The following is a 72,089-nucleotide window of genomic DNA, read 5'->3' on the forward strand; positions in this document are numbered from 1 at the left end:
CAAGATGGAGCTGACCAAATTGACGTCCCTCTGCAGCTTCTTTCTGACAGGTTTAACTGCATTTTGCCCAATGCATAGCAGAGCTTCCTAATGTGAGTTAACAGATAGTCCTGTGGAGACACAAGAGATAACAGATGCTGGAATGTGAAGCAATAAATCATATGCTGGAGGAACTGAGTGAGTCAAACTGCTGCTACAGGAGGAAAGGAATTGTTGACATGTTGGATTGAAACCTTACGCTCTTCCTTCAGATCAGCCACTTTTTTCACATATTAGTCATGGTTAGCTGCAGGTTTTGGGCAGCTGGGTGGAGATACATTTCTACCAAAGGAGGTGTAAGGGTGCTTCATCCTTCCATTAGCCTGCAGGTCACCCTTGGGCAAGGTGTAGCACCTTCTCTGCCCTCCCCCCCCCCCCCCCCCCCCAACTGATCAGAGTCATGTAAAACCATGGGAGCAGGAGCTGGATGGTTGTATGAGCAGCCGGTGCATTTCACAAGTCCTGGATATGCGACCACTGACACCAGGCAGACCATCTCTGAAGAGTACTGGGGTCATCTGTCTTGTAAAGACACTGCCCAGAAGAAGGCAATGGCAAACCACTTCTGTAGAAAAATTTGCCAAGAACAATCATGATCATGGGAAGGCCACAATTGCCCCCTATTACGACACTGCACATAATGATGGTGACAAGCTGCATGTTACCCTATGACTGTATGATATAGACTGTATTATGGTCCATAGAGTCCCTTCACCCCTTACTCACTGAGAAGAGAAATAACCTCTGCTTAATGTGTATAGATCATTCTTGTAGCAATCTAAAATACTGAGCAGACAGGAGCATTGAAAAAAATCTGCACTCAAACCAAGTCAGCAGACAACAAATTATTTATTCTCTCCATTCTCCAGTGAGCAGCTTGAAACACATCAACTGTGGCTGCTGTTTGAAATTTCAGTGCCCTTTGTTAGTCAAATATGGGACTAAAGCCATTACATGCTAATCTGCCCAAACTTCAAACAACCACAGGCCATTTATTCTCCCTTTGAATGAAGCTTTGTTGTGGGATTTGAGTCTCCCCTCAGGCAGTTTGAATGAGGTGAAAATTTTTAAAAATCATGTTTTATTTTATTCTTGTTATTTAGAGATACAGTGCAGTATAGGCCCTTCTGGCCATTCGTGCTGCACTGCCCAGCAAACTCAGACAATACCCCAACCTAATCACGGGACCATTTAGTACAATCAAGTAACCTACCCATTATGTCTTTGTGACAGTGGAAGGAAAGTGGCGGACTCAGGTGAACCCCATGCATTCCATGGAGAGGATGTACAGAGGAAATCAGAATTCAACTCCGAACTCTGATGCCCTGAGCCATAAAGGCATTACGCTAACCTCTATGCTCCTGCTGTGCCCTTTTATCAGTGTGTCTATTGATTCATGATCACAAAAATATAGTCATTCATCTTATGAATGTGCTTTCAAAACATGACAGGTGCACTTGTTAGGGTGTATTCTGGAGATATGCTATATAGCAAGTATTAATTTCTACAGCAACCCATCTTAAGATCTGAACATAGATTGTATTTAAAATGCAGTTTGGACCAATTGTCCTCCTGGAGCCTCATTTGAGAATAAACACTCAATTGTCATGAGATGTCTGCATATGCATGAAGGCAATCAACACCCCATTGACCTGAGATTAGAACATTAGAAAGTTTTTGACAAGAACAGGCCATTTGGCTCAACAGACCTTGCTATATTCCTATTCAGATAGTGTGTTGAAATAACTATTGAGTTTAGATGTGAAAGTCTCTAAACTACTATTGTCAACTACATGACTAGGTGGTTTGTTACTTGTGTCCACAACTCACTATTGTGATTTTGAATACTTCTATCATGTCTTCTCTCATTCTACATCTAGTTAGGCTAAAAATATTTAATTCTTTCAATCTTTCTTCACAGCTCATACTCTGCAGACCTGGAATGAGTCTAATCACCCTTCTCTGGACTCTCTCCAGTGCCTTCACATCCCTCACACCATATGGAGATCAAATTTGCACACAGTACCCAATGTAAAGCCTCACAAGCACATTATACAGCTTACAGAGAATGTCTTTAGACTTGAACTCCAATGAGTGTACTATACGGCTCAACATTCTATTAGCTTTCCGAATTGCTTCTGTGCATTGCCTAGATGTTAATAGTGATGAGTAAACCAGGAAGCCTTTCAAACTCAAGGCATCACATTGTATATTTTTAACTAATATTTCTACTTCCTCTACGTAATACTCTACGTTTACTTACATTAAATTTCATCTGCCATTTATCTGCCTACATCTGGATTTTGTTTATATCTAACTGCATTGATTCTGCTGCCTGAATGTTATCAGCTCATCCCCCTGGTTTTTGTGTCATCTGCAAACTTTATAGTTTATTTGTTATGTGCTTACCCAAATCATTAACATAAATTAAAGACAGCAGTGGCCCCAAAACTGATCCCTGTGGAACCCCAGTTTTAAAGTCTTCTAGGTGTGAAAATGATCCTCACACCATTTCTCATTGTTGTCTGTCTTTGAGACAATTCTGTACCTATTTACATACCTTATGTTGCAATGAGCAACTGGAGCGAACTTAAGTGCAGGACACAGGCACGTAGATTCAGTTAGGATGTTTACACGGGCGTAAACACCAAACATCAAGCAGGAGGGATCTTGACACAGAGCCTTGACTCAGAGAAATGGTGTCTCATGGGTGCCTTGAAACTGGAGCTAAACTTAGAACAAACAGTTCTAAGTGATTGGGAAACATAGTTTACTCACAGGAAAAAAGACCAATGAACTGGTGACTAATGGTTGTGATGTAGAGGTTTTTATACTGCGTCTTTGATGGCAACCAGGTATGCCATCATTAAAGAGAATTGGAATTAATTTGGGAAATTAACGATCAGGACCATGGCATAATCAAAGAAAATTAGGAACAAGATAGGGAACTAACGATCGGGACGATGACACCCTAATCTGAATCTCTACCTCCTGTAATTTGATTATTACCCTCCTGTGGGGTACCTTATCAAAAGCCTTCTGAACCTCCAAGTAAAAAATGATATCAACTGCTCTATTGTTATCAAAAATCTTAGTTAGATAGATAGATAGATAGATACTTTATTCATCCCCATGGGGAAATTCAACTTTTTTTCCAATGTCCCATACACTTGTTGTAGCAAAACTAATTACATACAATACTTAACTCAGTAAAAAATATGATATACATCTAAATCACTATCTCAAAAAGCATTAATAATAGCTTTTAAAAAGTTCTTAAGTCCTGGCGGTAGAATTGTAAAGCCTAATGGCATTGGGGAGTATTGACCTCTTCATCCTGTCTGAGGAGCATTGCATCGATAGTAACCTGTCGCTGAAACTGCTTCTCTGTCTCTGGATGGTGCTATGTAGAGGATGTTCAGAGTTATCCATAATTGACCGTAGCCTACTCAGCGCCCTTCGCTCAGCTACCGATGTTAAACTCTCCAGTACTTTGCCCACGACAGAGCCCGCCTTCCTTACCAGCTTATTAAGACGTGAGGCGTCCCTCTTCTTAATGCTTCCTCCCCAACACGCCACCACAAAGAAGAGGGCGCTCTCCACAACTGACCTATAGAACATCTTCAGCATCTCACTACAGACATTGAATGACGCTAACCTTCTTAGGAAGTACAGTCGACTCTGTGCCTTCCTGCACAAGGCATCTGTGTTGGCAGTCTAGTCTAGCTTCTCGTCTAACTGTACTCCCAGATACTTGTAGGTCTTAACCTGCTCCACACATTCTCCATTAATGATCACTGGCTCCATATGAGGCCTAGATCTCCTAAAGTCCACCACCATCTCCTTGGTCTTGGTGATATTGAGACGCAGGTAGTTTGAGTTGCACCATATCACAAAGTCCTGTATCAGTTTCCTATACTCCTCCTCCTGTCCATTCCTGACACACCCCACTATGGCCGTGTCATCAGCGAACTTCTGCACATGGCAGGACTCCGAGTTATATTGGAAGTCTGATGTGTACAGGGTGAACAGGACCGGAGAGAGTACGGTTCCCTGCGGCGCTCCTGTGCTGCTGACCACCGTGTCAGACCTACAGTCTCCCAACCGCACATACTGAGGTCTATCTGTCAAGTAGTCCACTATCCAATCCACCATGTGAGAGTCTACTCCCATCTCCGTTAGTTTGTGCCTTAAGATCTTGGGCTGGATGGTGTTAAAGGCACTAGAGAAGTCAAGGAATGTAATCCTCACAGCACAACTGACCCCATCTAGGTGAGAGAGTGATTTGTGCAGCAAATACGTGATAGCATCCTCCACTCCCACCTTCTCCTTATACGCAAACTGAAGAGGATCCTGGGCGTGCCTGGTTTGTGGCCTCAGATTCTGTATTATCAGCCGCTCCATGGTCTTCATCACGTGCGACGTCAAGGCAACAGGTCTGAAGTCATTCAACTCCTTTGGTTGTGGTTTCTTCGGTACCGGGACAATACAGGATGTTTTCCACTGTCTGGGTACTCTTCTCTGCTCCAGGCTCATGTTGAAGATGCGCTGTAGTGGTTCTCCCAGCTCAGTCGCACAGGCCCTCAGTAATCGTGGGGAAACTCCATCCGGTCCAGCCGCCTTGCTGGTACAGATCTTCCTCAGTTGACCTTCCACCTGTGCAGCCGTAATCCTGGGCGTGGGCAAGGTCTCCTGTGAGTGGCTATTTTCCTGTGAGGGAAGTAAGCCTGGTGTGGATTTCTGCGGTGAGGATGAGATTGAGCTGTCGAACCTGTTGAAGAAGTTGTTCAGCTGGTTCGCTTTCTCCACATCTCCACTTATGTTCGCCCCCCGCTTTGCACCGCATCCGGTGATGATCTTCATCCCATCCCACACCTCTTCATATCATATCATATCATATCAGTTGCCTCTTCATAGAGCCCAGCGTATTAGTAAAGCATGATTTCCCCTTTCTGAACCCATGCTTGTTTTCTGCTAACATACCTATTCTTATCAGCCGCTTTTCCATCTCATTCTTTATTATTGTTTCCATTATCTTCCCTATGATACACTTTCTGGTCTATAGCTACTAGAGTCAGAGCATTCACCCTTCTTATATTCTGGGACAATGTTAGCCCATTTCTAGTCCGTTATGATTTCACCAATCTTCAAAGACTTTTGAAGACTGTCTGTATGAATACAACTAAGAGACAACAGTAATTAACACTAATTTTGGGTGTGTCAGTGGGAAGATCCAAGCATTTGAAAAATTATACGCAACTCAAAAGAAGCATTCTGAACATGGGAAAATCTGCAGATGCTGGAAATCTGAGCAACATACACGAAATGCTGGAGGAACTCAGTAGGCCAGGCAGCATCTATGGCAAAGAGTACACAATTGACACTTCAGGCAAATAGTGAACGAATGATAATGAAAGTGGTGTACACAATCAGAATTATCACTGACATATCAGGTGAAATTAGTTGTTTCATGTTAGCAGTACATACAGTGCAGTATATTAAAAATTACTAGAAGTTATAATACAAATAAATAAATTGTGCAAATTAGCAACAGCAAAGTGGTGTTCATGGACTGTTCCTAAATCTGATGAGCAGTTCCTCCTACTTTCAGTGTGAGTCTTCAGGCTCCTGTACCTCTTCCTTGATGGCAGTAATGAGAAGAGAGCATGTCTTAGATCAGGGCTTCCCAACCTGGGGTCCTAGTTTAATAGTACAGGTCCATGGCATAAGAAAGGTTAGGTATCCCTATCCTAGGTGGTGAGGGTCCTTAAGGGATGCCACCTTTTGATGTTGTCCGCCCCACTGTGTGTTTGTTTTGCTTTTCCAAGAAGATAACTCCTTGCATTTGCTAGTTCCATTTTCCTGAACATCCTATTGGCTATCGATGATAAAAAGGAAAGCATTTATTTGGTACCATATGTGATTTTAAAATATTAACTATTAAGTACTGTGAAAGGATGGAAACAGTTATAATGCAACAAATGTAGTAACCTTTTTGCTACAGCAAGAGATACAAGAATCATCATCTTTTTTTTAGGGTGATAGTTATTGGAGAATTAAATACTGGCTAAGATATTGAGGTTCCTTCCCTGATTTTCTTTGAAATTGTCCATAGGATTTTTTAATACCCGTAGTGAAGATCAGATGATTTATTGTATAAGAAACAGAATCTTTAATTCATCAATCACACAGAAAAGCTAATTAAATGAGATGGAAATTGTCAAATGTGGTTTATCCATGACTCATAGTCAGATTCCACAGATGCTTGTTTCCATTAACCACCAATTAACCCACTAAACCTAAAGGAACTTTATAAATCTGGCTGCCAAGAAGACCAACTTATAATGTTTCTTCCAATTTGCTAGCTGGCCCTGACTGTCATAGATTCAGAATGCAAACAACTGTGCAAGTTCTGAACTTCTAATCTTTCATCCTTCTGATGAAGACAGCTTGGCTTTCCATGAAAGCAAATCAGTCACTTCAGAGACTTATTTGATTTATCCATAAATGGCCTTTTTTTAATGTTTCATTCATATGAAAACGTGTTTATGGACATACGACTTGGATTTGAATTCACATAACAGTAACAAGCTAGAATGTTTTTGCTAGAGGATGTATTGTGTTTGTTTTAAGTCAAGAGCTGGCATTGGTGCCGCCCTCCAGTGTTCTCTCAGCAGAAGACAAGATGTACTGTGTTCATCTGCAGACTAATGCTACATTCATGGAGTCGAGGACTTGGACTATTACTGCTATACGTGCCTTGTACTGTGTATGACTGTTGGTACTGGGTTTTACACCTTGGACCCAGAGTAACGCTGTTTCATTTGGCTGTATACGTGGGTGTTCATTTATGGTCGAATGACAGTTCAACTTGAATTTTAAACTTAAACTTTCAGATGTAAATGTAATCTGAGAGGAAGTCTGCTGTTCCAACAAGGTTTTCTGGAAATACAGAATTCCCCTTAATAGAATTAGATATGAATTGTTCAAGTGCATTCATTAGTCATTAATATGGATCAGTACTGGCACTTGTCCAATCAAGGAAAGTGTAAATCTGTACTGAGTGACACAATCTTAATTTGATAAACATTACACTTGGATGTTGACTTCTGGTTTGGAGGGGGACATTGCACAGTGTTGGAAAAAGCTGCAGAAAAATGCAAACTCAGCTAACTGCTTCGTGGGCATTAGCCTCCGCAGCAATGAGGAAATGTGGAAAGGAGCTATCCAGCATTCAGAACCCCTAAAACCCAGGACATATCCTCTTCTCATTATTACCATCAGGGAGGAGGTACAGGAGCCTGAAGACACACACTCAATGTTTTAGGAACTGCTTCTTCCCCTCTGTCATCTGATTTCTGAACGGACATTGAACCAACACATGAATGCCACTTCTTTGTTATTTCTGGGTTTTTTTTGCACTACTTATTTAATTCATAAATATAGATATTTATGTAGATATAGATACTGTACTGTACAAAAGTCTAGATTTTTTATATGGTTTCAGATGGTATGGCCTCCACACAGCCCTGGATCTCAACATCAAAGGGGCTGTCTGGGATTACCTGGAGAGACAAAAGCAAGTGAGACAGCCAAAATCTGCAGAAGAACTATGGTAAATTCTCCAAGATACCTGGAAAACCTACCACCTCAATTTTGTTATAAAACTGCACACCAGTGTACCTAAGAGAATTGGATGAAGTTTTAAATACAAAGTGAGGTCACACCAAATATTGATTGAATTTAGTTTTTTTTTAAACTTTTTTTTACCGTTTACTGCTTTATTTAGTGAATTTTTGATACTTAGAAACTTTTCATTTCATTATTTTATAAGCATCTTTGCTTTACTGAATTGTTTACATGTACCTCAGACTTTTTGCATCATACTGTATATATATTTATATAATGTAAATATAAATGTTGCATATGTATTTCTTCTGGTAAGTTATAGATTTTTTATGTATGGACTGTACTGCTGCCACAAAACAACAAATTCAACAAATTTCATTACGTACTAGATATATTAAACCTGATTCTGATTAGGAAATAAAACATGGGAAATAATGAAGTTATGATGAATAAAATTTAAGACATTTTTTGTTATTAGCTTAATAATGTTAAACTTATTGATTACACACCTTCCTAATCTTGGCTACGTAATGCTCCTGATCATTTATGTTGATGTGCCTGGTTATATCGAACTGTGGTTCCATAACCAGTGGAGACCAGCAATTGCTCCAGGGCTCTCTTCCTCGTTCGCTTGAAAAGTGCGAAACTCAGCAGCTAATTTTGCAATAATAAATACGAGTAGCAAATGAGTTCAGAACCTAATTATTCTAATACCATTCAAATGTATTTTATCGATGCATATTATTTTCAAGCAGATTGAGAACACAATGTTTTGCCGTGAGCACAACTATTGCTATGATTATTAACTTTGAAGCTTACTTTATGAAATTCATTTCTCATGCCAAGTTTGCTGATGATTAATCTTTGCAGCTAGTTTAATTCTTATTTATTAAAGTAATTGATGGGGTGGGAGGAGTAGAGAGAAGATTTAACAATAGAATCAATCTCTGAAGGTGTGAGGAAGAAAAAAGGGAATGAGGAAAGGATGGAGACAAATTCCTTTGAACTGGAATGGAGCTGGAAGGAGGATCCACCTGAGATGGTGTAAGGGACTGGCAACCTACCTCTATTTAGTGCCTTTAATGGCCAAAATCAGCTGGATCTAGTCGTTCGCCCACACATAGAGCTTAGAAAAATAGAGGGCTATGGGTAACCTTAGGTAATTTCTCAGTAAGTACATGTTCGGCACAGCATTGTGACAATAGACAATAGGTGCAGAAGTAGACCATTCGGCCCTTCGAGCCTGCACCGCCATTTTGAGATCATGGCTGATCAATTACTATCAATACCCGGTTCCTGCCTTGTCCCCATATCCCTTGATTCCCCTATCCATAAGATACCTATCTAGCTCCTTCTTGAAAGCATCCAGAGAATTGGCCTCCACTACCTTCAGAGGCAGTGCATTCCAGACCCCCACAACTCTCTGGGAGAAGAAGTTCTTCCTTAACTCTGTCCTAAATGACCTACCCCTTATTCTCAAACCATGCCCTCTGCTACTGGACTCTCCTAGCATCTGGAACATATTTCCTGCCTCTATCTTGTCCAATCCCTTAATAATCTTATATGTTTCAATCAGATCCCCTCTCAATCTCCTTAATTCCAGCGTGTACAAGCCCAGTCTCTCTAACCTCTCTGCATAAGAGAGGGCCAAAGGGCCTGTATTGTGCTGTAGGTTTTCTATGTTCCTATGTTTCTATTTCATCTTCAGATTATTTTTACATTTTGTTACAAGCAAGGCCAATATAATCCATGCTATCTAAGCCAGTCATCCAATTAAAGGTGCTATTAATCAAAGAAGCACAGACAGAGTAGGCAGACAGTATCTTTTGCTGAGGATTGAAAGCTCTAATTGCAGAGGACATGCATTCAGGATTTAAGGTGAGGGTTTACATTCAAAGGAAATACACAGGGCAAATTTATTTTACACAAAGAGTGGTGGTTGCTGGGGGTGGTGGTGGCAATTTTTCAAGAGACTCTTAAATAAGCACAAACTTTCAGGGAATTAAAGTATATAGGCATTATATAGGTTGAAGGGACTATTTTAGTCGTGCATTTGATTATTAATCTAGTAGTAGTTGTTATGCTTTATAACTCCAAAACTTATTTGAAAGAAAATCCAGGGACCCAAGAAAACAACTCTACTTTGTTTTTCTTTAGTGAGGTTGCACCCATGTCATGATGATGTAATGACATATGTCATTCACGTACTTTTACACATGTAATCCTGTGGTTAAAAACATGTTTTATTGTATTACTACTGTTGTGTTTATTTTCTGCAGCTTTTCTGTAAAAACACAGTGTGTTTTGTTAGCTAAGTTTCACCATTCAGAATTTTGGTTTCTGCCAAGATAAGGAGCCATTTGCTCAGTTTGGGAATATTGTGTCAGCCAATTGATTTTGTCTTGGTAACATTCTGTCCAGTGGGATGCCTTGTAACATTCGAGAGGATCAGGTTTCTGAGGGACGGAGGGCTGCTTTTAGGTTTTTTTTTTGTTGGTGGAGTTTGGAAGAATAAGGGGGTGCGGAGAAGAGCACAGGGGAAGATGCCCGCAGAATCCCACCCGCACGAGAGACCCCGTTGTAAGAAGTGTGTTGTGCAGACGAATGATTCCAAGGAAGAAGTGCCAATACTTCTGAGTTAGCCTGTTCAGTTGTAATAGTGTTCGAGGCAAGTTCAAACTGTGGCTGATGGTGCTAGCTCAGGCACCATGAGTAATTAAAGTGAAGCACCCAACTATCCAGAAATGAGATCCAACATTTATGGGCACATTTAGACTGGTTTAACTGTAATAGGCCTCTTCTTTTTCTATTAACTGCTGTTAGAGTTGAAATATCTGTATATATATCTCTAATTTTATGCTGGTGTAAGGTCAGTTATTTTCTGGTGAATGATGACTTTGCATGGGGCAGTATTGATACAGCAATCACCACAATTTCTGTTCTCTCAACAGAATATTCCAACTTTCCTGTTAGGTTGAACCCGAATCATACTGACTCCAGACGTCTGTTGCCTATTGAGAGTGGCCTTCTCACCGTTACCCATGCAATATCGAGTCACAAGGCTGTTAGCCAGAGTTAGCTAACGAGTCTGGTTTGCTATGAGTCTCGGTGAGAGGGTTACACACATAAACTGTCATGAATTATGTAAACAAACAAAAAATGTTTAATCGGAACCAGAATCAGGTTTACTATTATCAGCGTGTGTTGTGAGATTTGTTAACTTAGCAGCAGCAGTTCAATACAAAACATGATAATATAGAAAGAAAAAATAAGTAAATCAATTACAGTAAGTACATACATATTAAATAGTTAAATTAGAAATAGCACAAAAACAGAAATAATATTTTAAAAAAGCGAGTTAGTGTTCATGGGTTCAATGTCCATTTAGGAATCGTATGGCAGAAGGAAAGTAGCTGTAAATAATATATTTACAATATTACTGAAATATTCAATACATAACCGCCCTCCCTGCTTAAATATAAACTCTAGCTTAATATAGAATTCATCTCAACTTAAATATGTAATGTATTTCTCTCTAGGCATTATAGATATATATATGCAATTACTAATTTAATTAGTTCAGCATAACATTGTGGGCGGAAGGGCTTGTTTCTGTGCTGTACTGTTCTATGTTCTACGTGCACACACTGTTACAGTCATACATATGGAGACAAGTCCTTTGGCCACCATTTTCATGCCAATTATCAAACATTCCACACATTTGCACTGGAGATGAGGATTGAACTAGGCTGCTGGACCTATAAGGCAGTGGTTTTACTGGCTATACCATGTTCCACCCCAAAAGCAAAATGTTGGGAGCATAATGCAATTATTTACTGTAAGTGAAAGTATCTTTCCTTCATGTCTAAGCCCAAGTTTAGTGGATGGTATTTCTTTACTTTTGCAGAAGGAATTGATCAGACTCACTCCAAAGATATGACTATATTAAAAGAGCATTGTTTGACAATGGACCAATCCTTCACAATGGTATTTCACTGAAAAGCATGCGATCTCCCCTTAGCAACACACACAAAATGCTGGAGGAACTCAGCAGGCCAGGCGGCATCTATGGAAATGAATAAACAGTCAACATTTCAGGCCATTTCAGAACATTTCAGGCTTCTTCAGGACTGAAGCAAGAACACAGAGAGTGGCCTGAGCATACAAGATAGCAGTAAAATAGAGTCACAGAAAAAATATAGTGCAAGCCCCTGAGTCCATGAGAGGCCACGTTTACAGCCAGGTGATGGAGTGAGCTTTCAGAGGAAATGATTGAGGCAGGTACAGTACAGCAACAACTTTTGAAATGTCTTTGGACAGTTCCATTGTTAGGGAAGGTTTAGAGGGATATGGAGCAAGTACAGGCAAATGGAATTAGCTTAGATGGGATTCTCAATCAGAGTGAGGCAGCTGGGCTGAATGACCAGTCTCCGGATGTATAACTGTATGATTCTCAAGATGGATCTGCAGCTCAACCGAATTTCTGTTTGTCACGAGTGCTAAAAAACTTGTCCCATCGCTTTCAGAATATTAGTTTTCCTTGATCTAGGCTTACTTCTAGGTGGGTGACCGACATCCTTAGAAAGAGAGTGTTCAGGGTGCTATGTTTTGTAACTTCAAAACATTAAATTACTTCAAAAGAAAACACAGGAGTCAGGAAAAGCAGGTTGAGCTTCAAGTTTACTTTACGTGAGGCGTGCATGTATCATGTGGTAGTGTGATGATGTATGCGATTCACATATTTATCCATATAAATCATAATGAATTATTTAAACAAACAAGAATACACAATCAAACAATATGTATATACAAGATTGTTCAAATATTATTGAAATATTAAATACACGACACATAGTCTCATCATTTTGTTAAAGACATGCTGAAACCCATGCATGAAGGCAGAAACATTCACTAAGAATGGTGGCCATGCAAATGGAAATACATGGAGATGGAGTTCACCTCAGTGGAAAAGTGATTTTATTTGCATAGCTTGTATGACGCTCTCACTCACTCACCATTATGCAGGCACCAGACTTCACTGATAGCAAATTTACCCAATTATGCTTGATAGCTAGCTGGTAGACTAATTTAAGCTCAGTCAAACATTTCACCGTTTCCACATCTTGCCTACTGTGTTGTTGAAAGACACTGAGCAAAGACAAAGTCAAGTTTATTGTCATATGCACAAGTCCATGTATGCACAGGTGCAATGTAACATTTACCTGCAGCAGCATTGCAGTCCCTATGTATCCTAGAGGTGGCATTCACAAGAAAACAATTATTTGAACAGAAATGATACACTATTTTTACAACAAAAAAAGTCCATTTTAGTTCCAAGTGATTATAGTTTTGCTAAACTGTATTGTTTAGTGATTTACTGTTTGTTCCAAGAACTGAAAGGTGGAAGGGAAATAATCTGGGACTTCAGGTTTCTGTACCTCCCACCTGATGGTAGCTACAAGATGGCGTGGCACCAGCGTGGTTATCTTTGATTATGTATGTTGCCTTCTTGAGGCAGTGCACCCTTTTGGATACCACCAATAATAGGGAAGGTTTAGGGCAATGTGGTGAACTACATATACCTGCCCCCCCTGCTGACTGCTCCTGTGGCCCCTCCCACTGACCCCTGTATAAAGGCGATTGAGGCCTGAGCCTGGCCCTCAGTCTCCAGGATGTAGTATGGTGGTTCATTACTGCTTGTTCTTTCTTCCAGTCAATAAAAGCCAATATCTCGCCTCACATCTCGGAGAGTAATTGATGGTGCATCAGGCAAGTATAGGCAAATAGAATTAAGAATTTGTTGGATGGGAAGAAGATCCAACAAGTCAGTACTTGAAGAAATACAACCAGACTGCTCACTAGGAGGCTTGATTATGAGACACAATCTCAAATATTTTGGCCACATCATGAGAAGACAGGATTCCTTGGAAAAGACTCTCATGTTAGGTAAAACAGAAGGTAAAAGAAGGAGAGGACGACAGAAGCTAGATAATATTACTCAGACAATGCAATGACCTTGGGGGATCTTAGAGTGACAGTTTCCATCAAGAAGGCTTGGTGTGCAGGAGTCCAAGAGGTCAAAAAAAGTCAGACTTGACCTACCAATTGAACTACAACAAAATGATAGGGAGGGATGTGACCATGACGCACAGGGCAGAGTCCGTTCCTCTCCGCAACTTCTTACATACCCGTACACTCATATCTCCGCACCAGACCGTATCCCAGCAATCAGTCAGGATACCTTCAGCTGTGCACCTGTAGAACTTTCTTCACTCTGCATTTGGAATGGATTTCACCACATCCTTCATTAAGTGAAACAGTTCTGTTATATAGTGAAACATAAAACCTACATGTTTTAAAATTAAAATAAGTGTGTAAATCTTTTCTCAAAAGCTTAAAACTAAATTGAGATTATGTCCTTGAAAATGCTTTGCTCATGAGAACATGCCCATAAAAAAGGAGAAATCCAATACAGAATATTTATCACAAGTAAAAAAAAAAGTAATATCGTTGCTACATTTGAAAAACTGAGCAATGTGGAAAACCACCAGGGTATAAGTGAAGGGTGATGCATTTTGATTCATGTGATCGGTTACTGAGTAGATATAAAATCCAATCATTAGAGAAAAAAGAGCAATTAGAGAGTAAACCGTCTGTCAGGTGGTCCCTCAAGACCATGGATGACGTCTTTCTATTCAATTCTTTGGGTTCTGGTGTTCTGATGAGGCTAGTGAGGCCAATTTGGGACTTACAGACAATGTCACAAGAAGGCAGCAAAATGATAGGGAGGGAGCAGACCTTGTCAAGAAAAGCACAGTCATTAGCCAAACACTTCTCTCAGTCTTCTTCAGCATTTCCTGTCTATAGATTTCTGACCAGATTGGAGCTAACCCAGGGGTGGGCAAACTTTTTGACTTGTGGGCCACAAAGGGTTCTAAAATTTGACAGGGGGGCCGGACCAGGAGCAGATGGACGGAGTGTTTTGGTAATGCACCTCATAAGAGAAAATAAAATATCATGGGATATGTAGAAAACATGTGCTTTAATTTCAATTGAAAATGAACAAATGCATTACAACAAAATATCTGTCTTTGAAGTCCCATGGTATTTAGCTATTTATTGAAATGACTTTTAAAACACTGAAAATTAAATGAATAAAATACAGCTTTTTTAAATAGTAACAGTTATTATTTTAAAGCACTGAAAATTCTGTTATCCTTCAAGATATTATCATCATCACTCTCCTCCTGACTGTCTTTATTTCAAAAACGGTAGGAGATGCAGGTCTACTTGTCCTGCTCCTTCTTATTCAATTGCCCCCTGTGCCAAAACTCAGCAACGACCAGTGTCACTGACAGAACAGTGACAGCGCGCCAGTATGCGGAGCGCGTTATTTGATCTGGAGCGCATTTTTTATTTTGAGAACGTACGTGCACCTGCGCACTACTCATGTCCATCACTTAACAGAAATAACATGTAACATGTAAGGCTTATTGAAAAAAATATTTTCAAATGCATTTTTTACATAACACAACGAAGAAACTTATTTTTAATTTCAGTGGGAACAGTGTTGTTGGTCTCCCTTTTTAGCCAGCGCATCAAAGTCTGGATTTAGTTTTGTTGTGGCGATTCTCAGGATGGATCTGAGGTGTTAACAAGGTTTATTAATATAAGTTCATCAAGTTCTGCGGGCCGGATTAAAAAGCTTAAAAAGCATATGGCCCGCGGGCCGCAGTTTGCCCATGCCTGAGCTAACCTGTCGGATGAATAGAAAACGTACAATTTACGTCATTTCTACTCTGGAACAGACATTATCCTAACTACAGTCGTTGAACTGCAGAATGTGGAGTTTATTAGCATTTGGTCATGATCAGAGGTTAAACTTTAGGTCATTAACAACTCTTTCACTGGAGTATTCTAAAAATGCTGAACAACCACAATGTAAAATGTCAACCATCAATCTCGCCCTCTTTCTGCATAGCTGCCCTCTGACCACAAATTTCCTTGACTAAACTTCAGAAAACATGGACTGCCTTCCACACGTCAGAAGCTACCTCCCAGTGAAAATAACCACTGATGAAGACATTTATCACCACTTCGCAATGCACAGGAAAAATGTTTGGATAGTGAAGACGAAGGTGTTTTAAATTGAGATCTCAAACCTAGTGCAATGTTGTTGTTCTACAAAGTAGAATTGACTCCTGCCCTCCTGCAACCGCTGAGTGATTGACCATTTATAACTGTAATGCTAAAGATCTGGAGAGTTAACACTAATAGAGCCTTACAAAATCCTTCAAAATTTAGGCAGGAAAAGCAAACTAAACATCAACAATTTAAATGAGAAATACTTTACAGAACAGGTCAGAAGATTGGACTTATTTGTTTCTTTCAAGTGAGCATATTCCCTGGTGACAAAGGGAACCACCTTCTCTCAAAAGGACAAGGATGGGAGGCTAAGGAAACCTTAGAAGAAAATAGAAGGATATATAAAGTTTTGGAATCTAAAATTGAACAGAGCCTTGCCTTATTATCAAGATGCAAAAAAACAACTCAAGAAGGAAATTAGGAGAGCCAGGAGGGGCCATGAAAAATCCTCAGCAAGTAGGATTAAAGATAATAGTAAGGCATTCTATCAAGAGCTAAAAGATAACTAGAAACAGGGTAGGTCCACTTAAAGACAAAGGAGGGAACGTGTGCTTGGAGGAAGAGGTCGTGGGAATGGTTCTAAATGAGTACTTTACATCAGTCAAGGAGAAAGACATTGAGGATAGAGAGATCAGTGTGGAGCGTACTCATTTCTTAGGGCATCTTAAAAAGAAGGAGGTAATGTTGAGTCTCTTTCAGAATATGAAGGTGGGTTAGTCTCCAGGGCCAATGGGATATACTGCAGGTTGTTGTGTCCCCAGGCAAAAGATGAGGTTCCTGAAATCTGGACCAAAATCTTTGTGTTCTCTCTAGCCAAAGGCAAGGTCCCAGAGGACTGATGAGGAACGAATGTTGTTCCATTATTTGAGAAGAAAAATAGGAATAGTCCTGGAAACTATAGACCGATGAGGGAAGCTGTAAGAGAGGATTCTTAGGAATAGGATTTGAGCATTTAGAAAACCATAGCCTAATTAGGGGCAACCAGCATTGTTTTTTTTGTAGGGCCATGAATTTTTTGAGGTGAAGATTGATGAAGGTGGAGCTATGGATGCTGTCTATGTGGATTTTAGTAAGGCATTTGACAAGGTCCCCGATGGGAGTCTCATTCAGAAGATTAAGATGCATGGGATCCATGGTGAATTGGCCACTTGGATTCAGAACTGGCTTGTCCATAGAAGACAGGGGATAGTGGTTGATGTGACAGAATCTGTACTGGGACCTCTGCTGTTTGTGATATTTTATAATGGATGAAATTTTAGATGGGTAGGTTGTTGTGTTATGCATAGTGTAGAGCATTCCCAAGGATTACAGTGGGTTATACATCAGTTGTAGATATTGGCAGAAAAATGGCAGATGGAGTTTTACTTGGCCAAGTGTGAGGTGTTGCACTTTGGGAGATCTAACGTAAAGGCAAGACCCATAACAGTGTTGGTGCACAGGGGGATTTTTGGAGGCTGAATTCCATAGCTCCCTATGCCCAGTTTAACAGAGTAGTAAAGAAGGCATATGGCATGCTTGCATTTAGTAGTCGAGGAATTTAGTTCAAGAGTCAGGTGTTATGAATGCAGCCACAATGAATAGAAACTGAAACAGGGTTTAAAACAAATCCCAAGATTTATTAACCTCTGCTCAAACTTAGAAAAGTAAACAAACGACTAACTTAACCGGAAGTTAACAGTCAGGCGGCACAAACATTCAAACTTAGAAACTGTTCTTAACAAGTTCTCATCCAAGTACAGACTTAAAGTGATCAAATCAAAAGTCCATGTGATTTATACAGTCAGTAAGGAGAGACTTCCCTGAAACAAATGATTCTTTCGAAGTATCGACGATCTGCCAATTCCACAGCCGGGAGATGCCTTGTTCGCAGAAATCACAAGGAAATGAAAGGAACTGACCTTTTGACTGGAGGGTGGTCACTGCACAAACCTTCCCCACCTTGCAGGGATTTAACTCAAATGTGCATGCCACAATTCCTGAACAAAGTCAAAGGTCTATCACTCCCCAAAACGCTGAACGACATTAACTTTATCCAATCCTTTGAACTCGGGTAACTCCGGTAATGCCTTCACTCTCCGATACTGGACTGTGAGGGAAAAATAAACATGCAATAAACAAAACTGGTGGAGCCTCCACACCCTCGACCGGCAACAACAACGTTGCACAAAAATAAAAATGAGAACTGCGTCACAGTCACGGGCTTTGGTTTAAATACTGTTTGGAACATCCCATCACAAGACCATTACATCATCCCACTGTCCCGTGTTCAAACTGTGAGCATGTTACACAGGAAATACTTTGAAGTATTGTATTCAGTTCTGGTCACCACAGTGTAGGAAGGATGTTGAAGCTTTTGGAGTGAGTGTAGAAGAGGTTTACCAGGATGGTGCCTGGATTAGAGGGTATTTGCTATAAAGAGAGGTTGTGTAGAGGGTAAGGGGAGATCTGATTGAGGTTTACAAGGTTTACTGGTATCTTTCTCTAGGCTCAGAGCATTACAGTACAACATGTTACAGATTCTTTAGCCCATGATTACGTGACCTTCAGCCCATAATCCTAGAAACATTAAATACTAAAGGGCATTTATTTAAGGCGAAAATATTTAAGTTAAAAGAGATTTGCGGAGAAGTTATTTTTTAAACAGCGTGCTGGGTGTCTGGAATGTGCTGCCAGGAATGATGGTGCAGGCAGATACAAGACAGACATTTTAGTAACTTTTAGATAGGCAGAGTATGGAGAGACAGGGACATTATATAGTTTAGTTAGCCACTTAATTAGTTCGGCACAACACTGTGGGCTGAGTTGCCTATTCCTGTTCTGTACTCTTCTGTGTTCGGTGTTTCATGTTCTACAAAATACATTGCCTTCACAGGGAATTGATGTCTGCTTTGCCTCAGTCCTTGCTTCCAATCAGTAGCTTGTAGCTATAACACCGATCATAGAGCACATCATCTCCTTTTGATGCTCCAATGCCAATGTCAAGGGACTGCTTTACTGCTGGGAGTCACCATCTTGTCAAAGGAGCATCAGGTCACAAATCGGTCAGAATCAGAGTTCGAGTCAGGTTTACATCACAGGTATGAAGCCTAACTTTTCTTGTTTAACAACAATATAGTACAGGAGATGAAAATTACTAAAGTTATAACAATAAATGAACAAGCTAACAATAAATACAGTAAATAAATAGATAGATAGATATTGCAAACGGGGGTTCATGGACCATTCAGAAATCTGCTGGCAGAGAGGAAGGAGCTGTCCATAAAACAATGAATGTGGGTCTTCAGGCTTCTAAGCCTCTTCCCTTATGGTAGTAGATGAGAAGGGAAAGTGTCCTGGATGGCAAGGGTGCTTAATGATGGAGGTCATCTTCTTTTGAAAATGTCCTTGATAGTAGGGATGCTCATTCCGTGATCGAAATGGTGGAGTCTACAGCCATCAGCAGCCTCTTCTGATCCTCAGCTTTAGAGCCTCCATGGCTGATGTTGCAACCAGTCATTTGCTAGTGTCTATGGGGACATACCCAGTCCCCTCGAACTTTTAATCAAGTATACCCACTGGCATGCCTTCATTGTAGTTGCTTCAATATGTTAGTTTTCTATGACTCAATTGCAGGGACAATTACATTACTGTAGTAATTTATACTCCATTGGCTCTATAATGTTTTGGAATATCCTCGAATCTTTAAAGGAACATTAGAAACTGAAGTCTTATTTTTATTAATAGCTATATTATGTGTAAATAATATTACAATAATTTTAAAAAGCAAGCCTATTATTGGTTTATATTCATGTACTGGCATTAATGGTAAAGCAGATTAAAGTATTATGAAAATTTGACCATGGTTAACTAGGAAGTTAATCATGCCACAAAATTTGCTGTTGATCTACAGTACATTGCTTTGTATGGACTCCTGGCAAGATCTTCTTTCTGAAATAATTTCATATCCTCAGAAACAAAGCGCTGCCAATGTTACATTGGGGAAGAAATGGGAAGCACAACATATCACAGGTATCAAATAGCTCTCCTTGGTCTAGTTTTGATTAAAGTACTGTCACTGATTACCTACTAGGTGTGCTTCTGAAAGTCATGGTTTTCAAAAACAGATAAATGTTAATAAAACTATAACAATTACAGCATTACTTTAATTTAAAAATATGCAGTGTTTGCAAGTATCCAGAAATATCAATGTAATTATTTCAAATAAGGTAAATTATTACTATTGCAGATATTTTATCAAAATCATCTAATCTGTGAGAAGCAATAGCACTGGGATAGCACTGCTCTCAATGCAACACTCACCCTCTAAATTCTTCAGATCTGCCCACATCCCATCCTCTCCACAAGGCAAAACAGGGATAGAGCTCCCCTTGTCCTCACCAACCACACCATGAGCCTAGCATCCAAGATATCTTTCTCTACAATGTCCGCTATCTCCAATGGAATGCTGTATTGGGCTGGGCTGATCAGACCCAAATGATTTGAGTGTTCAGGAGATGTGGTAATAAGCTACAAGCACAACAAAATAACCTAGGTCTAATTTATTATCATAAAATAGAACACACTCTAAATACTACGTAGTAAGTCACAAAGATTTTAGGGCTCACAATTCTCAGTCACCACTTGATTGTTCCTGTTGTTGGGGGAGCTCCGAAATCAGACTCGTTTGTGAAATTACCCCTTGGTCACAGGCACCGACTGTGATTTTCATCCCTATTTGATGTCCAAAAAAACAGTTCAATTTCTGCACAAGCTTCACAGGCATTGAGAAAGCAAGAGACAGACAAACTCTTTGATTTTTTGTTCTCATGCCAATAACTCAGTCTGACTTCTTCCATTCAAACAACACATCAATTAACAGTGTTCAGCATAACCCTCATAAATCAATTAGACATTTTAATGGTCACTCCCCATTATCTCGTAGCACACAACATTCCTTGGATTTACAAAAGTACATTGATGTTTACATAAAAGTGATAAGTCCCAAGAAATAGTTCAGCTATCAACAGGCATTTAGTCACTAACAGACCTCGCATGCTGTGAACTCAGAAAGAGGTAAGTGGTCTTTCAACCTGACAGACATTCATTCAATGTTTTACAAAATCTAATACGCTATAGATCCCACCATCAGGCATATCTTCCCCTCCTCTCTCTGAATGTCCTTGGTCTGCTCAGCTCTCACCACCAGTTCCTCTTTCAGGTACTTATCCCTGCAACAATGCTGAGTGTTACATGTACCGTTACACCTTCTCCCTCAACACCAGTCAGGGCCTTAAACACTCCTGCCAGACAAGGCAATCCTTCACATGTAAATCCATCGCATCTGGTGTTCACGATGCAGCCTCTCTGCACTTGTGGAGCTCAGCACAGATTGGGGATTATATTGTTGGAACCTTCACTCTCTCTGTCATAACAGTCAGGATCTTCCAGAGGCCAACCATTTTAATTCCACTCCCATTCCACACTGACAGATCTGTCCTTGGCCTCCTCTACTATCAATACGAGGCCTGGTGCAGATCTAAGGAATTAGCACTTCATGTTCCACACTGGTAACTTCCGTCCAGTGATTTCTCTGAATTCCAGTAATCCTCTACCTATTCTCTTTACCCCTTATCCCACCAGTCCCATCACTCCTCTTTCCCCTCCTCCACTCAATCTGCCTGTCACCCATTCATTCCTCCCATCAGTTCCTCTCCTCACCTCCTTCATTCACGGTCCACTATACTCTCCTATCAGACTCCATCTTCTCCTGAACTTTGTCATTTCTACCAGCTTTCTACATCATTCCCACTCTATCCCTCCCTCATTCCCACTTGACATTTCCCTCATTTCCATTCTATCCCTACCTCACCCACTTATCATCCCCTCTGATCCAGATCCATCTATCGCCTGCCAGCTGTTCTCTAACGCTATCCCCCACCTTTATATATTGACTAGCTCCTCTCCTTCTGTCCAGTTCTGATGAAAGGTCTGATCTGAACTGTCCGCTGTTCATTTCTGTCTATAAAATGCTGTCTAACTCTGTTGAGTTCATTCAGCATTTTGTGTGTTGCTCCTGATTTCCAGTATCTGCAGCCTCTCTTCCACATACAGATACTGGAGACACTTTGGAAATCAGTCAAAATCTCTCCATAGTTATTGGATGATCTGCTGAGAACCTCTAGCCTCCTATATTTTCAACTCAGCATCTGCAGTCTCTTGCCTTGCAATAACTCTTGTCACTGCTATTGTTTGACAATGTAAACGTGGAGGAACGGAGGGATCTTGGGATCCAAATCCATAGACTTGATGGATGTACGTAGGATGTTAAAGAGGAATTGATAGAGTGGACAGCCAACACCTTTTTCCCAGGGTGGAAATGGTTGACATAAAAGCACAGAATTTTAAGGTGATTGGAGGAAAGTGTAGGGAGATATGTCAGAGATAGGGTGCTTTACACAGAGAGTGATAGGCAAATGGAACACGCTGCTGGTACAGGCAGATACATTAGAGACATTAAAGGAGCTCTTAGTTAGGCATTTGGATAAAAGAAAATTGAGGGACCACGTGAAAAGGAAGTGTTAAATTAATCGGAATAAATTTTTGCATTTTTGCCTGGCACTTTTGCAGTGTGAATGGAAGTCTCAGAGGTGTAGGATGGTTGCAGTACGGCATGCACAGGCGGAATCGAGGCGCTGGGGTCCAGGCCCGAGTGTGGGGAATGAGCCAGTGTTTGCCCATTGCTGGAATGGATCTGGAGGCCATTCAAAGTGGCAGAACCAAGGGGAGACGAGACAGGGCCCGGGTCCAGGCCTAAGAGCATGGGAAGACCCAAGGTTTGATTTACTAAAGCACCATGCCGAATTGAAAAGGCTGGGTACGGGCGGAATGGAGGTGGTGGGGCCCAAACCCGAGGGTGACTCGAAGTGGTGGAGCCTAGGTCCAAGAGTGAGGGAGGACGCAAGGTTTGGCTGATTTAAGCACCAGGCCAGATTGTTGTAGCTGGAGGCGAGGGACAGGCCAGCTCAGCTTGCTAGTCTGCAAGGTTTACTCGTCTCTGCGCTGAACTGAGGCTGTTGCCTGCAACTGATGGGCTCCGGCTGCATGGCAGTGGACTCACTTTCGTGAACCTCAGTTCGGAATGTTATTTGCTTACCATTTTGTTTGCACAATTTATTATTTTTCTGTGCGTTGGGAGTTTGACAGTCTTCCTATATAGGTTCAACTGGGTTTCTTTTCGTTTTGTGGCTGGCTGTAAGGAGACAAATCTCAAGGTTGTATATAGTATAAATACTTCAATAATAAATATCCTTTGAACTTAGTATTTTGAAAAAGGTTGGCACAACATTATGGGCTGAAGAGTCTGTACTCTGCTGTACTGTTCTACGGTGTGTTCTATATTCTCTGTAAAACATGCCATGAAACTTTGAGAAAAAGCTTGTTATAATTCAATTAAAATAATTTATCAAATTGTGACTCAATTAGGTGACATTTCCAGAGCTGGAGATTAAATAAACAAAATCAAACAACTACACAATCCATGTTAGGACATAATTTCTTCAGCTGTCAAAATGGCTGTCTGCCAGAAAATGCAGATCTAATTTTCTAAGCATCCTATATTCACTGGAACCTGAGTTTGTTGCCAAAACCTAAGCTGCAGATAATTGTCACTGCCAGGTTGGAGGGACCCATAAGCAATACAGTGAAAAATGTATAAAATAATAGAGGCCTCAAGGATTCAAATGAAGCAAAACATCAGATGTGTTGATTCTGGATCCTATCATGGGAGAGGTGGAAGGAATTCAAGTCAGACGTATGCCTGCAGGGAAATAATTCTTTGCAAACATGGAAATGAAAATTAAAAAATGCATGGATGAGCACACTACAGGGAGATGCATTGAGTGGGATTGAATTGTTTCCTGTTCTTTTGAAAACATTTTAGGTTTGCTAATTGAGGTACCAAATGTTAAATTAAAGGTAATATTTTCCTGACTGAAGCTATTTTGGTTTCAACAGCAGTTTATGCTTTAAGGAATGCTCAAAGTTAACACTGAGTTATGAAAGGGAAACTATGTTTGACAAGACAGCATTTTGAGATTGCAACTAATGAAATATTCATGGAAACCAATAGGTGAATTGTATTTGGTCTTGAGACAAATGCTGTGAAACTTGAGGAAAATGTAGGAATAAAGACAGGCTGAGTGAATGGCCAAGGACATGACACAGAAGATAATGTGGAAAAATGTGAAGTAGCCACTTGGTCAGAACTATAGGAAATCAGCATTTTTCTTCTGAAACCAATGAAAAACCTCGAGGTGTCGATGCTTAGAGGGATTTGTGTATCCTTGTACAGACATCACTGAAAGACAAGTGACTAAGCACAGGTCCAATGCCATGTTCAAGTTTGCCAATGACACTACTGTTGTTGGACAAATCACAGGTCACCTTACAACAGCAAGACAGGGCACCTGCTTGAGCAGTGCTTCAATACAAGCTCTCGCTCTAAGGAATAAAAAAACTGACCTGCTGAGTTCCTCTGGCACTTTGTGTATGATCGTCAAGATTTCCATCATCTGCAGAATCTTGTGTTCGAAAGAGATGATTGATGACTTCAGGAAGCAAAAGAGGGTGAACATGCCCTAGTCCATATTGAGGGAATTGTGGTGGAGAGAGTCAGCACATTTAAATTCTTAGACATTAACATATTAGATGACCTGTTCTGGGCTCAGCTCATAAATGCAATCTTAAATAAAGCACACACTCAGCAATTCAGGATCAGCTTCTTCCCCTCTGCCATCTGATTCCTAAATGGACATTGAACCCTTGGACACTACTTCACTTTTTTTAATATACAGTATTTCTGATTTTTGCACATTTTTAATCTATTCAGTATATGTATACTGTAATTAATTTACTTATTTATTATTATTTTATTTATTGTTTCGCTTCTAGATTATGTATTGCATTGAACTGCTGCTGCTAAGTTAACAAATTTCACGTCACATGCCGGTGATAATAAACTTGATTCTGATTCTGATGCAAGTAAGTTTTTCATTGCACCTTTTGGACACGTACTTGTGTATATGACACTAAACTCAACCTTCAGTTTGACAGCATTTTATCAACTGGCATTTTGTTAGTTGATTTAAAATTAAGAACATCAAAGATTGAGACAGAATCAGTGAGTCATACAGCAGGGACAACACCCCTTCACTGACTGACCATCAAACACCTTTTACACTAATCCCACACTGATTCAATCTCATTCTTTTCCTAATTGTTAAACAACTGCTCTAGGATTCTACACTTACTGCGGCTGATAAACCTATCAAGTTGCATGACTTTAGGATGTGGGAAGGAACCAGAAGAGCAGGAGAAACCCAAAGGTCTGTGAGAACAACCAAAAGGATCATAGAGGTCTCCCTGCCATCTAACAGGGACGTCTATCGAGCGCGGCATACGCACAGCCCTTAGTATTATTAAGGATCCTACCCACCCATCCAGCATCCTCTTTGATTTTCTGCCATCAGGCAGGAGACTCCAATGCATAGAAACCAGAACAGACAGGATGGAAACAGCTTCTTTTCTCAGGCCTCTGAACTCCCTGCCGCAGCACATTCAAAGTGTCACCTATTAATTAGTTCTGTACCCAGAGATAGAGACAAAAAGATGGAGAAAGGGGAGGAAGGTGTCAGAAATAAACTTGAGGGAAGGGTGGGAGTTGGAGGCAAAGATGATGAAACCAACGAGCTCCGTATGGGTACAGGAAGCAGCACTAATGCAATCATCAATGTAGCATTGGAAAATTGGAGGATGGCCACCAGTGTAGGCTTGGAACATAGACTGCTCCATGTGGCTGGCAAAAAGGCAGGCATAGCTGGAACCCATGTGAGTGTCCATAGCTACACATTTTGTTTGAAGGAAGTGGGATGAGCCAAAGGAGAGATTATTAGAGTGAGGACAAGTTCTGCTAGATGGAAGAGAGTGGTGGTGGAGGGGAACTGGTTGGGCCTGGTGTACACAAACAAACAGAGAGCTTTGAGGCCTTCCTGGTGGGGGATGGAGATGTATAAAGACTGGTCAACCATAGTGAAAATGAGATGATGGGGCCAGGGAACTTGAAATCATTGAAAAGGTCCAGAGCATGTGAAGTGTCACGGATGTAGCTAGGAAGGGACTGAACTTGGAGGGATAAAACAGAGTCAAGGTATGCAGATATGAGTTCAGTGGGGCAGGAACAAGCTGAAACAATGGGTCTACCTGGACAAACGGGTTTGTGGATCTTTGTTAGGAGGTAGAAACCGGAGCTGCTGCGTGCAGGAACTATGAGGTTGGTAGCAGTGGATGGGAGGTCCCAGAGCTAATCAGGTCAGTGATGGTGTGGGACCATTGTTCTGGTGCACTTTAGTGGGTCCTGTTCAAAGGAAAGTAAGAGGAGGTGTCTGATAGCTGTCACCAGCCTCAGCAAGGTAGAGGTCAGTATGCCAGACTACGACAGCACCCTCCTTATCTTATCTGCGGGTTTGATGGTGAGGTGAGGAGTAGTGCAGAGCTGAGCGTTTGGAAGGAGTGAGGTTGGAAATGGAGAGAGGAGTGTTGAAGTCAAGGCGGTTGATGTTCCGTTGGTAGATGGCAATGAAAGGATCCAGAGCAGGTAGAAGACCAGAGCGGGGTGTCAAGGAAGAGAAGGAGGGTTGAAGACAGGAGAAGAGGTAATTACCGCAGGATGGAGAATGAAGAACTATTTCCCATCCTAGCAGTTTTTGCCCTGATGCTGTGGTACCTCCTGCCTGATGGTAAGGGGTCAAAGAAATTGTTGGATGGATGGGAGGGATCACTGACAATGCTAAGGGCCCCATATACAGAGCCCACTTAATAAACATCTCTAACAGGTGGAAGAGTGACCCCGATGATCCTCTCAACAGTTCTCACAATCCTTTATAGACCTTTCGTTCAGACCCTTTTCCTGAGCATTTACAGATACTTGCATGTTCACATACACCATATATGTCAAACTCAAGGCCCGTGGGCCAAATCCGGCCCACGGTGGAATTATCTTTGACCCGCGAGATAATATCTAATTACTATTAAAGCTGGCCCCAGTAATCGAAGCGCCTATGGCGTATGATATGGCTAATGCTGAGTTTATTCAGGTACCAGGTTTTCAGGGTTTTTAGTGTTTATTCGGCAGTCTTGCTCGGCAGTCTTCTTCATAAGAAACGGAATTTGTAAAGTGAAACACTTTGTAGTTATAGCAGAGACTGAGACACATGAGAGCAGGCTGAAAAAACAGAGGCAACGAAAGCTGCGTTCGCACGCATTGGACTGATCCGGCCCGCATGAAGCTGCATTTTGCTCAATCCGGCCCGTGACCTAAAATGAGTTTGACACCCCTGAACAGAAACATTGGTGTGTGTACGCATATAAATGCTGCTAGGTTTAATAAAATGAGATAACTTTTGTAAGCTGCTGATAGATGAAATATCAAATAAAATAAAGGAAAATAATTTAGAGTTTAAAAACAACACTCCTTAATTTTAAAACATATCCCTGAGGTGGAGCTGAAACAGAAAATGATAAATAGAAAACAAAGAAGAGCCTTGTAGGTAAATTGGGGAATGAAATAAAACAAAAGCAAATTATTTGAAGAATGTGTCAGAGAACAAGAAAATCGAAATGGAATTACATTCTGCTGACTTAATCAAAGTCTGAGCAATGTAATGTGTCTCAAAAGGACATCCTGTAATTCACCTCACATCGCTGAGTCATATTGCAGCATTCTTGAAAAAGAAGTTTATATACTGCTTGAATAGACTTATCAAATGTATCGACATGCTTTAGATCTGTGTATGCAGAGAGCATACTTTAGAGATACCAGTCTAATTCCACACAGATAAAATGAATGAATGATCATCTACCTCACTTATGAAATTCAACTCCTTTCTAACAAATTTCTAAGCCTGGTGCAATGTACTGTGCTATTGCTAGGCTAAATTTCTACCTAGGGATCTTTTCTATACACTTGAACTCATTTGGCACTTGATCCAAAAGATCCCAATTGCATCATAAGTACGTGGATGGTAGGGGTATGGAGGGCTTGTTCCCAGTGCAGGTCGATGGGACCAGGCAGTTTAAAAGGTTCAGCATGGACTAGATGGGCCAAAGGGTCTGTTTCTTTGCTGTACTTTTCTTTGTCTCTATGACTCTATCATGGCCTGATATGGACGCAACAATGCCCAAGAACAGAAAAACCGACAGAATAGTTGTGTATGTAGCCCTGTCTCTCACAGGCAAAGACATCCCCATCAGTGAGCATGTTTACAAAGAATGCTACCTCGAGAAAGCAGCATCTATTTTCAAGGACCCCTATCATCCAGACCATGCTGTCTTCTCACTGCTGTCATCAGGAAGGAGATACAGGAGGCTTGGGTCCCACAACACCAGTTTCCAAAGCGATTATTACCCTTCAACCACCTGGCTCCTGAACCACAGTACATAACTTCACTCCACAACACTCAACATAATCTATGGACTCACTTTCAAAGTTAATTTATTAGCAAGGTACATACATGTCATCATATACAATCCAGAGATTCATTTTCTTGCAAGCATACTCAGTAAGGCCAAGAAACATAATAGAATCAATGAAAGACCACACCTGACAGGACAGACAAATAACCAATGTGCAAAAGATAACAAACTGTACAAACACAAAATAAATAATAATAAAAATAATAAAATAAGCAATAAATATCGAGAACATGAGGTGAAGAGTCCTTGAGAGTGAGTGCATAGATTGTAGGAACAGTTCAGTAATGGGGCAAGTGAAGTTGAGTGAAGTTCCCCTCCAGTCTGATGGTTGAGGGGTAATAACTGTTCCTGAACCTCTTGCTGTGGGTTCTGAGGCTCCTGTATCTTTTTCCTGATGGCAGCAACAAGAAAAGAGCTTTTCCTGGATGGCAGAAGTTCTTGATGATGGATGCTGCTTTCCTGCAACAATGCTCCATGTAGATGTGCTCAATGGTGGGGAGAGCTTTATTCGTGATGGATTGGGCCATATCATTATTCTTTGTAGGATCTTCTGTCCAAGGGCATTGGTGTTTCCATACCAGGCCATGATGCAGCCAGTCAATATATTCTCCACCACACACCTATAGAAGTTTGTCGAAGTTTTAGACATCATGCTAAATCTTTGCAAACTTCTAGGAAAGTAGAGGCACTGCCATGCTTTCATTGTAATTGCACTTACATGTTGGGCACAGGAGAGAACCTCTGAAATGACGACACCAAGGAATTTAAAGTTGCTGATCCTCTCCACATCTGATTTCCCAATGAGGACTGGCTCATGGACCTCTGGTTTCCTTCTCCTGAAGTCAATCATCAGCTCTTTGGTCTTGCTGACAGCAGTTGTTGTGGCACCACACAGCCAGATTTTCAATCTTCCTCCAAGGTGCTGATTCGTCAACGATAGCGGTGTCGTCAGCAATCTTAAATACGGCATTGGAACTGTGCTTGGTCACACAGTCATAAGTGTAAAGCGAGTAGAGCAGGGGGGGGGGTGTGGGGAAGCTAAACACACAGCCTTGTGGTTCACCTGTGCTGATGGAGACTGTGGAGGACACACTTTTGTCAATTCAAACTGACTGGGGTCTGCAAGTTGAGGAATTCAAGGATCCAATTACATAAGGAGGTATTGATGCCAAGGTCTTGAAGCTTATTGATTAGTTTTGAGGGGATGATAGTATTGAATGCTGAGCTGAGGTTGGTAAAGACAATCCTGATGTGTGCATCTTTGCTGTCCAGATGTTCCAGGGTTGTGTGAAAAGTCAATGAGATGGCTTCTGTTGTGGAGCTGTTGTGCCGGTAGGCAAATGGGACAGATCCAAGTCGCTTCTCAGGCAGGAGTTGATATGTTTTGTCACCGACCTCTTAAAACACTTCATTACTGGGGATGTAAGTGCCACTGGGTGAAAGTCATTGAAGCAGGTCACCAGGCTCTTCCTGGGCACTGGTATAATTGAAGCAGGTGAGTATATCAGACTGCCAAAGTGAGAGGTTAAAGATCTCAGTGAACACTCCAGCCAGTTGATCAGCGCAGGTAGAACATAGAACGTAGAAAATCTACAGCACAATACAGGCCCTTCGGCCCACAATGCTGCACCGAACATGTACTTACTTAAGAAATTACTTAGTGTTCCCTTAGCCCTCTACTTTTCTAAGTTCCATGTACCTATCCAGAAGTCTCTTAAAAGACTCTATCGCATCTTCCTCCACCACAGTCGCTGGCAGCCTATTCCACACACTCACCACTCTCTGCTTAAAAACGTAACTCTGACATCTCCTCTGTACCTACTTCCAAGCACCGTAAAACTGTGCCCTCTCGTGTTAGCCATTTCAGCCCTGGGAAAGAGCCTCTGACTATCCACATGATCAATGCCTCTCATCAACATTTTATACATCTCTATCAGGTCACTTTTAATCCTCCATCACTCCTAGGAGAAAAGGCCGAGTTCACTCAACCTATTCTCATAAGGCATGCTCCCCAATCCAGGCAACACCCTTGTAAATCTCCTTTGCACCCTTTCTATGGCTTCCACATCCTTCCTGTAGTGAGGTGACTCAGAACTGAGCACAGTACTCCGAATGGGGTCTGACCAGGGCCCTATATAGCTGCAACATTACCTCTCAGCTCTTAAACTCAATTGCATGATTGATGAAGGCCAATACACCGTATGCCTTCTTAACCACATAGTCAACCTGTCCAGCAGCTTTGAATGTCCTATGGACTCAAACGCCAAGATCCCTCTGATTCTTCACACTGCCAAAAGTCTCACCTCACACTTACCTAGGTTGAACTCCATCTACCACTTCTCAGCCCAGTTTTGTATCCTATCGATGTCCCACTGTAACCTCTGACAGCCCTCCACACTATCCACAAAACCCCCAACCATTGTGTCATCAGTAAATTTACTAACTCATCCCTTCAGTTCCTCATCCAGGTCACTTATAAAAATCACGAATAGAAGGCGTCCCAGAACAGATCCCTGAGGCACACCACTGGTCACTGACCTCCATGCAGAATATAACCCTTCTGCAACCACTTGTTGCCTTCTGTGAGCAAGCCAATTCTGGATCCACAAAGCAAGGGCCCCTTGGATCCCATGCCTCCTTAGTTTCTCAATAAGCCTTGCATGGAGTACTTTATCAAATGCCTTGCTGAAATCCATATACACTATATCTACTGCTCTACCTTCATCAATGTGTTTAGTCACATCCTCAAAAAATTCAATCAGGCTCGTAAGGTATGACCTGCCTTAGACAAAGCCATAATGACTATTCCTAATCATAATATGCCTCTCTAAATGTTCATAAATCCTGCCTCTCAAGATCTTTTCCATCAACTTACCAACCACTGAAGTAAGACTCATTGGTCTATAATTTCCCGGGCTATCTCTACTCCCTTTCTTGAATAAGGAAACAACATCTGCAACCCTCCAATCCTCCAGAACCTCTCCCGTCCCCATTGATAATACAAAGATCATTGCCAGAGCCTCAGCAATCCCCTCCCTCGCCTCCTACAGTAGACTGTGGTACACCTTGTCCGGTCCCAGTGACTTATCCAACTTGATGCTTTCCAAAAGCTCCAGCACATCCTCTTTCTTAATGTCTACTAGCTCAAGCTTTTCAATCCACTGTAAGTCATCTCTACAATCGCCAATATCCTTTTCCATAGTGAATACTGAAGCAAAGTATTCATTAAACATTTCCGCTATCTCCTCTGGTTCCATACACACTTTTCCACTGTCACACTTGATTGGTCCTATTCCCTCATGTTTTATCTTCTTGCTCCTCACATACTTGTAGAATGCCTTGGGGTTTTCTTTTATCCTAGTCACCAAGGCCTTCTCATGGACCCTTCTGGCTCTCTTAATTTCATTCTTAAACTTCTTCCTGCTAGCCTTATAATCTTCTAGATCTCCATCATTAACTAGGTCTTTGTTATTTGGCCAAGTATGCTATCTGGGCCAGATGCCTTTTGTGGGCTCACCCTCCTGAACATTGGCCTCAGAGACTGAAATCATAAGATCATTGGGGCTGTAAAAGTTCGTGATGGTTCCTCCATGTTTTGATGGTCAAAGTGAGCATAGAAGGCATTGAGTTCATCTGTACTCTAAAGCTCACATCCTCAGTATTAGTTATTTATTTGTTTGTTTATTTACCTGCTTATTTTTTTCTTTTGGCACAGTTTGTCTTCTTTTGCACACTTATTTATTTATTGAAATATAATGCAGAATAGGCCAGTTCAGCCCTTTGAGCCACACCATCCAACAACTCTAGCCTAATCACGGAACAATTTATAATGACCAATTCACCAACTAACTGGTACATCTTTGGACCGTGGGAGGAAACCGGAGCACCCGGAGGAAACCCACACATTCCATGGGGAGAATGTACAGACTCCCTACAGAGGACACCAGGATTGAACTTTGAACTCTGTTTCCCCGAGCAGTAATAATGTTGCACTAACTGCTACCCTACCCTGGCACTATAGCTGCTTATCAGCCTTCATGTGTCGTTTTTTGATGATTTTATTGTGCTTTTTTGTCCTACTGTGAATGCCTGTAAGAAAATGAATCTCAGTGTAGTATATGGTGACATAAAAATATTTTGATAATAAATTTACTTTGAACTTTGAACATTACTACCATCATATGCTACTTTCCTGATGTGTCACTTGAGATTCTACCCAGCAAGTGGCTGATCCCTTTAATCACTAAGAGATAATTTTGCATCTGAATCAGAGTACAGTACTGGTGTTAAGCAGAGAAAATTCTGAACATAAAAATGTCTTTATGGCCTCAGGACATCCCACAGCACTTTAATACAAAGGAAATAAGGTTGAATTGTAATTACAGTAGGCAATTGGAACAATTTGCCTTGCTACAACGGACTTCAAATACACAGGCGGCTAGGATATAAAAAAATGCAAAGCTCCATTGTGGAGGAGGAGCAACTACAATTCCAAGGGCAGCTGAGGGATTCTCTGGCTTCGTGTATTCTAGTTGGCTGTCACAGCAGTTTGCTGTAAAATCCCAAGAGGCAAGGACCTGTCTGCTTATTCCCAAAGGATTTTGAGAAGAACTCAGTCAAAGCTGTGATAGACCTGAAAAAGGATCTAGTGCTTTCCCGGTGTATATGATGAATAAATTCTTCTCAGGCTTCAAGCCGGGTACAAGTATCAATTCTAACTGACATTTCCATGACAAACTCGGCCACCTTCATCAGATTAGGTTTGCCCTGGCATCGTTATTCTGTGATAGACCTCTAACCTGCATTTTCATGTTTCACAGGTGGTGCAAAGCTTTCGGGTAGTGCTGTTTACTTGTCGTGCTGTACTAATTATATGGTTTTGGAGCAGTTGTTGAAACATTAACCATAATTGTAAATAATTTTGCATCAACATCTTTATAAATTGAGTGATTTGCATTTCCAGGAAGACTTAGATCACATATCAATTAAATTCTCCATCAAGAAAACAGTTCAGCCTTTAGACAGAATATATTGGCTCCTCACCACAGATGACTGTCGACTGGGGAGGGAAAGCCCAACCAGGTGAGCTGTAACTCAATGGGTCACACTCTTATTTCCTTGTCAGAAGGTTGTTCATTCCCTCTGCATTCTAGGGACACAAACCAAGGCTGGAAACCATATTGCAATGCTATTGGTCAAGGCAATTTTTAAATGAGATATTCCTTAGGGATGTTTAAAGCAGAGGTTGATAGGTTCTTGATTAGTAAGGGCACTAAAGGTTAATGGAAGAAGGCAGGAGAATGGGGTTCAGAGGGATAACAAATCAGCCATGATGGAATGGTGGAACAGACTTGATGGGCTGAATGGTCTAATTTTGCTCCTGTGTTTTATGCTGTTAATCAGGCATGGCCATGGAGGGAGTTATAGGAGAATTCCATCACACCATTTAGGGAAGCACAAGGGCATTTCCTTCAGCTTGTAAGTCCCTCAGTCATGGACTTGACTGGCCATTGTCACCTTCCCAGTAGCTTGCTGTGTGCGGATTACTGTAGTTACACTATACTTGGAAAAATACGACAGGCTTGAAGAGATTTGCTTTCTCCTGCGATTGTGAAAGCTTTAATACAAATATATTTTAGTTTTCTTTTCCTGGGCTTCAAAAGGTAATGAATGAGCTCTGAAACAATAATTCCATCAAGCAAAGGGACTTCAATTAGCTAGCATCTGGACTAGATGATCTGGGACAGAGATGAGGACTGGGAATCACTAGAGTGTTCTTCCATTCGTTCATGGGATATAGGTGAGCTAGTCAAATCTACATTTCCATTTGCCTGTATACTCATTTCCTAAATCTTTTCACATCAGCAACATTGTTGGAAGTGTGGAGTCATAGAGAGTCCTTTGGCCCATCTGCTAGCTTCTATCTTGACTAGAACAGTATGTTTCATTCCTTTAAGGATATTAATGAGGTGCTTTTGTATAAACTGGAGATTTTACTCGTACTCCATTAAAATAATCTCAAATTTATTTTTGGAATAAATAACTTGGAAGTCTAGTTGCCACAATGGGATTCAGATTCAGAAGGATTTATGTCAGAATCAGGTTTATTGTTACTGACGTATGTCATGAAATGTGTTGTTTGCAGCAGCAGTACAGAGCAATAAGTAAAATATACTGTAAATTATGATGTGAAAAAACTACACACACACACACACACACACACACACACACACACACACACACACACACACACACACACACACACACACACACACACACACACACACACACACACACACACACACACACACACACACACACACACACACAAAATTTGGCAGTCCTTTTATCAGGACTGACTTACCAAGGCATTTTATGCTTGTCTGATTGTGATATGTAATCATTTTCAAGATTCAAGATTGTTTAATCTCATTTCCTGTACACAAATGTAAAGGAGAATGAAATAATTGTTACTCCAGATCTGATACAGCACAAAAACAACACAAAAGATAAAGAAGACAATAATAATAATAATAATAATAATAATAATAATAATAATAATAATAATAATAATAATAATAATAATAATAATAATAATAATAATAATAATAATAATAATAAAACAGACAATAAATATAAATACATACTTAAGATAGCTTACATATATAGATTAATTCGAAGAAGATGAATTTTGTATTAGACATCTTGTAGGATTGTGGCCATGACAAAGATTATGAAAAAAAATGTATTGGATTAATTGAAGTGCCAATTACTAAGAATGAACTATAGCCAAGATGAGAAGAATGTGTAGAGATGTCATAATGAGTGTAATTAAAGACAGTTTTCAAGAGGTCCAAATGTAAAACCAAACTCTCTTTAAAGACAGATCGATGTGTGAAGAATTAATATAATTCAAAAGTGAAAGATATGCTCAGGAGTGAGGATAATCCACATAGGAGGCAAAGTTTCTGTAATACTTTGCAAATTTGTAGTTGGCTCTTTTAGGTTTTCCTCCCTTTGTACTGCACATAGCTGAAACTTGAGAAGAGGAATAGGCCGAGGACCAATTCTATCATACTAGGAATAGTCTGAAGATCTGTTCTATCATACCAGGAAAGGGCCAAGGAATAGGTCAAATACTTCTTCTATTATATCAGGAATATGTTGAGGATCTATTCTATCACCCTAGGAAAAGGCCGAGGAATAGGCTGAAGACCTCTTCTATCATACGAGGAATAAGCCGAGGACCTTTTTTATTATGCCAGGAATAAGCTGACGAATAGGCCAAAAACCTGTTCTATTATACCAGGAATAAACCGACAACTAGGCCGAAGGTCTGTTCTATCATACCAGGAATAAACAGAGGACCTGTTTTATCATACCAGGAATAAGCCAAGGACCTGTTCTCTTATACCAGGAATAATGCTCCCCCGCCTTCCCCCATTCCCTTTGATGCCCTGGCTAATCAAGAACCTATCTACCTCTGCCTTAAATGCACCCAATGACTTGGCTTCAACAGCCACATGGAGCAACAAATTCCACAGATTTACCACCCTCTGACTAAAGTAATTTCTCTGCATCTCTGCTCTAAATGGGCATCCTTCAATCCTGAATTTTTGCCCTTTTGTCCTGGACTCCCTTACTATGGGAAATAACTTTGCCATATCTAATCTGTTCAGGCCTTTTAACATTCAGAATGTTTCAATGAGATCCCCCCTCATTCTCCTAAACGCCAAGGAATATAGCCCAAGAGCTGCCAGACATTCCTCATATAGTAATCCTTCCATTCCTGGAATCATTCTCATAAAGATTCTACCAGGAAAAGGCTGAGGAATAAGTCTTGGACCTTCCTGTCATATCACCATTTTAAGACTGACCGGTAACTGCACTCCACTTATGTGCCTTTTCCCTTTTTTCATTTAAAGAATAGAACAGAACTTTGTTGTCATTGCTCAAGACAACAAGGTTGCAGTGCTACTCCAGTGTGTGCAAAACAGATATTTACAATGCAGGTGGTATGGCTTAATAATTTTAAAAAATCCCATTTTTACATGCAACAAGTGACTTAGATAGCCCATAACAGTCAAAGGGAATTTGCAAGCTGTGGTCTAGCATTATTCAGCTGCACAACAGCTCTCAGGAAGAAGCTGTTTTTCCATCTTACTGTCTTGGCTGAGATGTTCCTGTATCTCCTACCAGATGGCAGGAGATTGAACAGACAGTGTCCGAGATGGGATGGGTCTTTGATGATGCCACGAGTGCACTGTAGGCATCCATAATTGAAGGTTGTCTCCAGGTTGATTCCTAATTATGTGCTGATCCATCCTGATCACCTGTTGGAGTGCTTTGTGATCTGCCTTGCAGAAACTAGAGTACCACACTGTCATTCTGTTTGTCTACGCTCTCTAAAGCTATCAATAAAATCTATCAATCCCACATTTAAAATTAATAATTGACCTTGAAAATCTGCTATTTTCAGAAAAGAGATATATATTCTTACCATCCCTCTGCACGTGCAAGTGTTCATGAGAGTTCTCGACATGGAGGGTGTCAAGAAAACATTACTGGAGTGGAGAATATAGATTAAGTGCCACTTCTTAACCATAACTAGTCAGTCACTTAGAACGATGAAGAGATTGTTTTAAGAATCTCTCAGCAGTCGTAATTTATCAGAATATCTTCCTCAAAGATGGTGGAAACAGAATGTTTGAACATTTTTAAGGTAGCAGCAGATAGTTTTTTGATAAGGATGCAAGGATAATTGGGATAGACAAGAATGTGGTGTTGAGGTTGCATTCAGCAATTATCTTATTAAATGTTAAAGCAGCCTCAGACGGTCTACTTCTGTTCCTAATCTGTGTGTTTTCTAGTGTTTCCTAACATTTTCTGGTAGACCTGTAGATCTTCTTTTCCTATTTTGAGCTACTGTTCCCCATAGTTTATTCCTCTCTAATATCATGAAAGCTTTAATCAAATCCCTCTCAACTTCCTAAATTCCAGGGAATACAGTCCCAGTTTCTGCATTTCCTGTTTTTGAACTGGGGATTTTACGATTTCCTGAAGGATTCAGGAGTGCAGGTACAACACCTTGAAGTGGATGAAGGTCAGCAATCACTGGACCAGACTTCCAACCAAGCTAAAGCTTTGAGGCCCAAGAGTGGAAAATGAACCAACGGCTTCATGCTAGCCAAAATTCCCCACCTGAGCCCATCCCGTCGGATCAAGCAGGAACTGTAGGAGTCTTGGGACCCACACTGCCAAGTCCAGGACAGGTGTTTCCCTACAGCTATTGGGCTTCGGGTGTGGAGGTCTGCATTCACCTCAGCACTGAACTGACGACATGATCTGTACAAGCCTCGCCTTTGTTATGTATGGTTTTTCATGCTGTCACCCAGTGCAGACAGTGCAAAGTGAGAGACACTGAAGTGGGTCGATAGTTCACAGACTTTAATGTGAACAGTGTTAGAGGGGAAAGAAAACAATAAACGCTAGGCCAAACAGGGCCGTTAACTAAAACCCTCCAATGGAAAATGAAGCCTACACTGCAGCTGAAAAGAACAACTAAATATAAAACAAATAGCACTAGTCTTCACGGTCAGTTGACTTGACAGTCCAATTTCTCAGGCAAGGCATAATGCAAACCAGGCAGCGTAGCATTGCTGTGCCCAAGTCTCGATAAATACTATGACCGAATGAATGGAGCTAAATAGACCATAAGACAAAGGAGAAGAAGTCGGCCTTTCGTCCCATCGAGTCTTGTCCACCATTTCATCATGAGCTAATCCAATCTCCCCTTTAGTCCCATTCCCCCACCTTCTCACCATAGCTTTTGATGCCCTGACTACTCAGATACCTATCAATCTCTGACTTAAATACACCCAATGACCTGGACTCCACTGCTGCCCATGGCAACAAACTGAATAGATTCACCACAAATTTTTTTACATCTCTGTTCTGAATGGGCGCCCTGCCCATCCTCAAGTCATGTCCTCTCGTACTAGACTCTCCCACCATGGGAAACAACTTTGCCACATCCACTCTGTCCATGCCTTTCAACATTCAAAATGTTTCTACGAGGTTCCCCCTCATTCTTCTAAACTCCAAGGAGTACAGTCCAAGAGTGGTCAAATGTTCCTCTTATGTTAACCCTCTCATTCCCGGAATCATTCTAGTGAATCTTCTCTGAACCTTCTCCAATGTCAGCACATCCTTTCTTAAATAAGGAGCCCAAAACTGCACACAGTATTCCAAGTGAGGTCTTAACAGTGCCTTACAGAGCCTCAACATCACATCCCTGCTCCTATACTCTATTCCTCTAGAAATGAACGCCAACATTGCATTCACCTTCTTTGCCACTGACTCAACCTAGAGGTTAACCTTAAGGGTATCCTGCACGAGGTCTCCCAAGTCCCACTGTATCTCAGAACTTTGAATCCTCTCCCCATTCAAATAATAGTCTGCCTGTTTATTTCTTCTACCAGAGTGCATGACCGTACACTTTCCGACATTGTAATTCATTTGCCACTTCTTTGCCCATTCCCCCAATCTATCCAAGTCTCCCTACAGACTCTCTGTTTCCTCAGCACTACCAGCCCCTCCACCTATCTTTGTATCATCAGCAAACTTAGCCACAAAGCCATCTACTCCATAATCCAAATAGTTGATATACAACGTAAAAAGAAGCGGCCCCAACATGGACCCCTGTGGAACACCAGTGGTAACCAGTAGCCAACCAGAATGGGATCCCTTTATTCCCACTCTCTGTTTCCTGCCAATCAACCAACGCTCTATCCACGTATGTAACTTTCCCATAATTCCATGGACTCTTATCTTGTTTAGCAGCCTCATGTGCGGCACCTTGTCAAAGGCCTTCTGAAAGTCCAAATACACAACATCCACTGCATCTCCCTTGTCTAGCCTACTTGTAATTTCCTCAAAAAATTGCACTAGGTAGGATTTTCCTTTAAGGAAACCATGCTGAGTTCTGCCTATCTTGTCATATGCCTCCAGGTACTCCGTAACCTCATCCTTGACAATCGACTCCAACAACTTCCCAACCACCGATGTCAAGCTAACAGGTCTATAATTTCCTTTTTGTTTCCTTGCCCCCTTCTTAAATAGCGGAGTGACATTTGCAATCTTCCAGTCCTCCGGAACCAGGCCAGGATCTATCGACTTTTGAAAGATCATTGCTAATGCCTCCGCAATCTCTACTGCTACTTCCTTCAGAACACGAGGGTACATTTCATCTGGTCCAAGAGATTTATCTGCCCTTAGACTATTCAGCTTCCTGAGTACTTTCTCTGTCATAATTATGACTGCGCATATTTCTTTTCCCTGACACCCTTGTATGTCCGGTATATTGCTGATGTCTTCCTCAGTGAAGACTGATGCAAAATACTCATTCAGTTCCTCTGCCAACTCCTTATCTCCCATTACAATTTCTCCAGCATCACTTTCTATCGGTCCCATATCTACTCTCACCTGTCTTCTACTCTTTATATACTTGAAAAAGCTTTTAGTATCCTCTTTGATATTATTTGCTAGCTTCCTTTCATAGTTCATCTTTTCCCTCTTAATGACCTTCTTAGTTTCCTTTTGTAAGCTTTTAAAAACTTCCCAATCCTCTGTCTTCCCACTATTTTTTGCTTCCTTGTATGCCCTCTGCTTTGCTTTTAGTTTGGCTTTGACTTCTCTTGTCAGCCACGGCTGCATCCTTTTTCCATTCGAAAATTTCTTCTTCTTTGGAATATATCTGTCTTGCACCTTCCTCACTTCTCCTATAAACTCCAGCCACTGCTGCTCTGCCGTCCTTCCCGCTGGTGTCCCTTTCCAGTCAACCTTGGCCAGTTCCTCTCTCATGCCACTGTAATTTCCTTTACTCCACTGCAATACCGACACATCGGATTTCAGCTTCTCTTTCTCAAATTTCACAGTGAACTCAATCAATACTATCTCAATGAAATAATAATTAGCTAACACATGCATATTTATGAGAGTAATTGCCATATCTACTGGGCTGCCGAATCTGTGGTTGTGACACATGCATTCCATTGTATTTCTTTATTTTTTCTGTGGGTTCCTGGAAGAAAATGAATCTCAATGTTGATAATAAGTTTATTTTTTACTTTTTGTACCTTTGCATAATTTAAGGTATCTCTCCTAGGACCTAGTGCCCAAAACCACTCCCAAACACAAATGGGCATCAGAACCATTGTTCACCTTAGTTTTCCATCCACTTCCTTCATTAATACTTGCATCTATGTAAGGGAAGGAGCTTTAAGTTATGCTGTGTGATGTTCACAAAGCTCTCCACATTGAGTTGTCTTTGACGAGGTACGGCAACTGTGAGATGGTGAGGAGAAAATAGGTTTCAAAAAGATTTGAATAATCCAGTAGATATTTCTGAATACATAATAATAACATTTGAAAATCCAGGCCTCATGAATATCCTGCATATCATCTATCCCCTCCTAGATGGTAGCAATGAGGAGGGAGCCTTAGTGATGGATGTGGCCTTTTTGAGGCACCATATTTTGAAGATGTGCTCAATGCTGGGGAAGCTAACAACGATGATGGAGCTGGCTGAGTTTTCAACATTCAGCAGAATGAAGGTACTAGACGAGGATGGGTCATGCAGCAAGGCAATAAGCTTCACAGTTGATATTACCCCGAATGTGCAAACACAACGAAGGTTGGAATCCCAAGACACATTTTGTAACTGTAACCAATTCATAGTCCATAGAAAAATGTTCAGACAAGCTGAGCTGAAGAAAGGTGGGAGGAGTTATTTTATTTGTTGAGATACAGTGCGGAATAGGCCCTTCTGCCCCTTTGAACCATACCACCCATTAATTCCCTGATTTAACCCTAATCTAATCACGGGACAATTTACAATGACCAATTAACCTGTTTGGACTGTGGGAGGAAACCAGAGCACCCAGAGGAAAGCAACATGATCAAGGGAGCAACAGACTCCTTACAGGCAGCAGCGAGAACTGTTGTGAAGCACAGAACAAACTTTGTGCCATAAATTGAAAAAGGTGCAATTCAACCCATTGAATAAACCTAATGAGCATAGAACGCAAGAGACTGCTTAGCTAAGATTAATTTCTATATTATAGTTGCTGAACTAGCAATTTAACCTCTTACATTTAATGACTGAAACCTGGTCATATTGTTCTGTTTGGCCCATTGTGTTGTGATCATTCCTTTATAGATGATTAAAGGAAAGCAGTCCTGTCAAGGCTGAATTAATTAAGTCAAGATGTGATTAATTTACTGTATCTATGACATCAATCTGACTGCATATTCATTAATTAAACAATAGTGTTTATATGTGATTGATTTTAAAACTCACTTAAGCATTGACCTACTTTTGCGTAAATAAGGTAACTGAGCAGATTTATAATAAAGGCATTAAATCTTTGCAGCTGATGATCACTGGAAAACTATTAGAGGTCTGTTGCTGTATCTATAGGGTTGAGTTACAAAGTAGTAGAAGAGCAAACGTACCTTCAACTTTGACCCCCACCCTCCCCCGGTGTTCTGTGATTTCTTCTCTTATCATCATCATCAGGTGCCATGCCCAGTTTGAGCTTTGACTGCCATGGCCCACACACTCCTGTTTCAGGTCAAGTGGATCAATTCATTGGTATTCATTTCCAGTTCTCTGGCTGCTGTCTCCATCATCATTTGTCTTTGCCTTCCTCTTGCTTTCTTCCCTTCAATCTTTCCCATAATTACCGTGCATTCTAACTCCTCTTTTCTAATCACATGTCCAATGAAGTTACGTTGCCTTTTCATGATCTCATACATTATTTCTGTTTTTGTGCTTGCTCTGTTCATGACATCCTCGTTAGAAATTTGTTTCATCCATGATATTCTTTGCATCGTCCTCAAAAACCACATCTCTGCTGCTTCAATACGTTTCCTCATGTTACTAGATATTGTCCAACATTCTGAGCCATATAACATAACTGGATAAGCGTAACATTTCAGTACTCTGAGGCGGGTTGTCATGCCTAGTTTAGGATTGGACAGTATACTCTTCATTCTCGTAAAGGTATCTTTTGCCATCCCTATTCTTCTTTTGATGTCCATGTCACACCTGCCATCTGATGTCACCCAGCTTCCTAAGTAGCAAAGGTTCTGTACTTGTTTTATGTCTTTCCCATTTATTCTCAGCCTGTAGATAGGATTCTCCTTCTTTTTGAATATCACCATTCTGTCTTTGATAGATGGGCCTATTTTTGCATTTGCTTCAACAACTATATTAATTAAGATTTGTAGTTCTTCCTCCGTACTTGCAATTAACAGTGTCATCCGCATATCTCTTCCCCTATAAGGTGTCTGACTAAGAGCCCTGGAAAGTGTGGAACAGATGGATGAAGATTCTAAGGGAGTTCCAATTCATGAGGTTGAATGTCAGTGGTAAATGGATTGATGAATAAGAACATCTCTATACAGAAATGAGTGGGTGTATTGGTACTGCTGGTGGTAGAAAAAGTGACTGACCAGTATAACAATTCATATTTCACAAGTAAGATAAATATGCCGCCACTCAAAGTCCATCCCTATGTCCCATGGTGAGAGGTGGGAGTGGGTAAGGCTGCCTGACATGGCTCTGGTGAAGCCATTTAGGCCAATGCCCTGTACGCTGGATATAGAAACATTGATGAACTCTGACCGTACATTGACTTGACGATGGAGGCGGGAGGTCATCGATGGCCTATGCTGCACTGGGAGCTAAAGGCCCAAGAAGAGTGTAAACATACCACAGCATTTAGTTTTCTTGACCTGATGAGGATTTTAAAATAGCTGTGTCACCAACTCCTTGAGTGAGGACAACCAATCTGCTCATTTCCGGGGTCACCCCTAACCTCACATTGCCAGTTAGGCTCCTTCTATGTTTCTTTGGGGAATATAATGACTTTATAAACCCTTACACTTTCCCCAGTAACATCCAGTAAGGAGTCATTAAATCTAGTGGGAAGTCCTGGGATGGCCACAGGCCTTAATCAGCCAGAGCAGTTGAGTCATGCACACCATCACATCTCACTTAGTCAGGAAGTTTAACTTTTGCATATTAATAGTGTGGTTAGGTTAAAAAGCCACTGTCAGTCTCTTCTTGTTATTATGCTCTACTCCCATTTAGACCTCAATTTTAAAAAGCTCACCTGCAAGAGGACCACAACCTTGTCGTGGTTTGGAAGCTTGTGTGCCTCAACGACCCAGAGAGCTACGCCTGCTGGAGTCAGGGCTTTATGCTTTGCCTCGTGGTAGGGTCATCCAAGAGTGATCCACCGGCCCTCTGGGTTTGGGGGTTCATCTCAGGGCTAACAACTCTGACTGGTAAAACAAAATTGTTACGGAAATAGCAATGAAGAATCCTTCTACATCTGAGTGCATCAATGTTCCTGGGTCTCCACCTGGGATGTGCATGGATGACAGTAGCGAAAACTGAGAGGATGCTATTGACATGATGAAGGAAGCCCTGAACACCACCAGAGATGGAGGACCCTTCGTTTCTGGCCCAAATGTCAGCGGTGTAACGGCATGTTGTTGTTGTTAAAAAGCTCAGGATTTTTATTTATCATCCACGCAAAGATTACACTTTACTTCTTTGCTTTTTTTCTTTAATGGAATACTAACAACGATAAACTATATATTACACGTAAAGTGTGAAAGTCCGCACTCACTGTGCAAATGTTTTCACGGAGAGTCAGCTCACTCTACAAATTTGTTCAGCTACAATGCAAACCTTTCTCTTCAGAGATCTGTTTGCTATTTCTTCTACATATTTGAGCCCAGGTCTCTTGAGGTTACATGAAATTAAAGTCATGTTGTTCAGTTAAATAGTCACATGAGCTGTGACCTTTATCTCTAATCATCCATAGGTGAAGCTTCCACTGAATCCGAGTTGTAGTCATCACTTTCACAATCAATTGAAATTAATCTTCAAAATACATCACTTCCCTTGACATGAACTGGGAAAGGTCATCAGCTCAACTTCATAAACTGTACCTAACACATCTAGCTGTCAAAGCAGCTAATGCCATTCCAGTGCGGAGCGACCAAGAGCTGAGAAGATACGTGCATTCATCTGAAGTTGTGCTGTGCCTCTGGTTGCTCTGGCTCAGGAGATCCCAACCTGGGGTCCATGGACCCCTCAGTTAATGGTAGGGGTCCATGGCATAAAAAATGTTGGGAACCCCTGGTCTAGGAGTTCCGTTGAGAAGACCAGCATCTACTTCACTGACCAGCTGTAAAATCTTGCATTTTATTGACACTTCTATTTAATGAAGTAGTATCATGCAAATCAGTGATAAAATTTGTTGCAATGGTATGAAATATCAGAAAAGATGATCAAAGGTGTGGTTCAAAACCAGTAGGTTTAAGGTAGAGGCTCCCAACTTTTATCCAAGGGGTTTGTGGACCCCAGGAAGGGAGCCTCTGCTTTGAAGGGTGTTTGAAAGGGGTTAAAAATGAATGAAGAGAATTTCAGAGCTTGGTGCTGAGTCAGTTATTTATTGGTGGAATCATTAAAATCAGGAGAGACAGTAGAATCGAAGGAGTAAGAAGTTCCAGAAAACTTCCTAATTTCTAACCCCTCCCCCAATATCTAAATGCTTCTCAACCCACTGAGTTCCTTCACCAGATCAATTGTTGCTCCAGATGTCAGCACCTTGTGCCTAAAGAAGCCTTCTAAAGCTAGGGGAGACTGCAGGATTAGTGGGGAGCTGGGAAAGGCCAAGTGTACAGAAGAATTTGAATAAAAGGATGAAGATTTTAACTTTTTTTAAATTCAGCACCATCCAAGCAAGAGACAAGGCTTCCAGCCTGTAGGCACCATGGCAGCGTAGCAGTTAATGCAACACTATTACAGCTCGGAGCATCGGAAGTTCGGAATTCAATCCCGGCACCCTCTGTAGGAAGTCTCTGTATATCCTCTCTGTGGAAAGTGTGGGTTTCTCCCAGTGCTCCAGTTTCCTCCCGCAGTCCAAAGATGTACCAGGTAGGTTACTTGGTCATTGTAAATTGGCCGGTGATTGGATTAGAGTTGAATCGGGTTTGCTGGGGGGGCCGCTGGGTGGTGCGGCTCGAAGGTCCGGAAGGGTCGACTCCAACCTGTATCGCTAAAGAAATAAATAAATAAAACACTAAATAATAGATGGATGAGACTTGAACAGAGACTGGGGCGTTAACAGGAAAATCAATTAATTACTGCAATCTGTCAGCACCATCGGCCAGGTTGCTGAGCTGGTGCAGATACAGTGAAGAAGGAGCCGGATATAAAAGCACAAAAGAACCCAGCACAGAGAATTCAAAAATTCCCAATAAGTGGAAAAGGTAAAGAAGTTCCAGATTATGAAGGCATAATTTCTAGTGCATTACAAAGCACTTCTATCAGAGAAACAGGCCATTTGAAAAATCATCTACGTTTAATTTCCAGACAAGCTTTGTTCCTATTAGATACATTTCCTTTAGAAAGAAAAGGAGTTTTTATTGAGCCTTGTTCTTTAAAACAACAGCAAATGGGAAGATATGTGCATGTTTTATATGTTCGAAGTTCAAGTAAATTTTATTATCAAAGTACATATATGTCACCACGTACAACCCAGAGATTCATTTCCTTGAAGACATACTCAGCAAATCTATAGAATAGTAACAATAACAGGATCAATGAAAGACCAATCAGAGTGCAGAAGACAAACTGTGCAAATGCAAATATAAATAAATAGCAATAAATAACAAGAGCATGAGATAAGGAGATAAAGATTTCTTAAAGTGAGATCATTGGTTGTGGGAACAGCTCAATAGATGGGAAAGTGAGTGTAGTTATCCTCTTCTATTCAAGAGCCTGATGGCTGAGAGGTAGTAACTGTTCTTGGACCTGGTGGTGCGAGTTCTGAGGCTCTTGTTACTTCTACTTGATGGCAGCAGCATGAAGAGAGCGTGGTCTGTGTGGTGGCGATCTCTGATAATGAATGTTGCTTTTTTGCAACAGTGTTTCATGTAGATGTGCTCAATGCCACATATGATCATTTAACAAGGAGAAGCCCCAGCTGGTATTCCTGACCTTTCACCCTAGGGAGGCTGAACATTGAAAGCAACAGGTATGCTTAAATTAAAGCTAGATGAATCCACAATAGTAAAGAGAATATATTGATGGGTTAAGGCTGACACTTGTAGTTTCTCCTTATTGCGTTGAACAGAAAGCAGTCAGTTCCATGCAAAGTTCTATTGCAGTTTCTATCAGAAATGAGTGACTTACTGGGGAACCACATTAGCATGGCGGTTAGTGCAATGCTATTACAGTATTACAGTTTGGGCATCTGTGGTCAGAGTTCAAGTCCAGCGCCCTCTGTCAGAAGGTTTGTATGTTCCTTCCTCTGTGTGTGTGGGTTTCCTCCAGGTGCACAGGTTTCCTCCCACCATCTAAAGACCTACCGGTTAGTAGGTTAATTGGCCATTGTAAATTGTCTCCCATGATTAGGCTAGGGTTAAATCGGTGGGTTTTGGAAGGGGCGGGCTCAGCTTAAAGGGCGGGAGAGACCTGTTCTGTGCCATATTCTAGCTAAATAAACAAATAAATTAAAAATTAGACATCAACTATGTTGGTATGTGCAAGCAACACACACAAAATATTGGAGGAACTCAGCAGGCCAGGTAGCATCTGTGGAAAAGAGTACAGTCAATGTTTTGGGCCGAGGCCCTTCATCAGGACTCATGTGTGTGAGACTCATTCATGGGCCAAAGGGTCTGTTTGTCAACACTCAGAATTTCCTTCGTTAACACTCTGCCTCTTTCTTTTTTTAAATTTTTCCTTATTCTATTAATCATCTTTTTGGTTCCACTAATTATCAGAAATATATTGATTATTTTCTGCAGAGCTCAGCTTTGAAACACACACAAATCAAACAACAAGCTCCCTTCCACTAAAGGAACGAATGCACTTGGCAACTGTTTTTCCAACAAGAATTACAATCTTCACACCGAGGTCAGCATTACTGATGCCAGCTGTTTATTCCAAGATTAAATTCAAATTCCCAATTGGCCCTGGTAGGCCATTGGAACACACAGAAATCCTCCTTGGACACTCCTTTCAAGCAAATGAATAATTTTGTTGATCCTTTTTCTATTTCATGCAGCATCATGCAGCAGATTTTCTTTGTTGATTAGATTATCCCCGGTTTCAACTCATAAAAAAAAAATTAAATTATAGTCATGAAAAGATCAAGGTTGTTAAAAGATAGAAAAACAGAGAAATCAATTGTCACTGAATAAAGACAACCAGTCACAAAAGAGTGTTTGCAACATTGTTCATGCCAAGAACTACAATCAATTGGCTTTATTAATTTTCAACCACTTAAGGGAAATAAACAATGTTTTTTTTCAACTGATGTCTTAATTGATTTTATCGCCAATTTCAAAAATTCGTTTTAGCATGAAGGGAAAAAAGAATTTTAGACAATGGATTAAGAATATCAAAGAAAACCTGTATTGCTCAGCAGAAACTCCAGAGTTTTATTGGTCCCTGCTGTCCACAAGTTGCCTTTAATTTCCCTACATCACAAAGTAGATGACATTACAAAACGGTGCTGTCAGTTATGACTTCCTTCCTTCCTTTCCATTATTCCTCAGAAAATTGCAATTCTCTGTGGATAGCATGTTACCACAGTGGTGAGCACAACGTTTTACAATACCAGTGACCTGGGTTCAGTTCCCGCCGCTGCCTGTAAGAGGCTTCTGTGTTCTGCTCATGACCTCCAGGTGCTCCAGTTTCCTTCCACATTCCAAGGGTGTAGTTAGTAAAGTTGCATGAAATATGGTGCCTTAGAAATTATGTTGAACAAGAACCCATTTGCTTGCTCAGGAGAATGTCAGAGAGAACTAGTTACTGAAGAAGAGCAACATAAAAAGCAAGGTGCTCCTTGGTATGGGTTTCCACCGTGAGTCATGTCAGGCCAATAAACACTGCTCTGCATTCACAGGGAATCCTGTAATCGCTAGCCATCCTGAGTCCCAGGTCATCTTTGACCCACATACACCAGGATTTGGACTTGCTTATGGGTTTATGGATGGTATTAATCTGATATTTCTTCAGGATCCTGGTGGTCCTTCCGGAAACCGTGGAAATATAAGGAAGACAGACTGACAGAAGGGATGTCAGAAAAACTAGGAAACCTAACAACGAGGAGGAACCCATCACCAGGATGGTAGCACAACCCTGCATTCACAATGGCCATTCACATAACTACAGTACTGCACCAATGGCTTTTGGGACCGCCTGGTAAAGGAAGCCATTGAGATAAAACTAGAGGAAAAGAATTTTAACAAAGGTGAAGGTCTCACTCTAAATAAGGACTGGAATTTGACTGTAAACAAGGTGGGAGAGCAGAAACTGGTTTGGATGAGGATTTACCGATCAGGAGGACTGAACTACAGGGGTATAACTACCACCGACTTAGACATGACCAAGGCATCATCCCTGAAGAAGATGGCAGAGTCTAACATTGAAATGTTGGTTGTAATTGATCCCTATACCTGGCTGGAAGCCCAAGATTATTTTATTTACCAGTAAACTGTCACTCACCTTCAGTAGCACCATCTTAAACCGTAAGTGGAAGAGAAATGTTTCTGTTCTGAATTTTCCCAGTAGTTTATTTTTTGTAATGTTAGGCTTATGTAGCTTGGTGTCATTTTTTTGTCAGGTGATGCTCAAGCGATTGGCCTGTAAAGTTCTTTGTCAATAGAAACTGGTGTTGCTGCTCCTCTGTTCTTAAGGGAGAGGCTGCAACAGTCAACAAGGAACGATCATGATCAGAAAGCTGAGTATCATGAATTCATATTTATGTTCGGGGAACTTAATCAAAATGTGCAAACAGCATTATAATGACTGGAATTGAATAACAGAAAAAGGGCTAAAAATTTTATATGGTGTTCTCCCTCAGAAAATTAAGTAAATATGGCATCATTAATCAATGAAACAGAGGATTGCGTACTCTGTTTTAATATCACTGACTCATTCATGTATTCCAGGGAAGAATGTTGAAGCTGTAAAGTACTTTTGTGGCTACATGTTTTAACCTGCTTGCTCCAAATTAATATTTCAGGATTTGCTGATATATTTATGATTACAAACAGTGAGAGACTGTTGGAAAGAAAGTCAGTTCTCAGTGTGCTCTCCACATTTGCTGACAGACAAATTGCCATCTTTACAGTCATCCATACCATCGCCCAATTACTCACGTCACAGATTCCAACTTTTAGAGCAAGCCGTATTGAAATGACTACTTTTTTCAAAATCTTAGCCATGAAGAAGTGACAGTAAAAGCCAGTAACAAATAGCTCTATAACATTTTGAGAATAGTTTTTACATACATGATAGCAAATCAGATTGGCTACAGTGATACAAGCCAACTGCTGAGATCTGGTGCTTCCTGCAATGTATGGATCTACAGTGCCTATAAAAAGTATTCACCCTCCTTGAAAGTTTTCATTATTATTGTTTTGCAGCAATGAATCACAGTGGATTTAATTTGGCTTTTTTGACACTGATCAACTGATTCACTTTCGTGTCGAAGTGAAAATAGATCTCAATGCTGATAGCTTGTCATGTCTTCCACTGTTGGCAACTGAAGAAGAAAAGTCTTCATGCGGTGAGCAAGCAGTAGTGTTCCACACAGCATTGGTGGACCAGTTGCTGGTAACAACTTCTGCAAAACAAAGGGAGGCAAAGAATAACCTGACATTCATTCATTCTCTCTCTCTCGGCACATTGTTTGTCCATCTTGTTTGTTTGTATAGTTTCATTGATTCTATTGTACTTCTTTATTCTGCTGTGTATGCCTACAAGAAAATGAATTTCAGGGTCATATATGGTAACATATGCATACTTTGATAATCAATTTAGTTTAAACTTTGAACTTTACCTTAAAGAAACAGCTTACTAGTAGCAGGAGGGATGCCTTTTTACAAAGTGAAACCCAACAGCATGAATGGCAGTGATGCTTCACTACCAGATGAACTCAATGCCTTCTATGCACACTTTGGAAGGGAGAACACAACTACAACTGTGAAGATCTCTGCTGCACCTGATGACCTTGTGAACTCAGTCTCAGGCCGATGTTAGGCTGTCTTTAAAGAGAGTGAACCCTCGCAAGGCAGAAGGTCTCAATGGAGTACCTGGCAAGGCTCTGAAAACCTGTGCCAACCAACTAGTGGGAGTATTCAAGGACATTTTCAACCTCTCACTGCTATGGGCTGAAGTTCCCACTTGCTTCAAAAAGGTAACAATTATATCAGTACCAAAGAAGAATAATGTGGGCTGCCTTAACAACTATCACCCGATAGCACTCAAATTGACAGTAATGAAATGCTTTGAGAGGTTGGTCATGACCAGACTGAACTCCTGCCTCAGTAAGGATCTGGACCCATTGCAATTTGCCTATTGCCACAATAGGTCAAAAGCAGATGCAATCTCAGTGGCTCTTCACACGACTTTAGACCACCTGGACAACACGAACGCCTATGTCAGGATGCTGTTCATCGACTCAGCATTTAATACCATCATTCCCACAATTCCAATTGAGGAGTTGCAGAATATGGGCCTCTGTACCTCCCTCTGCAATTGAATCCTCGACTTCCTAACTAGAAGACCACAATCTGTGCAGATTGGTGATAACATATCCTCCTCGCTAACAATCAACACTGGTGCACCTCAGGGGTGTGTGCTTAGCCCACTGCTCTACTCTCTATATGCACATGACTGTGTGTCTAGGCATAACTCAAATACCATCCATAAATTTCCTGACGATACAACCATTGTTGGTAGAATCTCAGGTGGTGACAAGAGGGTGTACAGGAGTGAGATATGCCAACTAGTGGAATGGTGCCGCAGCAACAACCTGGCACTCAACGTCAGTAAGAGGAAAGAGCTGATTGTGGACTTCAGCAAGTGTAAGATGAAGGAACACAAACCAATCCTCATTGAGGAATCAGAAGTGCTTCAAGTTCCTGGGTGTCAAGATCTCTGAGGATCTAACCTGTTCCCAACATATTGATGTAGTTATAAAAAAGGCAAGACAGCAGCTATACTTCATTAGGAGTTTGAAGAGATTTGTCATGTCAACAAATACACTCAAAAACTTCTATAGTTGTACCGTGGAGAGTATTCTGACAGGCTGCATCATTGACTGGTATGGAGGGGCTACTGCACAGGGCTGAAAGAACCTGCATAAGGTTATAAATCTAGTCAGCTCTATCTTGGGTACTAGACTACAAAGTACCCAGGATATCTTTACGGAGCAGTGTCTCAGAAAGGCAGCGTCCATTACTAAGGACCTCCAGCACCCAGGGCATGCTCTTTTCTCACTGTTACCATCAGGTAGGAGGTACAGAAGCCTGAAGGCACACATTCAGTGATTCAGGAACAGCTTCTTCCCCTCTGCCATCTGATTCCTAAATGGACATTGAATCTTTGGACACTACCTCACTTTGTTTTAATATACGGTATTTCTGTTTTTGCACTTTTTTTTAGTCTATTCAATATATGTAATCGATTTACTCGTTTATTTATTATTATCACTATTTTTATTTTATTTATTTATTTTTCTCTCTGCTGGATTATGTATTGCATTGAACCACTGCTGCTAGGTTAACAAATTTCACGTCACATGCCGGTGATAATAAACCTGATTCTGATTCAGTCAACAATATACATGGTCCTGATGCCAGGTCTCAGACCAGAACTTCGGCAATTTCTTCCCACCACCCCACCCTACAGATGTTGCTCATGTGCTGAGTTCCTTCAGCCAGTTTATATTTTGCTCTTGATTCCAACCTATGCACTTACTTGAGTCACTTCCGCTCACACGTAGTCCATTCTGGCAAGGGTGGCAAGGTCTACACCCAGAGCATATTGCTGAGCAGGAAGACCTAAGCCCAGAGTGTACTGCTGGGTGGCAGGTTCTAGGCCCGGACCATATTACTGTGCTGGGGCCTGGGTCCTAATGTGAGGCACGATCTGGTGTTTGGACAATTTAAACACCAGCCTAGATAGAATGAATTGGACTGATTTTGCTTGATTTCACATTACATTCACTCCTCTCTCTGTGGCACTGAGGCTGTGAGACTGTTTTGGCTGCTGTGAATCATGTCTGTAAGCTTCATGGTGATTTAGCCCGCTAATATGTTGAACTGAAACTGAGGCTTTGGGCCTACTCTGGCAGCTCTGGGGATTTGGATCAATGGACTCTATTTGGTTCAGAACGCTGTTGCTTGCTTCTATTGTTTGCATGATTTGTGTTTTTTTTTTCATATTCTCTGCACATTGGGGGTTGGTTTTTCTTTTTTTAAATTGGGTTCTTTCAGGCTTTTTGCTTTGTGGTGCCTGAAGGCAGCCAAATCACAAGGTTTTATAATTTATACATACTTTGGTAATAAATATACTTTGAATCTCAGAAACTTTGACCTAAATGCCTTGATCATATCAGCCTGCCTCAGCTCTCCTGTCAACATATTCCAGACACTCACCATTCTGTGTAAAAAAACCTGCCCACAAAACTCCTTTGAACTTTCTGCCTTTCACTTTAAATGTATGCCCTCTAGCATTAGATATTTTGATCCTGGGAAAAAGATGCTTATTTTTCCCAGGATCTACTCTATCTTTACCTGTCAGAACGTCTATCAGCTTTCACCTCAGCTTCAGCCTCTGTCACTCCAGAGAAAGTAACCCGAGATTTTTTCCAACCTCTAATCCAGAGATTTATCAAGCTAGCAGCATAACTTCATTACTCTTGAATTTAGCTAATAAAGACAACCATGAGCTAAACCTTCCTTGCCACCTTGTCAGCTTGAATGACCACTTTCAATGAGCTAAGGACTGTAAAACTTGCTATGGAATATGTGCAAGGTCAACTGCAGTGTGTTGACGCTGGAGTCACATATTCAACTTTACAATGGAGAGTTCATCTGCACTCACTAGGTCGGCTCTTAATGACAATTGTCTGCCTCATGGATGTCTTTAGGAGACCAGCTTCATGACATTTTAAAAACTAACTCCAAACACTTTGAAATATCCCTGCTGAACTCACAGTCTGTGGGTTTCTAGAATCACTGGTCTCCTCGAGATACGATTCTATAAACCTGCAGAATATCGATACACTTTCACCTATCTAAGTAGCGTGAGTGAATCCATTCTACTTCATTGCTAAAATGCTTTTATTCTCCAGCCCTTGACCTTTTCCACCCACCTGGCTTCAGCTATCACCTTCCAGCCAGCTCCTTCCCCTCCCCCCAACCTTTTTTTCCTGATGTGTTCCCCCTTCCGTCTCAGTCCTGAAGAAAGGTCTCAGCCCGAAACGCAGACTATCTATTCATTTCCAAAGATGTTGCCTGACCTGCTGAGTTCCTCCAGCATTTTGTGTGAGCTTATACACAGGGGTTCTGGCACCTGCAGAAACTCTCAAGTTTATATAACCATATAATCATATAACAGTTCCAGCAAGGAAACAGGCCATCTCGGCCCTTCTAGTCCGTGCCGAATGCTTACTCTCACCTAGTCCCACCGACCTGCACTCAGCCCATAACCCTCCATTCCTTTCCTGTCCATATACCTATCCAATTTTTTTTTGTGCCTTTAGTATTGTTACTATTATGGAACTTAGATTCTTGCTGACTTCCTTCAGCTCAGAACTACAACAACTCAGCTGGTAGCGTCTCATTTGAAAGATAATTTGTTGCGCCGATGGATGTAACATTATGGATTAGTATTAAAGACAACCTGAGTTAAGCCAGAACAGCCAGCCTATAAATACATCAATACTGTTACTTTAAACATAAAATGGAGACTTCCCAAAATCAAAACCTGTCTGCACACCTCAAACATGAAAAGTCATTAAAATGCAGCATCTTCTTCACATCACAACAGGAGGCAGTGCATGAGCAGGTTGCCAGAATAGAAAAGGTAATACACTGCTGAGAATGTTGCAATGGTTCTACTGATTTAATTCAACAAAGTGGAAAGGCAGTGTTGGGAACTAATAATGAGAGGTGGAAAATATATTCGACTTTTCATCACAGTCAGTTCTAATAAGTGGATAGCTATAATGCAATAACTGGTGCTACATACAGTATACTACATACAGCGGAAAGATCTGCTGTCTTTAAAGCCCCATTGAGTGATTAGGTTCAGAAACGTCCCTTCCTCAGGTCTTTATTGATTATATCTGTGCGTTAACAAGAGGTACACATAATGGATAATCAGACTACTCAGAAAGAAGCACTTAGTCTCTAATGAAACGGACCATCAAACATAGGAATAGTTAGCAATCAGTCTGCAGAATGACATACAGTCACCTCCTGCATCCCCATGTCTGCAAGTGTACAGAGACCGCTGGAAGCTGCAGTCTGATATGTTCTCCTCCATATCTTCGCTGGGGCCCTACAGGTCAGCACCATGTACTAGTGTTGAACTGAACACCGACTGTAATCTCAAGTCATCCATCATCAGGGACCCCCACCACCCAGGCCATGCTCTCTTCTGATTGCTGCCATCAGGAAAGAGGTACAAGAGTCTCAGGACCAACACCACCAATTTCAGAAACAGTTATTACCACTCAACCATCACACTCTTGAACCAGAGGGGATAACTTCACTCAACTTCACTTGCCACATCACTGAACTGTTCCCACAACCTATGGACTCACTTTACAGAAGCCTTCATCTCATGATCTCAATATTTATTACTTATTTATTATTATTATACATTATTATTATTATTATTATTATTATTATTATTATTATTTTCTTTTGGTATTTGCAGTTTGTTGTCTTTTGCACATTGGTATTTTGTCCATCCTGTTGGGTGAGGTCTTTCATTGATTCTATATGTTTCTTGTATTTACTGAGAATGCCCACAAGAAAATGATTCTCAGGTTTGTGGTGACATATATATATTCAATTTCCTATGAACTCTGAAGTCAAGTTGAGTCAAGTTTAGTGGTATTTACACAAATGGAAAGAGTTACAGGTAAAATGAGAAAAAAACAGGTTGATTCATACAGCACATAAAATAAAACTGGTACATTGCCTCTTGTATTTTGCTTTTCTACTCACATCTTGTCATGAGCAGTGTTTTTTTTTCCACTCTTTGTTGTAGAAATTATAAGACCATAAGATCACAAGACATAGGAGCAGAATTAGGCCATTCAGCCCATCGACATTCCGTCGTGGAATCAGCCATAAAAGAATGGTGGAGCAGACTTGATGGATTAAATGGCCTAATCATTCTCTACAACACAGAATGAAAAAAAAACACTGTTCAAGAAAAGATGTGAGTACAAAAGCAAAACTCAAGAGGCAAAGTTGGTGGTGGTACAAAAGGTAGCCCATAGCATTCCATTGCTGGGGTAGGGTTGGAATCTCATTGCCCAACAATAGATGACCAATTTGAGAGCAGGGAAAGTCACTGGAACTGAACAAATTTGTATCATTTGTCACAGCCATCGAAAGGGCCAGTGACTAGGGCTGGAGTATTCAGGTGTACATTAATTTATAATGCACCAATACACCATACTTGCTGCCAAAGATTGGCTCTAACTCTGAAATTTAATAATTACATTCATGAACCATCTCTTGGGATTGGGAGCATCTTATTACTATAGCACAATCCGCCACCTTTTCATTCTTCCATCTGCCCCACCCCCTCCTTCCTATCCGGTCCTGAAGAAAGCTCTCAGCCAGAAACATCAACTGTCTGCTGTGTTACTCAGGATTTGCAGCATTTTCAGAATCTCTTCTGTTTACAATGAATCAGGTTGTCTTTATGTTCCTCTATAAACAACAGAGTAGAAATCCATCTTGTCATTGGCATTAATACACAGTGGTAATGGTAAGAATTTCGACTCTGCTTCTTAAACCCTATTACCAAAAGTCAAAGGAACTGAATTGGAAGTTGAATTCTGTTGAATCCTAACAGAGGGAAACAGCCATCCTGTAGTTGAGTTTTATAATTGAGATAGCTAGCTTCATTCAAAGGGAACACAGCCGAAAGGACCAGGCTCAAATTCTGCACTGGGGCTTCCTGCTTCATTAGGCGATGTGTCTCACTTATGACATTGAAACCCAAGACATATATCTCCCTACTGGAACAGGAATCACAGATACCCTCTACAGATTGCTGAGCGAACAATGCGACCTACCAAATCCCAGGAAATTTGAAGTGATATAAAATAATTAAAGATCTCTCCCACTCTGAAGCCATAAGGAGATCAGGACCTGGCCAAGAGGTGCCACCTCAGTGCACAAGACTATTTTGAAAACACAGACTGGAGCACACACAGAGAGGCAGTTATTTACAATCATCAGGTTAACATGATGAATATGTGGGATTGGTGAGCAGTCACGTAGGAAAATGTATTGAGGACATTACGGTGATTAAACACTAGACTGCCTGAAACCATGGCTGACTGCAGAAGTTTATGCACTGTTTACGGATTACTACGCTGCCTTTAGATTGGGGAATAAGATGACTCTAAGGTCAGCAAGAGCTGTGCTCTCCTGTGCCTTCAGGAAGGCAAAGTGAGAGTACTCACAGAAAACTCACAGACGCCTTTGTGACACCGGGGACACCGGGGACACCATAACAGATTACAAGTCCACCCTGAACATCGACGACTGCAACCCCTCCCTTCCTGTTAGGCTGAGTGCTTTCTAAGCACAACTTGATGCAATAAAAAATGTGATATTGAGGAAAGACCCCTCTCCCCCAAGGAACGTCCACCCTGTCTAGCCGCAGCCAAGGAGAGGAGGATGCTAACCATGGTGAACCAAAGCAAAGCTGCAGGTTTGGACAACGTAACCGGTCAGGTGCTGAGGAACTCTACAGCCCAGCTAACAGAGGTCTTAACAGACATCTTTAAAATCTCTTTGTAGCAGTCCATTGTCCCTGCAGGCTTCAAGGCAGCCACCAACATTCCAGTGCCCAAGAAAGCCAAGGTAACTGGCCCAAACAATTACCTCCAGTGGAACTGACCTCAAGAATCATGAAGTGCTTTGAACAGCTGGTAATGGATTGTATAAAACCCCACCTTCCAGATACTTTTAACCCCTTCCAGTTCACCTACCACTCAACATCCTCTACATAGCACCATCCAGAGACAGAGAAGCAGTTTCAGCGACAGGTTACTGTCGATGCAATGCTCCTCAGACAGGATGAAGAGGTCAATACTCCCCAATGCCATTAGGCTTTACAATTCAACTGCCAGGACTTAAGAACTTTTTTAAAGCTATTATTAATGCTTTTTGAGTTAGTGTTTTAGATGCATATCATATTATTACTGAGTTAAGTATTGTATGTAATGAGTTTTTTGCTACAACAAGTGTATGGGACATTGGAAAAAATGTTGAATTTCCCCATGGGGATGAATAAAGTATCTATCTATCTATCTATCTATCTATCTATCTAAACCGGCCAGCGATGATGCTATAGCCCTGTCCCACCTAGAAAACAGGCCTCATTCACCAGGATATTGTTCATCAACTTCATCTCAGCATTTAACACAATCATCCATCCCTCAGAGGCTGGTGGTTAGACTGTCTTCGTTGCAACTCAACTCCCCTCTCTGTAACTGGACCATGGATTTCTTGATGGAAGACCAAGTCAGAATGAGTTGGCAGCAACATCTGAAGCTTTATTACACTGGGCACTGTTTGCCCCCATTGCTGTGCTTAGCCCACTACTGTTCACAGTGCTGAGAAAGGACCACATCGCTAGACCCAGCCCAAGCCTCTTGACCTCCTCTCTGAATGTCCATTTATCATGGTTGCTGATGAGGCCAGCCCCTGTAGTATTCATTACACTCGCTGATGATATTACAGTGATCGGCCTCATCAGCAACCATGATAAATTGGCATACAGAGAGGAGGCTGAGAGGCTTGTCAAATGGTCTGAGAATAACAATCTGAGGCTCAGTGTGGACAAGGGAAAAGACATGGTTGTGGATGTCAGGAAGACGTGTTTCAATCACTCTCCATTGCGCATCAATGTCTCTACCATGGAGAGAGTGAAGAGCACAAAGCTTCCAGGTAGACAATCTAACCTGGACCCACAACATCTCGTAATTCAAGAAGGTACAGCGTGTCTACACTTTCTAAGGAGACTGAGGTGTGCAAGGCTCTCTGTCCGCATTCTAGCAACTTTCTACAGGAGTACCTTTCAGAATGTCCAATCACTGAGTGGTACAGGGACTGCAAAGCCCCAGACCGCAAGACCCTGAAAACCACTGAGAGTAAACCTCTGAGAGTGACCACCATTGAGAGTAAACCATTGACCGTGACCACCATTGAGAGTAAACCACTGACCGTGACCACCATTGAGAGTAAACCACTGACCGAGACCACCATTGAGAGTAAACCTCTGAGAGGGACCACCACTGAGAGTAAACCACTGACCATGACCATTGAGATAAACCATTGACCGTGATCACCATTGAGAGTAAACCACTGACCATGACCACCATTGAGGGTAAACTTTAATGCAAGAAGCATCATGAACAAAGTGGATGAACTTAGAGTGTGAATCAGTACTTGGAGCTGTGATGTTGTGGCCATTACAGAGACTTGGATGACTCAGGGGCAGGAATGGTTACTTAGAGTGCCAGGCTTTAGATGTTTCATAAAGGACAGGGAGGGAGGGAAAAGAGGTGGGGGTGTGGCACTGCTAATCAGAGATAGTGTCACGGCTGCAGAAAAGGAGGAAGTCATGGAGGGATCATCTACTGAGTTTCTGTGGGTGTAAGTTAGAAATGGGAAGGGGTCAATAGTTTGACTGGGTGCTTTTTATAGACAACCCAATAGTAACAGGGACATTAAGGAGCTGATGGGGAGACAGATTCGGGAAAGGTATAATAATAACAGGGTTGTCATGGTGGGAGATTTTAATTTCCCAAATATTGATTGGCATCTCCATAGAGTGAGGGGTTAAGCCTACAAGAGGAGAGGCTGTACTTAATCTGATATTGGGAAATGATCCTGGTCAAGTGTCGGGTCTCTCAGTCGGAAAGTATTCCGGAAATAAGGATCACAATTCTATCTCCTTTACCATACCATTGGAGAGGGATAAGAACAGACAAGTTAGGAAAGAAGTGTATAAGATGATGAGAGGTATTGATCGTGTGGATAGTCAGAGGCTTTTTCCCAGGGCTGAAATGGCTAGTACGAGAGGGCACAGTTTTAAGGTGCTTGGAAGTAGGTAAAGAGGAGATGTCGGGGGTAAGTTTTTACGCAGAGAGTGATGAATGCGTGGAATGCGCTGCCAGCGACAGAGGTGGAGGTGGATACAATAGGGTCTTTTAAGAGATTCCTAGATAGGTACATGGAGCTTAGAAAAATCGAGGGCTGTGGGTTACACTCGGTAATCTCTAAAGTAAGTACATGTTCGGTACAGCTTTGTGGGCCGAAAGGCCTGTATTGTGCTGTAGGTTTTCTATGTTAAACCATTGAGAGTAAACCTCTGACCTGGAAACCACTAAGAGCATCACTGGGGTCCAAATTCCCCCTTCCCCCCATTTGTGACATTTACCAAGAGCATTGTAGACAAAGGGTTGAAGACGTTGAGGTTTCCTACACCCATCTCACAATCTCTTTGACCCATTTCCATCAGGAAGGAAGTGCAGGAGCATCAGGACTATGATTGTCAGATTGCATAACAGCTTTGTCCCCCAGGCTGTGAGACTTAAGAAAAACCTGGCATCACTGAGGCCTCATTGTAGGGACAATGAGTTGTTTACTGCTTACCTCTGCTGCACACTTCAGATGCATTTTGAATCATATTTTATTAACTTATTTGTGGTAATATTTTGTTTTCTGTGCTGTGTGTGAAATATATTTTGTGGGTACATGGTGGTCCAGAGGAAATTTGCTCCATTTGGTTGTATATATGTATTTATTCTTAGAGACTCGTCCTACCTGAACTTTGAGACAATGAAATGCTTAATTAAGGATCTGCAGGTGTCAGAAGTTTTAGTACTTCCCCTTGGAGATCTTGGAGAAGCACACTGAAAGGAAGCAATTATATAAGCAATCCATAATTAGATCAAGTGTGGTCATATTAACAAGCCCTGCTCATTGTAGTCCTGCTAGAGAAAGAAAATTAAGATAAATCCAGTGAGCAGATCTGTCACATTTAAATTGGGGTGTAATTATTGATGAGGTTCTAAATTAAACTTGCCAAAGCCTGTGTCTTTACCACAATTATCCCTCATAGACCATTTGTGATGAAGAAATTGAGCAAGTGTTAGATTAAAAGCCAAAGTATCACAGTTCCACTGCTGGGATGATCCTAATTGGATTCTAATTCTGCCTTACAGCATCATGTGTCATCAAGGAGGAAACACAAACAACCTCTTCTTTTTGAAAGCACAATCATTCCTAATTCTTTTAACTAGTCCATTATCACTCTAAGTAAGGTCATGAAAAGAATTATTAATCCTACTTATTACAAATGTTTTGTCTCCTCTGGTGAAATATCATATCCCTGGTGGAAAAAAAATCAATTGACTCCCTTAGGATCTACGTCTTTTACAGAACAATCAGTGATCAGCAAAGAAAATAATTATTTGCATTTACAAGGAGTCCTTCAGGACCTCAAGATATCATCGATCATAAAACATAGAACAGTACAGCACAGGAACAGGCCATGTGGCCAGCTATTAAATTAGTAATGAAATGACCAACTAAACTAATCCCTTCTGCCTCACCACATCAATATGATTCTACTTCCCTTACATTCATGTGCCGACCTAAATATCTCTCAGAAGTCCCAAATGTTTCTGCCCCTACCACCACCCCAGGCAGCACGTTCCAGGCACCCACCCCACTCTGTGTAAAACACTTGCCCCTCACTTCTGCTTTGAAAGTACTGCCTCTCACTGTAAGTGCATCATGCCCTCTGGGATTCAATATTTAAATTTTCTGACAACTCAAATATTGTTGGCAGGAATTCAGATGGTGATGAGAAGGCTTACAGGAGTGAGATAAAGAAGCTATTTCAGTGCTTTCTCAGCAACAACCCTGCACTCAACATCAGTAGGACCAAAGAACTGATTGTGGACTTCAGAAAGGGTAAGACGAGGAAACAGACATCAGTCCTCACAGAGAGATCAGAATTGGAAAGAGTGAACAGCCTCAGGTTCCTGATGTCACCGTCTCTGAGGATCTATCCTGGACCCAGCATGTTCATGCGGTTACAAAGAAGTCAGGAGTTTGAGCAGGCGCTTGCAGATTGCTACGGATGTACTGCGGAGGGTATTCTAACTGGCTGCATCACCATCTGGTGCCACTGCACAGGATCGAAATAAGCTGCAGAAAGCTGTGAACTCAGTCAGCTCCGTCATGGTCACCAGCCTCCACTGCATCCAGGATACCTTCAAGGAGCAATGCCTCAAAAAAGGCAACATCCATCACCGAGGACCCCCATCACTCAGGACTTGCCCTCTTCTCATTGCTACCATTCGGGAGCCTGAAGGTGCACATTTAATAATTCAGGAACAGCTTCTTCCCCTCTACCTCATATTTCTGAATGGACAACGAACCCATGAACACTACCTCACTACATTTTTGCATTACTTATTTAACTTTTTAATGTATAGATATATACACTTATTTCATAATTCTTAATATATATTTCTTATTTCACAGGTTTTATTGTTATGTGTTGCATAACCACAAATGCCAGTGATATTAAACCTGATTCTGAACCCTGGGAAAAAGATTCTGTCTCTCCACTCCACCTATGCCTCTCAAAATCTTATAAACCTCTATTACATCTCCACTCGACCTCTGCCACTCCAGAGAAAACAATCCAAGTAAAATTGAGATACATGATTTTTCTTTCTGTTTTTATTTTAGAGATATAGCACAGAACAGGCCCTTCCAGCCCTTAGAGCCATGCTGACTGGCAGCCCCTGAATTAACCATAACCTAATCACCAGACAATTTACAATAACCAATTAACTTACTAACTAGTATGTCTTTGGAGTGTGGGAGGGAAGTGCAGTTCCTGGAGAAAACCCACATGTTCTGCAGGGAGGACATAGAGAGACTCCTTACAGAAGAGTTCAGAACTGAACTCTGATGCCCCGAGCTGTAATAGCATCGTGCTATCCACTACACTAATGTGGCTTGCGTCAAGTCAGTTCCACCATTGAATAATGTCAATAATTAAGTTGATTTTCAACTCCAGTTAATATCTTTCCACTAAATCCCCATGTTATATTCTCTAAGCATCTAAAAGTCTTTAAATCTCAATATTGAATATACACAATAACTGCAAGCTCTGTTGCAAAACCATCCCAGTGAAGTAATTTCTTCTAATCTTAGTACTAAATGGTTGACTCCTGTTGCCAGACTGCCCCTCCCTAATTCTCTCCAGCCTGAAGAAATGATTGCTCAGCTATAACTCTGTAAATCCCTTTCAGAATCTCATGCATTTCAATCATTGTTTTAATATTTCTCAGAAGTGGTTCAACCCCCTCAGTATCTCCTTACAGGGGCCACCTCTTCAACTAATTAATCCCTATGGTTCTGTCTTTAAGAAGCATGTATTACTCCTTGGATATGAAGGCCAAACTAGCCCAAGGTTTCCACTTACATCTTTATGTGGGGACCCTCCACTAAATTAAGTGCATTTAATTTGCAACAGCAGCAGAGAGCTGATTTTCTTAATTAACACTGATGGTGGGGAGTCTGAGTTGGTGGACATTCATATCAGGGAATGAAGATGTCCATTTCCAAAATTTCCTGACAGACATGGCAATATAAAAGACTCTTGCTAGACGAGAGAAACTTGGATGTTCATCCCTCTCTCTCTTGAAGCAAAATTAGCAATGATTCTCTCTCCACATATATCATCCAAGCCAGAAAGTGACCTAAGTAACTTCATCCAAGAACTCACCGAGCCAAAACTGTCTCACAATCCCTTCCTTGTACCGTTTGCAAGTTGGTGAAAATAACAACTACATTTCAAAATGTACTACATTAATCATAAAAACTTCGAGATATTCTAAAAAGTGCTATGGACATATAAGTATCACTATGTTCAGATAGGACCCAAGTGTGGAGTGAGAGACACTGAAATGGGTTGATAGTTCACAGACTTTAATGCAAAGAGAGTTAGAGGGAAAAGAAAACAATAAACAGTAGGCCAAACACAGCCGTTAACTAAAACTCTCAAATGGAAAATGAAGCCAACCCTGTGGCTGAAAGGAATAACTAAATCAAAAATGAATACCACTGGTCTTCAGAGTCAGTTGACTTGTCAGTCCAATTTCTCAGGCAAGGTCAAATGCAGGTAAGCAGTGAAACAGTGCTATGCTTATCTCAAGTCTCGACAAGCACTATGACAAAAATAATGGAGTTAAACACTACCACAATTAAATAATAATTAGCTGATGTATATATTCATGAGCACAATTGCCATATCTGCTGCGCGGCCAAATCTGTGGTTGTGACATAACATTAAAAAAAAACCCTCGTGAAGAGAGCAGTAACCATTGATTAAGAGAAAACAAAATGCTGGAGGGACCCATTAGGTCAGGTAGATTCTAAGGAGGGTAATAGACAGCTGTGGTGTCAATTTTCAGTGTAGGTGAAGAGCCTTAACCCAAATTGTCAACCATCCATCTTCATCACAGATCCTAATCCACTCAGTATATGACAAACATTAGACAATCTGCAGATGCCGGAAATCCAAAGCAACCCATACAAAATGCTGGAGAAACTCACCAAGTCAAGCAGTATGTGTGGAAAAGAGTAAACAGTTGACATTTTGGGCCGAGACCCTTCTTAAGGACTGAGAAGGAAGGGGGGGATGCCAGAATACAAAGGTGGGGGAGGGGGAAAAGGCTAGCTGGAGTGTGATAGGTGAAGACTCGTGGGTGGGGAAGATCAAGGGCTGGAGAAAAAGAATCTGATAGGAGAGAAGAGTGGACAATGGGATAAGGGGAAGGAGGAGGGATCCCGGGGGAAGTAATAGGCATGTGAGAAGAGGTAAAAGCTCAGAGTGAGGAATATAGGAAGGGTGGACTGAAATTTGTTTACCAGAGGATGGATTTGGTTATTCATGCCACTAGGTTGGAGGGTACCCAGAATATAAAGTGTTGCTCTTCCACCCTGAGGGAAGCCTCATCTTGGCACAAGAGGAGGTCATGGATTGACATGTTGGAACGGGAATGAGGATTGGAATTAAAATGTTTGGGCACCAGGAAATCCCATTTGTGGTGGATGGTGTGGAGGTGCTCGACGAAGTGGCCCCCCAGTTTATGACGGGTCTTCACCAACGTAGAGGAGGCTGCGGACACAATCGGTGACCCCAGCAGATTCACCGGTGAAATGGTGCCTCACCTGGAAGGATTGTTTGGGGCCCTGAAAGGTGTACAGGCAGGTGTAGCACTTAGGCCACTTGCAGGGATCACCTGCCCGCTAGCATTAGGTGTCTTGCCAGCATTGGCAGTCTCGTGAATTTGTATTCATTAAGATTAAGATTTAAAGTAAGATTGGATTTATTTGACACGTGTACATCAAAACATACAGTACTGTGCATAAGTCTTTGGCACCTAGATTTTTTATATGGTTTCAGATAGTATGGCCTCCGCAGAGCCTTGATCTCAACATCATCGAGGCCATCTGGGATTACCTGGAGAGACAGAAGCAAGTGAGACAGACAAAGTCTGCAGAAGAGCTGTGGCAAGTTCTCCAAGATGCTTGGAGCAACCTACCAGCTGGTTTTCTTATAAAACTGCACAACAATACCTCAGAGAATTGATGCAGTTTTAAAGGCAAAAAGTGGTAACACCAAATATTTATTTGATTTAATTTTTTTACTGTTTACTGCTCTTTAGAGTATTTTTTGATATTCAGAGACTTTTCATTTCACTGTTTTGGAAAGCATCTTTGCTTTACAGAATATTTTCAGAGTGAAATACATTGTTTGCATCAAATGAAATCAGCGAGCTTTATACTGGGAAGCCTGCAAGTGTCACTATGTTTCTGGTGCCAGCATAATATGTCCACAATTCACTAACCCTAACTGTAAATCCTTGGAATGCAGGAGGGAAACAGAGCAACTGAAGTGAGCCCACACTGCTGCGGGGAGCACGTGGACAGTTACAGACAGTGGCTGGAATTGAACCCCACTTGGACATCACTGACACTGTAAAGCATTGCACTATATTACCGTGCCTACCCCATCTTCTACATGTTAGTACCATATCCTTTGTTCAAGAGGTGGAATGCCTTAATCACATGCAAAGTAAAATGTTGTCAGAGGCCAATAAAAAGAAGCAAGGTGTAAGTGGAGAGGCCATTGTTGGAGTGGGCAGTGTTAGAGTGGCTAGGCTTTGGCTCAATGGGCTTAGGCTAGAACAGGCTTGGACAAGCACAGGCAGAGGTTGTAAGTAAGTTTCTAATAAGTTTTTTTTTCTGTGCTGAGAATAGGTCCAGAATTAGTGCTATGTTCCTTGTGTGAGATATGGGAACTTCGTGAGACTTCCAATCTTCCTGCGAACTACATCTACACAAAGTTCCCCAAGCTGCAGCTCCTTAGACAGGATGTTAAGGAACTGGAGCTGCAGCTCATATAGGAAAACGAGGAGGTACCAGGAAGCGAGTGGCCTCAAGGCAAAGAAGCTTAGAAATGGAGCACAAGCCCAAGGTTGATTCGATTTCTCACTGATTGAATCATCGAGGTGAATACAAAAGGCAAGTGTTCAGCGCCGACTATTGCTCACTGCTGTGATGGATCTCTGCAGATAAGGTGCCGGTGTGTGACCACCTGTCTCCTCACTACTCTGTCGCTGCACTTGAGTGGTCCCCTCCCCCTCGAGGCTGTCGGAGGATGTTACTCATGTTCAGTGATTAATGGATTGGACTACGGACTCTTTCAGTTTGATGTCTTCTATATTCTGTGTTCTTGACCTTTCTCTCTTGTTGCTATCTGAGCGATTTGTTAGTACTTTTTAGTGAGGGGTTTGGGGTTGATGTTCTTGCTGTTTGCTGATTTGTTTTTCTGTTTGGGAGGGGAGGTTTGATGTTCTTTTTGCTGTTTTGCGTGGGAGGGAGTTGATGATCATGTTGCTGTTTGCAAGATATGTTTTTTGTGCAGTTGGGGGGGGGGGGTTGATGTTTTTCTTTGTTTCATTGCTACCTGTGGGGACAAGACAAATCTCAGGGTTGTATACTGCATGCATACTTTGATAATAAATGAACCTTTGAACTTTTGATAGATAGGAGCTACCTGGAGGTAGTCACTGCAGTGTTGCAGGAGGCAGGTACCTGGCTCACTGTCAGGAGAGGAAGAGGGAATGGGCAGCCAGTGCAGAGTACCACTGTGGCCATTGCCATCAATAAGTATACTGCTTTGGATACTGTTGAGGGGAAGTGACCTACCTAGGGGAAGCGGCCGCAACCTGGTGATGCCACTGAGTTTGCCTTTGTGATTCAGAAGGGAAGTGGGGAGAAGCAGTGTGCAGTAGTGATAGGGGATTCCATAATTAAAAGAGACAGCAGATTCTGTGGCTGTGAAAGAGACACACGGCTGGTATGTTGCTTCCCAGATGCCAGGGTCAGGGCTGTGTCACATTGGGCCCATGGCATTCTAAAGGGGGAGGGTGAAGAGCAGAAGTTGTGGTACATATTGGTACCAATGATATAGGCAGGAAAAGGGAGGAGGTGCTGAAGAAAAAATATAGGGAGTTAGATAGAAACCTGAAAAACAGAACCACCAGGGTAATAATCTCTGGGTAGTAATCACTGGTGACATGTACCACTGAGGGTAAGAATAGAATGATTTGGCAGATGAATGTGTGGCTGAAGATTTGGTGCAGGGGGGCGGGTTTCAGATTTCTGCATCATTAGGATTTCTTCTGGGGAAGGTATGACCTGTACAAAAAAGGATGGGTTACACTCGAACCTGAGCAGGGTAGGGATCAATATTCTTGCAGGCAGGTTTGCTAGAGCTATGAGGAGGGTTTAAACTAATTTGGCAGGGGGGTGTGGACCAGAATGAGAGGGCTGAGAATGGGGCAGTCGTATACAATGAGACGCAGTGCGTAGTGAGACTGTGAGGAAGGACAGGCAGATGATAGGGCAAAATTGCAGTCAACAGGATGAGTTAAAGTGTTACAGCGGGCCACAATGAAAAAGGGTGATGAATACAGGACTGAAGGTGTTATATTTGAATGCATGCAGTATACAGAGTAAGGTAGATGATCTTGTAGCACAGTTAAAGATTGGCAAGTATTACATTGTGGGCATTGCTGAGTCATGGCAGAAAGAAGATCATCATTGTGAGGTTAAGATCCAAGGATACAATTTATACTGAAAGGACAGGCAGGTAAGCAGAGGGCGTAGGGTGGTTGTGTTGGTAAAAATGAAATCAAATCCTTGGTAAGAGGTGACAAAGGATCAGAAGATGTAGAATCCTTGTGGGCAGAATTAAAAACTGCAAGGATGAAAAGACATTGACGGGAGTAATATACAGACAATAGCCAAGACGTGGGCTGCAAATTACTACGGGAGATTGAAAAGGCATGTCAAAAGGGCAATGTTACAATAGTCATGGGGATTTCAATATGCAGGTAGTTTGGGAAAATTGGGTTGGTGCTGGATTCCAAGAGAGGGAATTTGTAGAATGACTTAGATGTTTTTTTGGAGCAGCTAGATGTTGATCCCATTGGGGGAACAGGAATTCTGGATTGGGTGCTGTGTGATGAACAGGATTTGATTAGAGGGCTTAAGGTAAAGGAAACCTAGAAAGCACTGATCGTAATATGATAGAATTCATCCTGCAGTTTGAGAAGGAGAAGCTAAAATCAGATATATTACAGTAGAGTAAAGGGAATTTCAGAGGCATGATAGAGGAGACAGCCAAAGTTTATTGGAAGGGGACACTAGTAGTGATGATGGCAGAACAGTAATGACTGGACTTTTTGGAAGCAATTCAAAAGGTGCAAGAAAGATACGTCCCAAAGATGAAGAAGTATTCCAAAATGAAGATGAGGCAACTATGGCTGAGAAGGGAAGTAAAGGACAGCATTAAAGCAAAAGGGAGCGCATATAACATAGCTAAAATTAGTGGGGAGTTAGAGGATTGGGAAGCTTTTGAAAACTGAATAGAAGGCATCTGAAAGTCATAAAGAGAGAAAAGATGAAATATGAAAAAGATTAAGGTAAGCTAGTCAATAATACAAAAGAGGATACAACAAGTTTTTCCAGATATATAAAAAGTAAAAGAAAGGGGCAAGTAGATATCCGATCACTAGAAAGTGATGCTGGAGAGATAGTAAAGGGGCACAAAGAAATGTGAGATGAACTGAATAAGTTTTTTGCATCAGTTTTCTCTGTGGAAGACATTAGCAGAATGCCAAAAATTAGAGACTGTTAGGAAACAGAAGTGAACGTTATTGCTATTACTAAGGAGAAAGTGCTTGGGAAGCTAAAAAGTCTGGAGGTAGATAAATCACCTGGACCAGATGGACTACACCTCTGACAGAGGAGGTTGAAGAGATAGTGGAGGCATTAGTAATGATCTTTCAATAATCACTATTATCCGGAACAGTTCTGGAAGACTGGAAAATTGCAAACATCATTCCACTCTTTAAGAAGTGAGGGAAGTAGAAGAAAATAAATTATAGGCCAATTGTCCTGACTTCAGTGATTGGAAAGATATTGGATTCTATTACTAAGGATGAGGTATCAGAGTACTTGGACATACATGACAAAATAGGCCAAAGTCAGCATGGTTTCTTTGAGGGGAAATCTTGCCTGAAAAATTTGTTGGAATTCTTTGAAGAAATAACAAGCTGGATAGAAAAAGGGTGTTGTTTATTTGGACTTTCAGAAGGCCTTTGATGAGATGCCATTCATGCGGCTGCTTAATAAGATAAGAGCTCATGGTATTAAAGGAAATCTACCAGGATGGATAGAGCATTGGCTGACTGCCAGGAGGCAAGGAATGAGAATAAAAGGAGTCTTTTCTGGTGGGCTGCTGGTGACTAGTGGTGTTCCAGAGAGTTCTGTGTTGGGACCACTTCTTTTTACATTATATGTCAATGATGTGAATGAAGGAATTGATGGCATTGTGGCCAAGTTTGTGGAAAATACAAAAAAAAAGATGGAGAGGCAGGCAGTGTTAACAAAGTAGGGCAGCAGGGTGTCTGCAGAAGGACTTGGACATATTGGGAGAATGGCAGATGAAATATAGAGTAGGGAAATATATGGTTATGCACTTTGGTAGAAAGAATAAGGGCAAGGACTGTTTTCTAAGTGGGGGGGGGGGGTAATCGAAAAATCAGAGGTGCAAAGGGATTTGGAAGTCCTCATGCAGGATTCCCTGAAGTTTAAGTTGCAGGTTGAGTTGGTGATGAGGAAGGCAAATGCAATGTTAGCATTCATTTTAAGAGGACTAGAATTCAAAAGCAAGAATATAATGCTGAGGCTTTATAAAGCATTGGACAGACCACATTGGAGTATTGTGAGCAATTTTGGGCCCCTTATCTAAGAAAAGATGTGCCGGCAGTGGAGAAGGTTCAGAGGAGGTACATGACAATCATCCCAGGAATGACAGGGTTAACATATAAAGAGCTCTTGATGGGTCTGGGCCTGGACTCCAGAGTTTCGAAGGATGAGGCAGGGGGTGATCTCAGTGAATGAAGGAGAAGGCCAATGTCAGATTGATTTTCAAGAGAGTGAACCCTTGCTAGGCCAATAGTACCTGGTAGGGTTCTGAAAACCCCTACCAACCAACTGGCAGGTGTGTTCAAAGATATTTTCAATCTCTCATTACCACAGTTGCAAGTTCCCATCGCTTCAAAAGGGCATTGACCATACAAGTGCCCAAGAAGAGCCAGGTAAGTTGCATTAACAATTATCGCCCATGATGCCTCAGAAAGTTGGCATCCATCACTAAGGACCGCCATCAGCCAGGTCATGTCATGGTCCGGTCCGTGAAATTTGCATTCTGGTTTGCGGTCCGGTCCATGTTCCTTATTCCAGGTTTTCCAGGTTTCCCCAGCTTCTGTTGAGGCAGCTGATTCTTGTTTGGGCTGGCCTCATAAATAGCTTCAGGATTCAGGATTGTGCCTGGAGCCTTGTCTTGTTTGGAACTATCTGTCCATGCCTTTGCTAGGTAGGTCTGGCTGTTTTGCTGTGTTTGGTGTTCTGTGTTATGTGTCCTGGCCCTATGTCCTGTACCCAAGGAAGGGTCCTGGCTCTGTGTTATGAGTCCTGGCCCTATGTCCTGTACCCAAGGAGGGGTCCTGGCCCTATGTCCTGTACCCAAGGAGGGGTCCTGGCCCTGTGTCCTGTACCTGAGGAGGGGTCTTGGCTTGGTGTTCCATGTCCCTGTCTCTCTCTGTAGGCTCTGGGTTCTTGTCATGTCCATGTGCCTTGGCCAGCCTGGTGCTGTGATTCCCTTGTCCTGTGCTGGGGTTAGAATAGATGGATGCCCATGTAGAATGGTGATGAAGAGGAATTTATTTAGCAGAAGGTGATGAATCTATGGAATTCATTGCCACAGATAAGTCAGGGCAAGTCATTTAGTATGTTTAAAGCAGAGGTTGATAGGTTCTTGATTCATCAGGCTGTCAAAGATTCCAGGGAGAATGCAGTAAACGGGTTGTGAGGGATGATATATCGGCCATGGTGAAATGCAGAGCAGATGTGATAGTCTCAATGGCCTAATTCTGCTCCTATGTCTTTTAGTCTTCTGTATAAGGAAGGATACTATATGAATGATGCTGACCTATTATTTCTCATTAGTATGTGAGAATGTCCATTTTCCCTAAACATAATGACAATTTATAAACTGCATGCTGTAATTTTCATTCCATTATTAAAAGAAAAGGATTAAAATGCTTAAATGATAATTCAGTTTCCATTTTTATAATCCAACAATAAGCCACAGTGTGGATTGCAGTAAACCTACCTGGTTGAGTTTTCCTTGCTGGCCATCCAAGATTCTATCTTCTGCCTAAGCCATTCATGCTAAACAAGAGAAGCTTATGAAAATGATAAAGGATTGCCTGAGCCAAGCTGAATTATTGCTTAAAGCAGAATGTTGCTATCTCCAAACATTGAAATATCCTACAGTCTTGTATTTGGGGCTGTAACCGGTCTAGAAATTGAACATTCTCTCATGGAAAGAATTTTAACAAACCCAGTAGAATTTCTTAAAATATTCATTAATAACGTGTGTACAGCTCTGGCAAAATTGGTATTTATTGCCAACAATTATTATTTATTTAGATATCACCCTCTGATTCAACACACCCTATTTGCAGGACAACTTACAATGACCAGTTAACCTACTAGCCAGTATATCTTTGGACTGTGGTACAAAATTCATGCAGTTCACAGGGAGAACATAAAACTCCTTGTATAGATGAATTTTATTCCCTGGAGTGTAGGAGAATGAGGAGAGATTTGATAGAGGAATACAAAATTAAGAGGGTCTTTATAGGGTGAATGCAAGCAGGCTTTTTCCACTGAGGCTGTGTGGAGCTAGAGATCAAAGGTTAAGGCTGAAAGGTGAAATATCTAAGAGGAAAATAAGGGGGAACTTCTTCACTCAGGGTGGTGTGAATGTGGAATGAGTGCTGGATGCAGGTTCAATTTCACCATTTAAGAGAAGTTTGGATAAGTACATAAATGTGTGGGGTATGGAGAACCTTTGTCCAGGTCAATGGGACTAGCAGAATAAGTTTGGC

The sequence above is a fragment of the Hemitrygon akajei genome, chromosome 32 (genome assembly GCF_048418815.1).
Source record: "Hemitrygon akajei chromosome 32, sHemAka1.3, whole genome shotgun sequence".
Taxonomy (NCBI): domain Eukaryota; kingdom Metazoa; phylum Chordata; class Chondrichthyes; order Myliobatiformes; family Dasyatidae; genus Hemitrygon; species Hemitrygon akajei.